This window comes from Patella vulgata, chromosome 2 (genome assembly GCF_932274485.2).
Source record: "Patella vulgata chromosome 2, xgPatVulg1.2, whole genome shotgun sequence".
NCBI classification, from domain to species: Eukaryota; Metazoa; Mollusca; class Gastropoda; family Patellidae; genus Patella; species Patella vulgata.
The window spans coordinates 50937318-50989283 of record NC_065880.2 but is presented as its reverse complement, the minus strand read 5'-3'; the positions used below and the strand labels follow the sequence as shown (position 1 = coordinate 50989283).

The 51966-nt window shown below is 35.9% G+C and overlaps 2 long non-coding RNA genes across 2 annotated transcripts; one reads left to right on the top strand and one right to left on the bottom strand.

The window, feature by feature from the left end:
• The first annotated feature begins 6782 nt into the window (after positions 1 to 6782).
• LOC126810889 (uncharacterized) lies at positions 6783 to 46016 on the top strand. The gene is made up of 3 exons (XR_007675321.2): positions 6783 to 6878; positions 6980 to 7033; positions 45879 to 46016. It is a non-coding gene; the product is annotated as an uncharacterized LOC126810889 (long non-coding RNA).
• On the bottom strand, positions 44182 to 47571 carry LOC126810883 (uncharacterized). Its single transcript, XR_007675314.2, has 4 exons — positions 47292 to 47571; positions 45952 to 46163; positions 44709 to 45130; positions 44182 to 44365 (listed from the first exon to the last, which is right to left on the bottom strand). It is a non-coding gene; the product is annotated as an uncharacterized LOC126810883 (long non-coding RNA).
• Positions 47572 to 51966: the final 4395 nt, after the last annotated feature.

Sequence of the window (51966 nt, the reverse complement as noted above, 5' to 3'; positions counted from 1 at the left end):
CATTTTGCAACAAACAACAATGTTAAAATAATGCTCGTCTTTTTTGTCCGGATATGTCAACCGTTCACTATTTGAGGCGCATTATTGTATTTAAATATAGTTAGATTTGCGGGACACAATGAATCGCATAGAAGGTTTTTCAGATTTTGAAACCAAGTTTTTGAATCACTGAAATTCTTCGTTCTACGTAAAAACAACTATAAAACCTTCCGTTTAAAGATGCTTCCCCAACTCTCGCCAGTGACACCTATGATGGCAATCTTAGAGACAGAAAAAGTTATTTGCAGAAAAACAGAAAGAGTGTGGCATGAAACCAAGTTAGAGGTTCATAACCAGATATACAGAGCAGATATATAGATATGCAAAGGTCATATCTATGATCAGATCTGCCAAAAATAGTTACTATAATAATAATAAATTATCAAATTGTCCAGTCGCTTACATCGGATACAACTCGACAGCTTCCATCATCAACTGTTGAGCTTGGGCTTGCCGAGGGATTTTCCTTCTTTTTTCCAAACTGAAGTATCTGACATTAGGAAAGGAATAGATAGTCTGGTTGACTCCGATACGGAGGATGAAAACCATTTCCGTCGTTAGAGTGCAATCTAAATTTATTTGTTACTGTTTCTGAAGAACAGGTAAAGAAGATTATACTAAAGAGTAAATTTGATACACATAATACTTTCATCACAGCAACTATCTTGCTTCCAACCTGGCTTCTGAAAGAGGAGAAAGTATTGGAGGTTCTGCTTCCAATCATTACTGGCATTGTTAATAATTCTATAACGACTAGTACTGTTCCTGTATGCTTAAAGTTAACTCTGATTTCACCTATCTTCAAGACAGAACTCAACAGGTGCAAATAAACAGGCCTGTGTCTCAACCCTGTGCTGTTTCAATAGGTGTTCCACAAGGATCTGTATCGGGACCTTTACTTTTCTCTTATACATTCTTCCAATTGGTCAAATCACAAGACATGGGGTACAAAACCATGGCTTTGCTAACGACACCCAGATATATGACTACTTTCATCACAACAACTATCTTGCTTCCAAGGATTCTATCAGTAGACTAGAGTCTTGTCAATGACATTCAAGGATGGATGACCAGAAATAGACTAAAGCTTAACGACGACGAATCCAAATTTCTTGTCATGTCATCAAAATCACAATCCAGTAAATTGTTTAAAGCGGATTCAATTCAGATCGGTGATTGCTAAAAATCTTGGCTATGTGACCGATGAATTTATATCCCCAGTTTCCGAAATCAAAAGTATCATACGGAAAATGCATCTTCAAATGAGAGTTATTTCGAGAATACGCTCTAATCTTAATACTGATGCTTTCCAGGGTGTTGTTGGAGCATTAGTAACATCGCATATGGACTATCCAAATTCACTTCTATTAGGAGCACCAGAAACAGCCTTAAACAGACTAGAAATAGCGCAAAACAATGCTGCACGTCTCATGCCTAAAACACGAAAATTTGATCATATATCAGCTAAGTTACAGAAACTCCATTGGCTTCCAGTTCGAGCGAGGGTTCAATTTAAAGCTCTTGTGAATGTGTTTAAAACAATTAACTGACCCCAGTTATTTAAAAGAACTCTTTGAATTCTATACTCCCCGGCGACCCAACCTTCGTTCTTCAGGTGATCGTAGCATTTTGAGGATTCTTAAATATAATAAACGTTCTGGTGAATATGCTTTCTCAGTCAGAGCAACTAAAATGTGCAATGATGTTCCAAAAACTCTTCGAGAGTGAGAATCCTCTTCCATCCAGAGCTTTAAGACTAACTTAAAAACATATTTATTTCAAAAACGTTTCTGAACTGTTTTGTTGTGAATGCGCTTAGAAGCACTTACGTGTAATAAAACGCTATATAAATCGAACAATAATAACAATATCTGTTTCGATAAAATTACATTTGTTAAAAATGTCCAAAGTAAACACAGGTGTATAAAATATTACAAAGACTACTGCCTAACAATTTAAAATATGATAAAAGCATTTCTGCTGCCTGACATGTTCACCTTTATAAGAAGTAAAACAAGAAATGTGGCTCGAATGAATATGTTTTCAGACATTCCGTAGTATTCGACATGAAATATATTTCGTAAAGCTCTTTATCTTCTGTCAACACAAATTAAACATGGGGATACGTGGCATTTGAATTTCTCAAACTTATTAATGGATATATGTAAAAATAAAATATGACACACTACATGTATTCCTTTCATTGCATTTCTCAACGAGCATTGGCCGCTAACAGCATATGGCAATAATTTTGACTATCGGCTAGTGAATGTTTATCAGAGGACCTGTTTTTTTTAATCATGATTTTGATTATTATCAACTGTAACTTCAAGTGTCAAAGTGACCCTATGAGAGAACACCTTAATTGAGCCCAAACAGAACGAAATTTGATTTCCTTTTCGGGGCTGACATGGCATATCTGAGACAAACCGCGAGGATGGAGTCGAGGTGTTACACCTTGTCGCGCACAGGCCATTGGATTGAACACCAAATGACTCAATGACAAACCTTATGATCTAAAACTCATGCGTTAAACCACTCGGTAGGTCAACCTCCATACCTCAGCTTGTAGCTATGATATGAGGACACCTTACGAAATTTGGAGAGCTTTTCTCAGTGATTGTATATAGAAGGAAAATGGAGTATACAAAACACATTCAGGAACGAAAAGTCAATAACAAGAACAATTTCAACATTAAGACACTCTAAACCATTTTTTTTAAAAGGAAGAGGTATAAGTATAAGAAACAATTTATAAAACATCCTTAAAACCCCATAAAACAAACAACTAGCTGACAGTTTGAAATAGTCCACCATCATTTGTAGCGTCGATAGAAAATAAAGCGTCTGTATTTAGACGTTAATAAGATCTAAAATGTATTTTTCGTTATCTATAAGCGCCTAGAAATGTCGACATATTTACTACATTAAAACTTAACATGTCCGTTATTTGGTATTTTCAGATAGTAATAACAGACGCGCGGTCAAACGAGAAAAAGATAATCAGTACAGTTTAAACAAGATCAAATGTCTAAACCAGAAGACATAGTTCATAATCTTTCAGAATTTGTATTTTTTACAAGAGAAACAATTCCGGGGCATTGGTTCAAATTTAATTTCACAAAATCTAATTAATTAACACGTTGTATTATGATTTGATATTTTGCTCCTGGCGTGCCCAATATATGTAGAGCTACAACGCAGTAATACGAATCTAATTCTATTTTCTCTCGCTACAATCGAGATTTGTTACTAAGCAATGTAATGCCTGCTTAAATTATTTTTTGATAAAAACCTTAATATGTTGAACATTTATTTACAACCATGTTCCTTGTGTTGGCGTCGAGCAGATAGAAGATTATGGAGATTATGGAATTGAGTTACTTCCTGTGTATACTCACAACTTGTCCCTTGAAAGTACTTTTAACTAAATCGAGAGGACAATAGCAGATAACCGTGGAATAAAAAAGTATCGGCAAATTGTCCCTTGAAAATAGCTTAACACACAACAAATATCTTTGTGAATATTTGTACGATGTTTATCAGAATGCAGTACAACAACCGGAAGCTAATAACAGATGGATCTCTAGAGATCGTCCCCGACTTTAATATCACCATGGTATCACAACACAACACAACTCAACACACTATCATCAGTAGACATGATATTATATTGTTTTCTCTGTTTGTTTATTTGTCCAAATTATAAGTTACATTCATACAGATTTGACATATTTTAGAGATTTAGATATAGGTAGCAACCACATTATTACGTACCTTTTGATGAACTAGTATAATGCAAATTTTGCATTAAAACTAGTCATATGAAATGGATATATTTTTTTAGTTACGGTAGAGTTATAATTTATTAATAGACCAGTAGTTGATTTCCGTCTTCTTGTAATAGATTTTATGTATATGTGTGTGTTGTGTTGTGTGTGGGTGTGTGTGTGTGTGTGTGTGTGTGTGTGTGTGTCCGGGAGGGGGGGGGGCACAATTCAGCTCTGTTCCTGTTCCTTAATAAATGGGCGCTACCCGATGCTGTCGATATTGAGATTGCTTATCTGTGGAGAAAAAAATTTCTTCTCACTTTTGTCCACATTGATGCAATAGAACAACTTTAAATGAAAAGTGTCCTTTTCATTCTGTACTCGCGAGATGATACCACGTCTGATGGATTTTAAGTCATTTCAGATAAATACAAACTTAAGTTACAAGATGGGCATTAAATGAGAAAAAAAATATTATAATATTATCTTCAACCTACAGAACTAGAAACAGGAGTACGGTTTTGTAAAAACCACAGGAAATAATATCAAAAACAGAATTACATCTCTTATCTTATTACTGTTTAATGACGTTGTAATATGGAACCAGGTTTAGTCAACATGGCGTGTAAATGGATATATCGCATGTCTAGTGAGAATTTTCTTTCTCTGTTTCTTGAAAACTATAATTAATTTCGGGTCAGAATAAATTCAAAAGCTTTGGTGAAAAACTTTTTGCTGATTAAAATGTGATTGATACGGTAGATCACATTATTCGAATTACTTTCTTCATCAACTGATATCTTCAGACTAACTAATCAACAAGGTACTTAATGGCGAGGTCAATGTGATCATCGCTCAGTAACGGATCATACGAGTACTTGATCGCCATAACGCTTATAAACATATTTACATCTTAAAAACAGTAATGATTAATCGAAATTTCAATATTGGCATTGCACTAATATTCAAAAGTACAAAATAAGTTTGTAAGTTTATAAAATGACCAATGTTACAGAAAATGACCCACTTGTGACTACTGTGAGCGGTAGCTTGGGCGTGGTTTGCAGAGCTAGGCTAAAACTACTGGGTAGAAGATCGCCAGAATAGTCACCAATTACCAATTAGTGTATAAATAGTAAATAAAGAACTTTCTGTAATGGCAAACATATTAATTATTTGCAGATTTATAATAAAGATTTCTTTGTGATTATCAACCATAGAATAATTATTTCGGGCAGCACGTTTCCCTTGTCTGCAAAAATAGATCTCAAAAACAAAAACACGATTTTTTGACGTGAAAAAAGCGGAAAAATAGAATTTGTATATCTATAGATAATGTCGATTACACCAAATATGAAACTAAAATTATTCGCGTACTGCTTGATCCTTTGAAAACAAAAAATTAGTGGTTTAGCTCCTTTTATTAAATATAACCATTTTTACCCTAAATTAATGAGGTCGTATCCTTTCAAACTTTTAATAGTAAGTCGAAAATATCACTTTGAATATAGGTATAACATTTTTTTTATAAATAAATTAGGGTAGATTATGGAAGCGTATTAGGGTCAATAGCGCTATGGATATCGAGATATTAATAAGGTAATATGTCAATATATTGTGATCGTTTTGAAGAATTTACACCTGAATGGACTGTTTTTTGTCGCGTTAACTGAATCAATGCACTGAGTTGTATTTCGTTTTAAATTATGCACACGTTTGCTTTCAGATATCGCTATTAAGAAGTTTTGTCGATATATTCCAATTGTGTCGACATAGCGCATAGCGGTATTTTACGAACATGTCTAAATAATAATATACTACGGCGAAATGGAATATGTCGAGAACGCTCCAGAATAGCAATATCTTAACGCATACGTGGCCATTTTGAAGAACCCCCCCCCCCCAAAAAAAAAAAAACACAAAAAAAAACGACATACAACATAGCGCGTTGATCAATTAACTCGGCATAAATCATCTTTTCAGGTCTAAAATAATCTCAATGATCACAATATGTTGACATATTACCGTCGGTGTCTGTCTTGCTACTGACCCTTATATGCTTCCATAGTAGAGAGTGGGCGGAATATATATTTCGGAAAATAGAAAAAAGATATTACAATGTTTCTCACATGTATGACCCGATCCACTTTTTATTTGCTGAAGAAATGGAACAGTCATACAAACTATTTCAGCGTGACATCAGGCATGCCTCTATTACTATTTAGAATTTTCTAGAAACGAAAAAAAGATAAGCAATAAAATTTCAACATAGATTAAGATACCACATTTTGCAACAAACAATAATGTTAAAATAATGCTTGTCTTTTTTGTCCTGATATGTCAACCGTTCACTATTTGAGGCGCATTATTGTATTTAAATATAGTTAGATTTGCGGGACACAATGAATCGCATAGAAGGTTTTTCAGATTTTGAAACCAAGTTTTTGAATCACTGAAATTCTTCGTTCTACGTAAAAACAACTATAAAACCTTCCGTTTAAAGATGGTTCCCCAACTCTCGCCATCGTAAATAAGTAACATTCGATTGGAAAAAAATATCCAAACTATCGGCGGAAATCAACTAATAATACCTTCCGTTTAAAGATGTTCCTCGACTCTCGCCATAATAAATACATAACCATCGATTGGGAAAAAAATATCCAAACTATCGGGGGGGATATAATAACAGTTGTGTTTGTCGTTTTATAATAGTAACTAATGTAATTTATGCAAGTATATATAAGTATATTTTTTCCGGTTTAGGAAATATCATACTTTCAGAAAAAAAAAAGTTTAGATGGTCGAACATTCCTTTAAAACGTACATTACATTGCTAACTGCCTATTCATACCAAAGTAGGCCAGAATTTGTTGGCAATCATTTTCTTAAATTTTCTGGTAGATATATAAAAAAAGGAAATCAGTTAGGGAATAGTTTCTTGAAAATAATACATAAACTTAAACGGGAGAGAAGGAATTTGATTAACGGTATAATGATTTGGGAACTTTAAAAGATATAAGTATTGCGCATTTACACAGACATCACCCAATTTTCTATGAGAAATCTCCGGTTGGTATGTCAGTATGTCACTTAATAATTTGCAATTTTAGTCTACTAAAGATACATTCTTTTGTTATTGTATTTGTTATGGGTGTTTTAATCACTTTCAGATTACATTGGCAACAGCGTTGCAGCCGTACTTGTCAAATCTACTGGTTGACTGGGTATGTTAATCACATTCGTTCTTTTAACTTTATTTTTCCCGGCCATGAGAAACACCATATTTTCAGTTTTGAATTAACGGAGGATAACCACTAAACAGCGAAGGAACATATTTTGCGTCGTACGTTTTGTTTGCAACTTTACGTTCCGTGATCGTCAGCATGGTGGTTCTTCAAAGTACTGAAACTTTTATAATTTGCAAAATAAGATCGTTAACTTTGGAATCTTCATGATTTTCCACTATGGGTCTGGCAAGGAAATGTTGTCTGGTTATACGGACGGGACAAAATCCCAGGACCCAGAGTACAGTCAGGTAATAAACGTTAAAGATCCCTGGAAAGATAGCGTTTGAGTAGGCGGAAACGCCACTGTCGGGGTACCCAGCACCCCCCCCCCCCAACTCACATTGCACGTATAACCATAGATTAGATAGATACCGTAGAAGAATCTCATACAAAACGACCTAAGTGTTCACGAGACGTTAAAGCCCATCCCATTCCGTTTGGTTTCATTTTATTGTCCTACTAAAGGGAATCAATGGCTAATTGTCGAGGCGTATTTATACAAAAGGGCTGAATTTTATATGTTATAAACAAAAAGAAATAACTATTATATATTCTATACTATAAAATATATAGGATCGACGTGTTTCCCATATCTTAATATAAAGCTATTGTTTTTTTCCCTTATTTCGGTGGGCTAATATAGATATAAATAATTGATGTTTGTGTAAAGATTTATAGGTAATGGGCAATAAATCGCTGAATGATGATAAGATGATAAGACACTATAGGGGATATTATAACAGTTCAAACGTCTGGACACATTCCCTTTATTGCATTTTATCAGAAATCTTTCATAAATATCTGTTCTAGAGGGAAATCATATATAAGCTATCTAGATGACCTGGCGCCTGGTACGTTCGGGCATTTTTATGCGCGAACTCTTAGGTTTTTTTTTTACTGGCACGCGCACAGGTACTATTTCTTTTTCTTTTAACATGTACCCAAATCGGGGATTTCGTGCGGAGGTAGTTCGGAGGTAAACAGTCTGTGAAGTACAACTTTTGCCACTGTACCTGTGTATCGCTAATTATAAACCGAATGTGTGAAGACAGTTCATACATATCACTCAAAAATTTTTCAGTACAAACTCAGTTGATTTACGCTCGATTTGCTACTAAACAAACCCATCGGTTTATTTTCTCAACAGTGTGACCCGAAGTGACCGCGGATTTATTGACCTTGTATGAACTTATCCATAGCTATATCCTTACACCGAGAGAAATTATCTAGTCTCGGTGAAAAGAACCATGGTCATCTGGTAGAAAATTACTTTTGTATTTTTTGGAACGGAAAACAGTGTTTTTAGAAGCAAACTAACCTGCCGCACATGAGGAAGTCATTATACTAATAATAAAAGGCGAGATCTCTTTTTGCGGCGCAGGCTTATCACTGAGTAGTAAACCGTCCACAAACAATAATATAGGAAGCCTAGTGACGAGTGTAGGCTATAGACTATAGGTTTGAGTCGAGATTACTCGCTTTCAGTTTACTCTGTTTTTGCGATAACCAATTATGTGAGAAATACCATACTGACATTTGGTTTTTAAAAGTTGTACGCGAACTAAATGCGTTTGTTAGATACTGACAGAGCAGCCCCGAGTCGAACAATCGCCGCCCGAGCTGTCTTCGTCAGCTAGTTTCACAATATCGTGCAATAGGTGTATTAATGTGATTTTTAGGTTTAACCCCGCAAACAATGCCAAAATAGTGTTTTCACTGCTTACAGAAAACTGAAATTTAAAAAAAAAATTTTTTATGAGGATGACCCTCCCACACACTCCCTATCGAGCTACCGCTCGGTCTGCGCAGCCTCATGCCTGGCACATACTGTCAACATTGTATATTTTTACGTTTCCGCCCTTCCCCCCCACAATATATATTTCACGGCTACGTTGCGACGGTACCAGCATACCCAGTTGTTGACACCCATTACATCACTCCTGTCTAACAAATCATAAAGCTGTGGTGTTACGGTGGCGGCATAGTATTTCACCGTAACACCACAGCCACTCTAACCATTCATAATACATCTAACTATCCCTTTACAGCACTTCACTCCCTACACATTTTCCCTCGTCCTACTTTCCCAAACGTCAAAACACATCTCATACATCCAGTTCGCTGATTAACCCTTGTACCACGTCTACTGGATATACAGTCATCTGATTTTAAGAGTATGTTGGCATAATTATATACCACTATAACACTTTATTTCACATTTAAACGTCTTCTAGAATGATACATATATCAGCACAGATTGTATTGTTTTTTTAAAGCTGCGATGCACCCATCCTCGGTTACCCAGTGTACTCATTCCGTTCTACTCCACTATACCCTGGGTTTATCCATAGGGTTTCCACGATTTCAAATTATCTGCCCTGGCCTAGAATGTAGCTACAGTCTACGAACCAATCAGAAAACAGTTTACAAACCAATCGTTTCGCCTTCGTTTTTATAAGGGTAGATAAACATATTCATGTCCATTTACTGAATGATTTATGTAAATAATGTATATATTTATAATTTATTTATATTTAATTGTATTATCAAAATGTGTAGTATGTGTTGTTGATTTCAAATATGTATAACATCTATGTGTTTGACTTTTGTTATTATTATTACTATTCGTTCTTTGTCTGAAATATGTCATTCTGTTATGTTTATTATTATTGAACTTATACATGGCAATTTGATTCTCAATAACTTGTCTGCGATATCACGTGGACATAAAATTCCTGGAACGAACGAACGATTCTAAATAAAACTAATGACCCTACATTATTATACGAACGTCTGGTCTTCATTAACAGAGTAATAAATTGGTTGTTAATAATTACGCATTTAGAATAGGCCAACTCCTAACATTGTCCGATGAGAGCTACTTACCTTTTCCAACTTCCTTTTCAAATAACAATTTATGGGATTGGTCGATAAAAAAAGCTCAATCATCAAGGGCGGATAACTTGAAAACGTGTCTCCCCAATAGATTAACCCAGGGTATAGTGGAGTAGAACGGAATGAGTACACTGGGTAACCGAGGATGTGATGCACCAGAAGGTCAATAAACATTTCCTTTTATTTGAATTTAACAAAGATAGGGACAGAAAAATATTCTTTAGACAGTAATTAAACATGTATTATGCAAGCGCTAAATATGCCCTGTGTAGGTCTTTCTTTAGGCCTGAAATATTATCTAAATTGTTAATTAGACATTAATTAACTTAGCCATGATCAACTCCTGATGCTTTCAATATTTAGTGGAATTGAATACATTTTGTGATGGATAATTTAACGTAAAATTGGATAATCGAGACTGTGTTCATTATCGCACCAACGTTAGTAATGGCGATCGAGGCTAGCCTAAAATTGAATCGCTAATATCTCGGTTCAGAGTGAAGTAATTTGACTGAATTTTCAGCATATTATGTTTTCATTATTATCTACTTTTTAACTATTATAGCCAGAACTGTCAGCTCTTTGTCTAATCTTACCCAATGCCCCTTTAAGACGATTAAAGCAACAATCTTAGTTATTATTCATGTTTTAATAAAAGTTGTAGATGTAATATTTGACTCAAATGTATTCTTTAGATAGATCATTAGATCAACAGATGTGATATTTGACTGAAATATATTCTTTAGACAGAGAAAGAGAGGGATAATGGGGGGGACTAACATATAGAAAGTTACAGAATTTTAAATGACCATAGCTTACAGGTTTTTATATTGTGCATGGACTGAAGTCTATATTTGCCTTTTAAGCCAGATTATTGTTCCTCAAAACGATTAAGTGCGAAGGCTGTCAACATAACATGAGCTTTAATGTGCACAAAAAATCAAAATAAAAAAAAAATCATTCTCAATATTCTAAGATTTTAAAATTTATAAACCAGATCATTATATATTTGAACGATGTATCATAATTAGTCAAATATGGCGTATTGTCGATAGATTCAAGTTTGAATGGATTACTGTAATTTTTTGGAAATAAATCTCATTTTGTTAAGTGGTAAATTGCGTGGAGGTTTGGGGTTATCAACAACGATAACGTTGTTTTCAATTTGTCTAGGCGATGTTCAATTAGATTGGCCATATCAATAATTAAACACTGACAGTTAATAATATAATTTTACTGATATTAAAAGATTACATTAGCTGACATACACTGGGTTATAATAACCTACCGTGTTTTTTTTTATAAAGATATGATCCACATTTCCGTTACATAATTTGATCATGAAGTGGGTGTGTATAGTTTGTTGATAGTTATATCAGACTTATATCGTTAGGCTTCCATTAACCTGAAATATATTTAATGGTAGAATAATCAGCCCTTCTCATCATGCAGTCTGGTCGTGGATTTGCAACTTGTTATTCATTGAATTACTAGAATGTTATAGAATAGAATTGATTTGGCATTTTGAGACTATGGGGATATTGTTGTTTTACACTGCGAGTAGGTAAATTTTTACCAGACGGTGGAATTCCCACCTACTCTTCTTCGTATTCCAACTGCAAGAGGATCTTTATCGAGCAATACCGGACACCGTTTTTTCATCCAATTCAAACAACTAGACATAAATTTCTTATCACCCCTGCACACCCAACTCCTGACAAGCGTCACAACTGGGTTTTAAAACTCTCGATAGTTTATGGGCTGATATTAAGTTGGGATAGCCCTTGTTCGGTCTTTACGGCGCACGGAACAACCTTCTTTACTGGGTCTCGTCCATTGTACACATTACTTAGATACAGATAACAGAATAAGGTCGTAATAGGTGTACTTGATCTGATCAGATTATCATAACCCGTAGTACTTAGTATTATGTAAACCGTGAACGATATCGGTGTTATCAATTTAGGATATTTATGAAAGAAGCAAATGAATTTGGTATGTTTGCAAAGACGTCTGTGTCTACCCCTATGATATTCACCATATGTCTTAATGGGTTTATTTTATTCAATCAATAAAAGGATAAAACAAAAACAAAAAGAATCTCCGAAATTTAGCTTATTTTCTTTAGCTATATACCAATCAATGCTCAACTTTCGGTTTGTTTATCCAGACAAATCTACGATGCGGACACCTTGTATAGTGATCCAGTTGGTCAATTGTCAAGTGCTTACCCACCATTGAAACACAACACACGTAACATGGTTTTACAATAATCCGATTGTGAGAAAAGTTAAAAAGAATCACATGTCTATAATATTATAACTTCACTTTATCGCATAAAACCTCACACCCATGCATATTATAGGATTAGATTTTAAGAGAAATGGCCACTGGAATTTCATTTCAAACATCGGTGTTTGTTTGGTATTTTTCCTCGGGTTCAAATTATTCTATTTGAGCATTTTATGAAAAAAAAAGAAAGAAAAACTATTAAAGCTATAGGTGTGATGACGGCCAGCAACATTTGTATGAAATACAGTATTAAGAGTTCAATGTTTTTCGTCTGTCTGATTTAAATGGTAGCGTAAATACAAGTTACTGACATTTTGAATACTCACCACAAGTTTTGTGTATGGCAAAAGCGAGGCTTTAACATTGCGTTTGTCAACGACTTTCACAATTCGCGAGGAGCCCGTATTTTCTTTCACTTTTATACATTTGATCTGGAAATTGTCAATAATATTTGATGTTTCAATCTCATACATTTTCCAATATTGTTTTTTAAATATTTGTATACACTGACCTCATAAAACAAGTATAGAGAGGGTACACTTGTGGAAATTCGGATACTATTATAATTCCAGTATCCTACTACGCCACAGAGACTACAGACTAGTCGCCGTCCTCTTAATTATTAATATATATATGTATTTCAGTAGGGTAGCTGGACGAGCGACATTCCAAGAGTGGACGCGAATGGATGTGGTCTCTTCACTGTTAAAGAGAATTCGGTGATTTGGTGACATGTAATAATAGTCCGAACACATGTAACTTATAACGTCACCTTTGGTCCGCGTAAAGAAGGCATGGGTTGTAAACTGTCCTTGTCATATTCGCAGGTGAAACCTCTGAAGTGGGAAGCGGGCTTGAAAAAGCACAAAGACTCTTCTCGGCCCACCCTAGGATTCGAACCCGGGACATCTAGGTTATGATTCGCCTTCAACACCATGAGGATTTCGAGCGATAGCTCGTCAAGGTGACTGTTCGTGAGATCACCGAGAAAATATGATTTTGTAATTAACATAGTAGAGAGTAATGTGACGTTGTTATGCAGTTGAACATGTGCATGTGTTTATTCTGAAAATATAGCACCTAAAACGTAAAGTAAGTGTATTGTGAGGAAGAAATGCGAAACTATTAATCATCTGTTAATAGAGCCACAAAAGAAACCATGATTATCTTTTCGTACACAAGACAGATTTAATAGAGCTTTGCTCTAGCGATGCACCCTAAACTCGGTTGTACTTTTTAAAAAAAAAAACCAAAACAAAACAAATGCAATGCTCTGACGTCATGAAAATTCGTCAAATCAATTTGACACGCCCTTACATAATGAACGAACGGCATTTCTATTGGAATGAACTCACTAATTAAAGCAACTGACGTTTGACTGAGGTGAAATTACCATATTATATATATGTCGGGTAAATTTTAATGTGTATCTTGGCAAATCTCAGAGCAGTATTCACACACCGAAACTAAAATAGTATGATCGATGTTCAAATCTTGATGTCATTGTAATTAACGTTTGAGGAAAAAAAAACCATGAACTACCCAAACTTTGAATATTAGATCAACGTTACTTATGGTGTTGGATAAATATAACCTACTCCATTGGATGTTGCTCAAAAACTGGACCAACTTGTCCCAAGTTTCTGCAACCGCGCCCGGCTGATAATAGGATGATTATAAATTAAACGATCAAAATGATCTTGTGATTTACTTTCCCTTTGCTGAGCCAAAAGAGATAAAGCAGTTAAGGACAAATGTCTAGTTAAAGATACTTTCAGAGGAAAATGACAGTGATGTATGATGCCCAAACAAAAAAGTTCTTAAAGCAAACACAATGTCATGATAAATGGGATTCTAAGAATAATATCGCCGCCTTGGCATATTTGACCGGTATTTAGAAAGGAATAGGGGTTCGTTTAAACCTCTGGGATACGGAATAACTCTCAGACTGAAGATTGTATCTGAATAAACTGTTTAGTTTTAGCGTCCCTATAGCGCAATAGCTATAAGACTTTACGTACACTTTACGTACACTAACTGGAAATGCGCACACAAACTTTATACCATTATATTAGAAAAGAAATGAAATGCGATTTTCTGTACCAACAATATAAGAGAATGTACCAAATCTCCACGACTTCCAAATATCGAAACGACTTCATTATGAAAATAAACAAATTGCTTGAAAGTTTTTAGGTTGTATTGAACTGGAAGATGCATTCTATTATAAGTCTAACGGTAAATTTTCAAAGGTAATCCGCGTGGACGTTTATTTTATCGTTGTGTTATCGTTAACAGTACAAATAAGCTATCAACATTTGGAGTGCAGCTTTTCGGTAATCAAATAGTTGATTTAGTGAGTTCGTGCATAGGAACAATTCCTGGAACATTAAATATGACGTAGAATCAAAGTTTTCATTTGATTCTTTGTTTTCGTGCTAACTAATTGATTGAATCCATATGGTTGACATTCAGAAGGACGAAGAGTGGAAAGACGAGGCCTGTTTTGAGAATTCTGAATCATCTACCCAGTGGTACTACTAAATTACATTCCACATAATTACATACATAAATATTGACATCCTTAGAGCAGATAATCGTCCGCTTCTCAGTTTTCTGTTTGAAGCAAAATATAACCGCCTGTACAGCAAATTACAATATATCTTCTACTAATATTTAGATACACGTCTCCCTGGATTTTGAAAGTGCCAATCACTGGATGTAATACAAAGCAGCAACATATCATTCTATGCAAAGCAGTCAAAATATCGGATAATGGATTCTCTTTTGGAGAGAAAGCAGACGTCAAAGTGACATAAACGATTGCATGAATTACAGAAACAAAAAGCATATTTATTCAAGCAGATTAAGAAATTTTTGGATTTGATATTGGACTGGCAAGAGCAATAAACATGCACCGAGGCATACATTCAAGTAATAAAGTATCATATTCACTATGCGGAGAGTTCTCAGGCCGAGTGTTCTATTAATGGAGTATACGGCTGAACTTTGTTAAGGACTATACATGGTATACGTTGATAATTAAATAAATATACACGAACACACAACACTCGTTTACAAACACTGGCGGCGGGGCGGGGGGTGGGTGGCTGAATGGTTTGCGCGTGCGCGCTGAATCATAAGGTCTGTCATTGAGGCAATTGGCGTGGCTTCGATTCCCCGGATGTACGTGACAATGAGTAGATTTGCCTGTCCAAACTCGTGGGTTTTCTCCGGGTCCTCCGGTTTCCTTCCACTGCTAAAGACCCCTACGCACAAGCGAATTATTGAAATAAAATTGAACCATATGAATTCCCAATGTAGAAATACGGAAGTTTCAGCTCAAGATATTGTACCGACCATGACAGCACATTAATGTGAAATCCCATTAAAAAATTTCTTTGTTCAATTCTATGAATGACTTGATACTCGCGACGACTACTTTCCCATGATTATCCAGATGCATTTAAAGCGTACAATTTGGAGAGTCATTGCTTCCACGCATAAAAACCAACGATATAAGTATCCCATAAGCTTAAGGACAAGGTAGATACCCACATTATTCTAAACATTTGATAGGATTTTTTAAACACAACCCACATATAATTTTAACATTCAGAGCTTTTCTCTCTCTCTCTCTCTCTCTCTCTCTCTCTCTCTCGGTTTACAAACACACTGCACAAACAATCCTCATTTATGTACATTAAAGAACACTGGAACTGATGTATTTACTTATGTGAGAAATAGAACGTTAAGCCGAATTTCAATTGTTTTACATTTGATTGAATAGTTAACAGTCATGTATACTATTCAAAAAAAGTAGGGGATATTTGATTTTTAAGTGTTATTAAAGTCACATAATGAAACTGACGAAGAAACAAATGACAAAATGAAATGAAGTTCACATTCATCGATTTATTCCAAATGATCGTTAGACTAAGTAAGGCACAGACTGACCATTATAAGGGTAAAATGATACCCGGGGTCAAACAGCAAAGTTACCACAGCATCACAACCAAGTCAGTAACGGGTAAATCCTCCTCTGTTTGCCAAACAAGCATTGATCCGACGTGGCATACTCCTAATGAGACATCTAAGGTCATTTTGGTCCAGATTGTCCCATTCCTGTTGCAACGCAGCAGCAAGTTCTTGGACATTGGCAGGACGTTGTTGACGTTGACGTAACCTCTGTCCAAGCATGTCCGAGACATGCTCAATGGGGGAGAGGTCGGGACTCAGTGCTGGCCAAGGTAATGTGGTGATGTTCTGTTGTTGGAGGTAACCTGTAACGATCCTGGCCCTGTGACATCTTGCGTTGTCATCCTGGAAGATGAAACGGCGGCCATGACGTCGTGCGAACGGCACAACATGGACTGCCAAGATGTTGTCCCGGTAGTACTGGCCTGTAACACGCCCTGCAACAACATGTAAAGCCGTTCTTCCAGCAACAGTGATGCCTCCCCACACCATAACAGAACCACCCCCAAATCGATCATGTCTGATGACGTTAACGTCTTGGAAGCGCTCGTTTCGACGACGCCACACCCTCCTACGTCTGTCCAAAAAATCAACAGTGAACCTTGACTCATCTGAAAACATCACATTGCTCCAGCGTCGATTATCCCAGTGTTGACGATCCCTACACCAACGACGTCTTGCCTGAATGTGATGATCTCTCAAACAAGGGATCACGCGAGGACGTCGGGCGCGAAGGTGACCCTTATGCAGTCGATTCCGAATCGTCTGGCCACTCACTTTCACACCAGTGTCTGTTTGAAGACGAGCGCTGATCTGATTTGCTGTGATGACACGATTTCTCAAGGCCAAGGTACGGATAAATCGATCCTGGGCTTGAGTTGTCGCCCTTGGTCGACCTGAGCGTGGTCTGTCCTGTACAGATTGTGTATCACGGTATCTGGACCATAGCCTGCTTATGACAGACTGAGAAACATTCATCGTCCGCGCCACAACCGCCTGTGTTGTGCCGATCTGTAGCATGCCAAGGGCACGTAACCTTTCATTTTGGGTAAGCCGACGCATATCAAAATTTGTTTTCTGGTCACTAAAACAATTAAACTGATGTTTCCACCCTGGAATTCAATGCCACAATGACTGTAACATTCAAAGTCAGAGTCGTGCAAATCTTGGGTTGGACCCCCATGATGATCCCAAGCATCACCTGCATTCCATGCGGTAGCTATTGGTGTGTTTGGGCGTCACATGTAACTGGAAATGTTTCTTCTGTTAGGTTCTATAGTGACTTTTTTCGTAGTCATTTGCATATTTTAGTATTATGCCCCCAAAATCAAATATCCCCTACTTTTTTTGAATAGTATATATTTAGTTAAAGGTTTACAATTCACGTTAGGTAATTATCTCACAGTTGTCCTTTTCTCTTTCAGTGAATAATGTAAATATTTTTCTACACAGGCTATTTCTTAAAATATTGGCGCAGTCAATTTTCATTAAAATTTGGAGAATACCACAGCGACGAACTGGTCTGATTACAGGCTTGTACGGTATGCGACGAGGATGGGGTCTACATCGTAGGCTTTTCCCAGGACATTTCTAAAGACACTTACAAACATGTTTGCTTGACGGCTACGTTTTCTTCCCGCCAAATGAATAAAATCTATTGATTAAATTATTCAGGGAGTCATATGGTCTCAAGTTTATTAACACAACTGATTTGCATTATCTGCTACTTTCGGCCCCTTCCCAATCCAAATAGTAATTTTGATGATGCTACCCGTGTAGGTTCTTTAGTCCCTGATACTATAAAACTTTGATTTACTGAAAGTGTGACATTAAATGAATGTTGATTTACAGGAATGTGTGTAAGTGTTTTAATAAATCTTTGTCCTATGTTACAAGGAACTATCTGTATTTCAATGGTTTCATTATCTGATAACGACTGCTCATCTTGTTTTCAATTTCCTCCGTCTAGCTTGACGAAATCACATAAATGTAAGGCCAGAGACTGTGTAAATACTGATCTTGGATTAATCATCAGAAATAATGGCGATATTTGGATTACTTATAGCCTTTACACGATCTAATACCCCGATGAAATGTCACTATTGACTGTGCAACACATGAAATGAATATTGTGATGGTATAGAAGCCACCCAATAACAATGTAGCACGTTCTGTTAATGTCAACGAGAACTTCTTCCATAACTCGAATAATAGATATGTCTTGCAAATTTAATAGATTTTGTTTTACTAACAACCCACTACATGCATTAATTTGGTTAGGAATTTTCAAAACCTATTCTACAAATTCTTAGAATTTCGTGTAGACATCACTGTCCCAGTTTTTCGCTCATTTTCATGGAAGCATATCCCATTTTTAAGCTCATAACTCGGCTGCCTAAAACGCAATTATTTGTTCTTATTTGCGGATGTTGCCCAGCGATATTTGACAAAATGCATTTCTTTTTAATGTTATATTTTCATATTATATTGTGACGCAAATGGAGGTAATTGGCATCATGATGGGCGTTCAATGAATTTGGTAGAACCATTAATACATTCACACGTCCAATAATTTCTCCTATAATTCAAGAAAGAAAAATTGTGAAATTCTGAAAGGGCTCTGCAAAGATTGTCTACATCTAAATGTCTGATTGCCGTACATAAGTCAGAAATGTTACGCAAATGTCTCATATATAATAATAGACTATTCTGTTGGAAATACATGACACGATGTCTTATTTGAAAGTTATAGTGCATTTTGTAAGGAGCAGACGGGGTGATATCTTAAATATTTTTTTTCTTAGAGACTGAGAAACTATTAAATATTATACAGAAAGAATATTGTATACTTGTATGTTGCATATTATACTAAATATAGTAAGTATGTATGTATGTATGTATGTATGTATGCAAATCCCGTCAAATTGTTTTAAAAGCCTATTTTTTATTGATGAAGATATTGTCGGTATCCCTGTCAGTCGGTGCGTTCTTGTTATCAAACTTGCAAGAAGAAACCTTGCCGGACACTCATTTTAGAGCGTATTATTATTGCTCCTTTTGAAGGAGTTATTGCGTCTCTGCCTTCCTAAACACAACAACATAATGCTTGTTCATTTCATTTTACATCACGCCTCCTTAACAGTGTATTTACTATTTTTCTTTTACTCTCATAATAACACAATTCCGGCGTTGTAATAATATATATCCTTAAAGAAATATCACGCTAATTGCATGTGTTTGATATGTTAGAAACACAGACAACGGGAATTAAGGAGGTCAAGAAACATTCGAGAAAGTCGCAATATCTTATGTTTCATGAAAAATGAAATGGTTGTATTTGTGAGATTTGAATAACTCATTAGTTACCCCAGTCACCACCAACCCCATTAAAAGCAAAATATCCACTATGTAGTGCTATGCGTCGCTGGTCAGATGTGGAAAGCACACGGGAAAACGCCCCACAGCCGACGTGTGACGCAAACTCTCTTCTGTCACATATTTTGATAGCCTTGTGATCGCCTGGTATTGTCTCTGGTTATATTTGTAATTCTCTTCTTATGGCTTGAACCCCTGTCCACGTTGTGTATTTTCTTCTATACTCAGTTTATGGCTACAGGAATAACAATACCACAGTTGGTTCGGCATTTAATATCAAGCACTGGATACATAGGTTACAAACTTAGGTTATAATATTACGTTACTTAAAATTAACATATCTTTCTCTCCACTCCCTAATTCGCAGATCGAGTTTACTGACGGAACACACTACATCATATCTCTCTCCTACAAATCAATGGGGACTAATCAATCCAGATGGTGTCTCTTAAACCCGAACCGTATCTCTCTCTCAATGCTGTCTGCCCAAGAGCGCTCATCCTATTTGTTATATACGCTCAGACTCACAGCTATTAGTTATTCTATTGGCTAATTATGATGTAATTAATCATGTGATTGGTCACTCATGTCAAATATGGAGTGGTAACTTTCCTATCATTTCCTATCACCCAGAATCGGTTATGTTCATCAATTACAACTTTTTTTATGGGTCAACCTATAACTCATTCAATTCGAGTACGTGAGATATGAATGTCTTGTCTATGGATATGGTACCAATAAGGACATAATTATTAATATAATGCTATTATTAATTTAAAGGCAAAAATTCGACAATAGTCTTACATTCCTCCCGTTCTTAAGAATTTTTGCCCAGTATTAGATCCATTGAAACCTTTACAACGGCCATACCAACATCTATACGTTTATATAAGTATTCATATATGTGGCACAAATCTCGCTTTAAATAAGATACATACATATATTGATACTATATTGATAATAAAATTCTATATACCCGCATACTATTATTTTTCTGAACAATATTCAAATAAGAAGTTGCATCATAGTAATAGAATAGCCTATTATTATGAGAGACATTTATAATTTTTCATCGACAAGAAACCAATCACGTTGCTAAAAAATACAAAATGTAACTTAAGATTGGCTGATTAATCTGATTTCAACGTTATAATATTTAAGCATGTCCATTCAATACAAAACAAGCTTAATTCGGGAAACACATACTATTGTATAACGTATATTACTTAATAATTCAGTTACACGTAGGAATCCTTAGCCGTTGGGAGAAACCCAGAGAACCTGGAGAAATACCAAGATAATAGACAAGGGACTTTATTTCCTAAGATCTACAGCACACCCCTAACACCCCTTTCTTAGTAAGAGTACTTCCGATTTAGTATTGCCCTGGACATAATAACGTTTAACTTTATACTGGCATATTTCCATTATCAGCATAAAAGTTGGTCTAGCTTATGGCACAAAAAATTCTTTCCATGCATTGTTAACTCATGAAGCATGCATAGACTATCTAAGGTGACGTTAACAAAGTATAGATCAATTTGGGACATAAAGGTTTCTGTTTTATGGATTTACACTGACATAAACGTTTAAATTATTTTTTTTATTAGTGAATATTAGAGCGTTTTACTAGGAGCCAATATTCTCAGAAAACATTCAAGCAATTGCTGTTCTTATCTCCAGCCAGCATTGTATGAATGGCAGTGGTTTATTAAATATCGCTTTTTGGAATCAGAACATGTCATATCTAATAATTCTAAGATCGTTCTTTGATTAGTGCATTAATTTTCATCTAAATATACAACCTCCTCACAGTTTTTCGTTTGAAGTAAGAAGTAGAAAAAAGAAACGAAACATTGTGTTTTTGTTAAGTTTTTGTTGCTCTGGTGATCCCTTTGATATAAAGTCAATCGGTGCAAATGAGATTTTAAATGAAAACCAAAATCCCTTTCAGACAGAGCAAAGCTAGCTTATAAACACCTGTTAGGCTTGCGTTAAAGCTTAACTTCGACGTCTGACCCAAACCTGGTTAAATAATTGCTAGTTTAAATTCACCTGCATCCAAGGTAGCTAGACACAATTAAGCTGTATATGGCTTACAGGAGCTAAATCTTTGTTCTTTGGAACCTAACATCGACGAAAATGGATCGAAAACACATATTAGAGTGTATATGTACGTTTGTATTGTAATTTCTTATTAGTTGTGTTCGACGATACGTGCGCAGTTTTAATGGAATTGCAATCGTTTGCTCCTGGTTAGTCCAATCTACACATGGAGTACGATTTGGCCAATCTGTTTCACAGAGGTATTACGAAAATCTTCTAATAACTCTGTAAAAGATGAGTACTTTCAACATGTGACGTCATATCACGCGGAGTCAGTCATTGGCTCAGTGACGCGTTCTTTGTTTACATAAGACGATACCGGTCCCAGCAGAATGACGTTTTTTACTCATTTTCCATAACTATTTACACTAATTAGGAAATATTTTTACCTACACATACTTCAAACACCTTTATTTATTTTTCTAATGCTTAAAAAAATGTTTTAGAATTTAATTCACAGATGGATAAAAGTTAATATGGCAAGCTCATTAAGCAGCATCGATGTCATCCCTGTCAGTCATTGTAGAGGTCTAGCGAATATTCACTGCTGATCAGCGTGCGGTTTGACATTTCACGACTCCATTGACGCTTTGCCTCTTTATCAAATCTCCTTTATTATATATGAAGCTCGAGCCTCGAGACCATTGGGAAACCGACGGCCGACTTTCCGCATTTCATGATTTAATGGCAATTTCACGTAGGTGGGCGCATGCATAATTAACTATAAAACCGTACTTACAGAATCTTTCGGCATAGTAGCTAGTTTTACCGTCCAGATTTAAAATTGACTTTAATTTTACTATAGCTTATCTTTCGCTGTCTTGAAGAGCATATAAGTAATAAAAATCAATAAAATGAATAACATAAGGAAAATAGTGAATGCGTTTAAAATAAAATACTGTATATTATTATATATCTAGTCAAGTTCAGTTGCAATGGAGCCACTTTGCCTCAGTATGTAAGGCACTGGCTCGTTAACCAGTATGCCCAGGGTTCGACCCTCTGTTGACCAGAGACAGTTTTTCAGAGTGGCTCCCCCCTTGACGATGGTGCAGGATGGGGTGCCTGCCAAGGAACATCGTCTAATCTTTCGGATGGGACGAAAAACTGAGGTCACGTGTAGTACATGTTGGTGTGCACGTAAAATAATCTTTGTCAGTTGAAATTCAATTGCTGCCCGGGCAAAATTTATATCATAGCACACTGTATGGCGTATGCCCGTCTTTATTAGCCCGATAGATTACTAAAAATTGGGCGTTAAACCCCATTTCATTCATTTCAGGCATTCTAAATATTCAATAATCGTGATGATTAACATCAATTTGTTATCCGAACATGTCATGCATTTATGATAAATCTTGTCAAAGTTTAGCCAACCTTCTCTACAATGGCGTGCTTCACGTATAGACTGCGCATTTCATATGAAATTGAAAACGCTTTAAAAGAAATAGAATAAATAATTTACGAATAAAACGGCTGCTAGGATACATAATGATTCATTAAAGCTACACTATATTAAAGATAAAGTAAGAAAAGGTGGATTATTTTTGTCAGTTACATAATTTTATATCATATCACGAGATGCTTATAATTTTACCAGCTGCTAGTCAATCGTCCCAGCAGTTCGACAAAACATCAACTTCTGGTAATGGTCTCTTATAACAGAATAAGCACAGTTATATGGCAATGTCATTCAAGTTTGAACATTTTCTTTATATCATTGAATCATAAACAGTACATATCTTCAGACGCCGAATTTCAAACCCAAATACTAATCCTTGCTTTTCGGAAGTACATAAAACCCCACTTTTCTGCACCATGAAGACGGGTATACGCCATGCAGTGTGTTATGGGGGGAATTCTACACTTATTTCGAATACAAACTATTAAGGCTTCTTTCACGTGCACGCCAACGTGTACACGGGACATCAGTTTACCAGGCCCTCAGTTCTGCACTACCGATAGGTGGAAATCAATCTAGAAATTCCGGGTAACTTTCTCGGCCAACACAGGGATCGAACCCCGGTTAATGAGCCAACACCTTACTCACTGAGCCACCGTAGCTACCCAGAAGTACAGAACCTTAAAGATCACAGCCCTTGATGGATGTATCTTTATGCCCATGTCTTTATACATGTATATTTACATCAAACCCTATTCTGACAATTTACAATACACGTTCTGATCTACATGTATTCCACTTTTATTTTACGATATGATTAGATTCTTTTAAGTCTATTTTCCAAAGAATCACTTACATGTAAAAGCTCTGGGTATTGCGTACTAAATTTAGTGGCAAGATTTGGAATTTCCCAAACAGATTCCCAGTCACAGTTCATAGATTCCTTTAGTTGACCTATATAACGATAATTTACCGTTTCTCTGGCTTGTTTAGCGTCAAAAATAATAATTTTATTCATGTTAATTAGCCATTTATAGAATTCATTCGATTTTTACAATCATTGTAGTATTTTTAGAATTTATTTCTAAAAGTCCCCCCAAAAACAGCTACATTTATCTATAATTCATTTAAAAACTGTTCTTATTCCCGAAAAAGTTTCGTTACTTTTTTTAAAAATTTATTTGGCGATTCGTCGTTATTTTCTTTAGACATCTACTCTGTGTTTGTTTCTCTAGATTTTAGATGGCGATAATGTCTCTAACACGAAACGAGAGATACAGTTTCAACTGTTTATGATGTGTTATGACATATATTTTCCACTAAATTTCAATCTGTCTAATGTTCTGCCATAGACAATGTGTAACGACACTGTTTCGTGGATATATTTATATGTGACTGTATTATTTACTAAAACCACACAAAGTCTGAAGAAAAAGGGTTTAATCAATCATATTTAAATAGGCACTTGAAAGGCTTAAAGTAGCTAAGTCTCTAACTCAATATCATCCAAAGTCTTTGACATTGAAAATACAAATTATTCGTCAATTTAAATCAACAATGGTGTTGTGATCTTACTGGGAAAAGATGGGCTTCTGATAATCAATATTTAAGACAAAATAAACATTTCACCATTAGTACACGAATCGTGTACCATAATGCGTTTCAGCGTCATTTGTAACAAGGGACTCGAAGAACGAGGCTAGGCATATTCCACAAGTCATGTCAAACGGTAACGTCATATTCTTATCTGGAGAGCTTGCGCAATAAATACTATCGGTGTAGACTGGAATAACAAGACTCTAGAGATTGCCATTCGATCGAGACTTCTGGCGTATTTCGCCGAATATAACTGATTAGAAATTACAGTAAAAACAGAAGCGATTGAATGTAATCAGTTTATATACATGCATATTACATTATTATATGTGTTGCGACCCATTTGTGTCAATTTCTAGATCCCAAATATTAGCGACTTAGCTCCATTGGCAAAGGGATCGGAATACATATAGTATTATTTATTATTTAAATCTAATTTATACATTTTCCACGAAATACAATTTCTTTCTAATTATTCGTCTTGCTTATTGCTAATTCATCAAACTGACTTGAAATATCAACTAAGCAATACTCGAATTAAAAGGTTATTTTGACACATTAAGTTGAATGTTCTTGCAGGCTAATTAGATATGCGTGCTTCTTATGCAGTATCGTTTTACATATCCTGCCAAATTAGAAACTGCATTTTTTCCACGGAGAACATTCTTTATTACGCACTTGTTTTCTTTATTTTTATTTCAGTTTCGTTCTAAAACGTGTTTTTCGATTTTCGATTTAAAGAAGAAATCACATATATTTTTTATTATTAATAATAAATTTTGTTAATTCTGTATGGAAGAATCTTGGAACGTTTTATTCTGTTCACATGCGACTATCTTAACACGTTCAAAGAAATACCAACATCAAGTGTGGGTTGGAGTTGGGAGACGAGCTTTTCGACTAGCAGTCACCTTGTGCCTGGATAATTCTGACGCGTGGGCAGTGACATATTGCCGCAAGACTATATTTTGTTGGGGTATTCCAACACATGGATTAATCACGTTTACTAGGTCACACAATGAAAAATTTGAGGCGAGCACTCCTATAAACTGTTTTGAAGATAATTTCTATACACGGAATACAGACCATTTCGTCGTAATTAGGGTTTTGATTGGCCTACATTTTTTCAGAGGTCCATGAAAACAGTGACAACCCTGCTTACATTTTCGAATCTGACACTATAGTATAATACAGGTAATATTGATAATGCCCGAATAGGCATATATTGTCAAATTAAGGATTTAGAAAATAAAATGCCATGATGGTCTGAAAGTGACAGGGTTACTATAATAAGACTTAGATTTAGATATTTAAATAATTCAACACACAGGAAAACCAAACAATAAATTGTAACAAATAATTTCTCCTCGACGAATAAGCAAAGAAAAAAACAAACACCCGCCCCCCCCCCCCCCAAAAAAAAAACAAAAAAAACCCCCAAAACAACCGGCTTTTAACTTTAATTTGATGTGAGAGAATTCTGACACCTGCTCGCTAGAAATACTGTCTGCGTTGTCCCAAATTCTAAGAATGGTTCCTTTGTATGCTCAGTCGTACTTTAGATATAACACGTGGGTCTTTAGTTAGTTATGACTGAGAGATTAGGGTGACATGTATTTGTTTGAGAGGACACAGGTGTCCATGAAAACAAATCAAACACAAAATATACAAATCCTCTAGTCAATATGAAATAATTGATTTTTACAAAAAGTCAGTCGAAAATCTTTAAGACGCATATTTGGTCTTGCGAAAATTTTCCCGTTTTTTGGACATTCGGTCACCAAATGTTTTCTGGATCAATAATTTCAAACTTCACACAAAATTTCTTTGTTGATCTGTAGCGACGGCTGACGCCTTGAGCATTAAATATAAAATGTTTATTGGCGTTACACGGGGTTCGTATGTTTAAAGAATTCCATTCTAAGCAGATTAAAGAGTCATTATCACACTCAAAAAAAATATAATAATTGTTGAAAATCTATGCACCTGCATTTAACATTACATATGACACAGTGCTGCCATATACACCATTTTAAAGCCCGCATTCAGGTTTTTGTGCATAGAATCGATGCTAAAATTCTGATAAGTTTGAAAAATGATTACTCAAAAACGGACTGATCGCATCCAAGGTTTCGATAGCATTTCCAGTCTGTCGCGTATGCAGTTTAATGAACACTCTTTTGATCTTAATGCCTAGTTAGGTATAACCCCTTAATATTGATTATTCACAATCAGTAGAAATGTCAATTTCACGTTGTATATGAACCATTCATTATTATGACTAACGTGCGTGTCCCATTGACTAGGCAGTCACCCAGAAGTTAGGGACCTTAACATCAATACTTAAAGATACATTATGGGGGCTTAGGCAAAGAGCTGGCAGTTCTCACTATAATAGTTAAAAACTAGATAATGTAAAGGGAATTTGCGGAAAATTTCAGTCAAATTGATCTACTCTGAACCGAGATTTTAGCGATTGAATTTTCGGTCTAGCCTTGATCATCATTACTAAAGTCGGTACGATAAAAAAAAAAACAAACATAGTCTCGATTATCCATTTCATGATTAGATCATGAATGGAAGTCGAACGAACAGCAAATCGGAACCTAATCCAATAAACATCGCAGGCTAGCGATGACATCGAGAGTTGATTATGATCTGGATAAGTTAATTGATAATTTAGATAACATTTCAGGCCTAAAGAAAGACCTGCAATAGGCAGATTTAGCTCTTGCATAATATATGTTTAACTGGTCAAATTAAGGCATATAATTGTCAGCGCACTCAATGCTAACTGTGACCTAAGTAAAGCCATGTCCCTTCCATGGCTTAATTGTCATCAGAGCTTTATATACGTTCAGGGCACAGAGTTAACTTCTTCTGGGTACATTCTTTTACCAAGAGATTTCCTTAGTTTCAATCCGGACACGATGACGGACAAAACGTCGTCAGCCTAAAGAAGCAATGTACTTTGGGAATGCATCTTAAAAGTACAGCTATAGAAATGGATTGACGGACACGTAATATTTTCTCTGTTATTATTGCGCCATGGGAAGTTAGTGTTATGTGGTATTTTGTCATTATCTTGTCTTAATTTTCTACAAACATACAATGCAATCACATTTAAAGGCCCCCTTGTAGTTTAATTTCACACAAAATCCACCGAATCCTGTAACCTCAAGAAGCAACTGACCCAAGGGATCCTTTCTATATCAAATTTTAACGTTAATAACAAAGTGTCTAATTAAATGTAACAGTGATGTCAAATAAACAAATGTAAACACTGACTGGAATCTCTCCAAATTTAACACAAACTAGTTTTTTTAGTCTTGGAGGATTAGACATTCTCGTTACCCTTGTTATTTTAATTCGATTATTTACAAAACTTTTTTTTTTATTATTGTATAATATCAAGATCAACGTCGCCTTCCTGATACTGTATATAACCGAACATCGAAAATCAATGTCTCTGCTGGTATACTCTTTTTCTGAAAAACATCAACTCAGTAGCGTAGCATTGATAGAAAGTTATTTTCCTGTCGAGACAGTAAACTGATACAAGACGCAATTTTAGTTTTTCCAAGGAAAATTTTTGTTATTTTCGGAACTTAATTTTGTTTTTCTCCCCGGCCCCTACAATGTTGGGGGAAAATGGGAAATTTTCAAGAAACGTATGTTAGCCAAATTTTGGAATGAATTTCAAGTATAAATGATATTTAACGAGAAAAAAATGTTTAATAGTAGAATGATACTTCCAGAGAAAATAATACAATTGTCGAGGCAAGAACTACCTTATTTTCTCCTAAATATTATTAGCATTTTTATCTCCTTCTGTATGTACTGTTTATATATAAACATTTATGGCGAACTGCGTATTCAAAATGTCATACGTAGTAAGGATTTGCAACGCTTTTGAGTTTTATTTTTATTCATATTCTTACATCTGGTATTAGTAAAGTCTGTATGCAACATGACAAGCTACATATTTTCATTTGACTGATCATGAGATATGGAAAATAATCGAAATTTAAACAAATGGTACAGTGTTTTTACTTTTAATGAACAAAAGACCGTATTCAAGTTGAATACTGTCTGAGGTTTTTCTCAGCAGCCTTTGATCAAGTTTTGAGTTATAGTTGGAGATTGAATTTACAATAGCTTTTCAAGAACAACCTGGGTGTTTTCTATGTGAGACAGATTGACTTGCCATACAAATATTTTAATGTTTAACGTGACATTACTCTTTCATGACGTAACCCTGTAGATAATCGACATGCATGCAGACAGTATTCTGTTATAAGGTCTGGGCGGCCAAATTCGGTTTTCTTCTTAACCGGAGGAGTTGGGTGGTCCATGACGTACACTGCATGTTTAGTAAGGCCCATTATTTTTTATACCGGATTAGTACGCAATCAATATGCTATGTTTTTTTGGTGTCTAGCCAATGAACAATCTGCGTGTTTAAATTATTATTGCTTAAGATTGTGTGAATAAGGCCCATTGGGTCAATTCAAGTCCAGGGTTATAAAGCTTGTGTTAAATGAGACACGTCTCTAACTCACTATCATAGTATTCGACATCGCAAACACGACATATTGGTCAATTTAAATCAACATTGATGTTGTTATCTTACCGTGAAAAGATGGGTTTCTGATATCAAATTTAACATTGGCACACCAATCGCGTGCCAGAATGATTTCGGGCTCCATTTGTAATGAAGCGACTCGATGAACGAGGCTAACATACTATACTATGCTATGCAATGTTATGCTATACTATACGGGGCTGGAACTGTAATGAAATACTAAATATAACATCAAATACGGTATATTATATGTAATACTATAGGGGTTATTTTAGTTCTAGGAAAGGTGCTCTGTTTAATATATTGAAATGGTTAAACAAATGGGTGACACCGAGAAATAGGCTAAGTAAGTATTTTACAAGATTCAAGTTTCTTAGACTACCTCACAGAACTTTTCTGCCACCATCAATTGCTGAACGGTACAATAGTCCAGCCCATACGAAACACTTACCCAAAAATGGCAATTGCCCCGCCCTAATAGCTAACGTATCTACACGTTCTATAAAAGAAAGAGCGAGGTTAAATGTCCCTTCAGACACCATTCGGCGTTCCTAGGGGAACATCATACTCATAGCCTCCTCGGCTTAGAGGCGAGGGTGAAGACATCGCACGGAGTTCCTAGGGGACATCATATCCACAGCCTCCTAGGCTTAGAGGCTAGGGTGAAGACATCATTTAGTATTCTCAGAAGGACGTTCCCACGGCCTCCTCGGCTTAGAGGCTGGAAAACAGATATCATTTGGAGATCCTAGGAGAGACATCAGATGGACTTCCTAGTGAGATGTACCGTTAGCCACCTTGGCTTACAGGCGTTTTTTTTTTTAGAATGTACTCTCAGCCTCTGGTACGAGGCTGTAATAGAGACAATGTAGTATTTCAGCGTTAGGTCTGAGTTCTAGGCTTGTTAAACTCAGACTGTAGATACTATAATAACTCCTAATATAGTATCATAGGTGTTGTAGTTTAGATTGGAATAACCAGACGCCAAAGACTGCCATTCAGTTTAGACTCATCGCATATTTCGCCGAACAGAAATGATTAGAACTCATAGTAAAAACAGAAACGATTGAATGTAAATCAGTTTATTTAGATTCTTTAAAGTTGTGTTATAGTGGTGCATACCTGGTATAAATTTGAATTCCTTAACCCAAGCTACTCTATTTAAAGCGATAATTTCATATTTTCTAAGAAAGTCAAAACATAATTATTTCTATGTCTTTTGCTCAATAGGTTATCAACTCACTATTATATGACCATGGGCATTATTTCCCACCCTCAAAAATCATTGACACAGGAAATGATAACACAATCACCTCCCTTGTTTTCCTATTTCTCAGCTGGCAATAGTGACTTATAGGATTATTCTTTAACAAGGTAGGACGGTTTATGGATACCATCTATTTTAAGGCTTTATTTTAATAAATTTTAAAAATATAACTTAAAAATATGAAATTGCAGCTTTAACACCACTGTTTACACCAGTGTATTATTTTTTAAAATTTCAAGTGATGGACGAACGAAGAAAAAATCGAGATAAGAAAAACTAAAATAACTTATGATAGATTGTGTAATTTAGGAGTAAAAACTGGGGGATAATTAACAATTACAGTGGGTAAACAAATCTAATACAAACACATGGTGTGTTCCCACTTAGCCGGCAGACTGTTAATCCTTTGATTGATCTTAAAACTATAGTCTGTTTAAAAGTAGTCACTCAAGAACTGTTCACTAGTGTTCAGCGTTAATGAGCTCTTAATCCCTCTTAATAAAATTTATTAACCAACTAATTAATGACATTTTGAACATTTTGGTGGTACCAAAAGGCCTCGAGTTAAGAAATATCGACAACTTGATACAAGAATTGAACATTTGAAAACACAGTTATTAAATGGCTCTTTAAGTGTAAATCGGTATCGAACAAATATTTCCTATTTAGTGGGGCTGTAAAATGATTGTTATGTTGTAAGGCATTTATTTATAAATTATATAATGCTATTTAATAAAGTTAAAGGTGTAAATAGTAATGCATTTTTATATGTGTAAATCATTTAATGTTATTTAATAAATATTAAATTTGTTAAAATCACTATATTTTTATATGTGTAAGCTATTTAATGTTATTTAATAAAAGTTAAATTTGTTAAAATCAATACAGTTTTAGTCTTAAAAAAGATATGGACTATAGTTTATAACACCATTGTTCTAGGATTAACTCTGGATTAGCGGCAAAATTTGACATCAAAGCCTGCCGGCTAAGTGGGAACACCCCAAACACATATACCCTTATTAGCATATTGGCGCAGAAAACATTAAAATTCGAAACAGTGCAAAGCTATAGACCATCTTGGTTGTCAGGTACGCTGACAAGCCATAATTTGATCGTGCTGTCGGCTAAGCTGATAGTATTTTCTATCAGGTACAGTGACAATTTCTAAGACGAGCTCGACAAAACACCGCCCATTAAAGAAGCACAACCAAGCTTAACTAATAATGGAACAGACGCACCGCACAATAAAGACAAATCGCAGAGGACTAAGTCTACCCCCAATACATCACAAGAAACAGATGGCTGGCTCTGCCAAATGTGTGACACTACCTTCACGAAAAATACTGGCAAAGTGTTAGAATGTGAATATTGCAGAAACCACTTTTGTATCCAATACCTAAACATAAATGTGTCACTATATAACCATTTATCAAACAGAAAAGATATAATATGGCTTTTTCCACAATATATGAAACTGTCGAAAAAAATCTGAAGTCCGAGAGGACTCGAACTGTAGGAGAAGACTGACCAGATGGTAACAGTAAAGCAAATTGTGAATGAAGAGGTTACTAAAGAAAAAAATTACCAATACCAGCACAACTGAAACCACAGATAACTTAGTTTCAGAAATGAACGAAAAGGAAATGAAATGGGGTTATGTCCTACTGTTCTGGGCTAATGAAGACAGGCATACGCCATACAGTGTGCTACGAGGGAAATTTTGGCCGGACAGCGGCGGCACTACGGTCTACTCTTATATCGAATTCCAACTGTCAAGGGGTCTTTTACGTGCACGCCAAAGTGTACACGGGACCTCGGTTTTTCGTCCCACGCGAACGACTAGACGACTGTCCTTGACAGGCCCTCCGTCTTGCATCACTGACAAGGGAGAACCACGCCTCGAACTTCATTACTAAAGACATCAAGAGTTGATTATGGTCTGGATACGTTAATTAATGTCTAATCAATAGTTTAAATAACATTTCAGGCCTCTTATAAATATCTAGGTATCATGTTCAGTCCCAAATTATGCTGGTCTTTGGCTATAAATACTCTTGTACAGCAAGCCAGAAAAGCTACAAATATGCTTCTATGTTTCATACGTAGACAAAAAATTAACACCACTGATGCATTGTTTCGTTTCGATAGAATGATAGTTCCAATTGTATGATATGGTTCGGAAATATGGGGATATACACGCCGTGATGCGTCAGAAATACTACAAACTCGATTTTGTAAATCAATACTAAATGTAAACTCAAGTACTTGTAATGCAGCCGTATATTGGTGAGCTAATTAGAACCCCATTGTTAGTAAATTATTTGTTTAAATGTATTAAATACTGGTTTAAGCTGTTATATATGCCAAATGATAGATTTCCGAAAGCTTGTTATAATATGCTTGTAAAATTGGATTATAATGGCAGAGTCACGTGGGCTACAAACATCAAATTAATATTATATAAATATGGATACGGGTTCGTCTGGGATCTACAATACGTTGGAAATGTTCAGATGTTTCTACAAAGCTTCAAGCAAACATTAGTAGATTGCTGCTCACAACAGTGGTCACAAGATGTATCTTCCAATTCTAAACTTGAACAGTACAGCCATTTTAAGTCCATACTCGAACCTGAGATATATTTGTTCGCGATTTATAATAAATATCGAATAGCATTAACCAGATTTAGATGTGGAAACCACAACTTAGCAATAGAAACTGGAAGATGGCATAATATAGATAGATCTGACAGAATATGTAAATATTGTCTGGATAATCTAGGCTGCTCGACTATCGAAGATGAAATTCATTTCATTGTATCTTGTCAAATGTATAGAGACCTTAGATCGACTCATCCTATTGTAATAATATTTACTTGTATATACAAGCTATGTCGGATATAAACATTGTAAATAATGTAGCAGAATATATATTAAGGCTAACAGCATAAGAACTAGTTATCTGTTGTAATACAGTATAATTATGTTTTATATAGTTGATATATTTTATTATACTGCACTATTATGTACTAGGGGCCAGAGGCCTTAAATACTGAATACAGATTTGATTGATTGATTGATTGATAACATTTCAGGCCTAAAGAAAGACCTGCAATAGGCATATTTAGCTCTTGCATAATGTATGTTTAAGCTAAAGGAAGTAGGTAAAGTAATTGATGTTACTCTGGATGAGGACGACATAATAAAAGTGACCAGAATACGCAATAAATCAGAGGATAACAGCAAGTCCCGCCCACTGTTGGTTTCGTTCAAAAATAAGTAAAAAGAACAATGTTCAGGACTGAGAGCAGAAATAGAAAGAGAAGAAAATGAGCCAGAATCTGTGATAAAATGCAGTCCAAGTCAGATGTAAAAGAATAGATGCTTTTCAGGGCATTAGGTCTGTAGAATGGGCGTTCTTATTGAAATTTAATGCACATAAAAGTTTAAATCATGCCCTTCTAATAACCTTCTTTTAGTTTAATAATGGCAGAATCTTACGAAAATCAGTTTAAAGCAGATGTTTACAAGAAATATGAAGTTTGCAAGAGAGTTTTAATTCCAAAGGAGGCGTATTTCCCAAGGATCTTAAAGCAGCAGCAGCAGGACCTGGTGGAGCAAAGAACATACATGGATACTACCTACTATCAAAGTAAGTACCAAGTTCGTTCGTTGGACTTTTAGGTTAAACATGCATTATGCAAGAGCTAAATCTGCCTATCGCAGGTCTTTCTTTAGGCCTGAAATCTTACCTAAATTATTAATTAGACATTAATTAACTTATCCAGACCATAATCAACTCTCGATGTCAAGACTAGCCTTCGATATCGACTGGATTAGAATCCTATATGCTGCAAACGCTCATTGATAATTAAATCAAAACAATGGATAATCGAGACTATGCTTTTTAACGTACTAACTTTAGTAATGATGAACGAGGCTAGGCGGAAATTTACAAAGCTGATATCTCGGTTCATAGTGGACCAATTTGACTGAAATTTTCAACAAATTACCTTTACATTATCTAGTTTTTAACTATTATAGCGAGAACTGTCAGCTCTTTATCTAATCTCCCATAATCTATGTTTAATTATATATGTTTTTGTTCTTTGTCAGCTTTTTTTTAAATACAGGGCGGGTCTAGGTTGTATTTTTCATACATTACATGTGTGCATCGCCTAATGATTTTTTAATATAGTTTTTAAATATTTATCGTATTTTTTAGGCTTGAGATATTGCAGTGTGGTGATCTTGAGAAACTCATCAAAAAGCGCCACTAGCGAGGCTCTTGAAATTTTCAAGTCCTACTGCCAGAAATGTCAGAAGAAGCATAAGCGACCAAGGTTGTGGTGTACGTCCCATTCTCACAAATGATTTCGCCTCCCGCGCACAAATTGACCTTATTGATATACAGTCCATGGCCCAAGACCACTTGACCAAGTTTGTTATTTTACGAGCATTAATCCCAAAGCGTGCTGCAGAGGTTGCCCATCATCTACTGGAGAGTTTTCTTTTTGTTGGTGTTCCATCTATCCTCCAGAGTGTCGATTGAAGTGAATTTACTGCCGAGGTTATCTTTGAACTGTAGCTAGTGTGGCCCCGATTTGTCATGGTTTATGGTAAATCTCGACACTCTCAAAATCAAGGGTCTGTGGAAAGGGCGAATGGTGACATCAAGAATATGCTTGTTGCTTGGATGGGAGATAATAACATAAATGATTGATCTGTGGGCATACAATGTGTACAATTCCAATGAACTTTCTCGGCCAACACAGGGATCGAACCCGCGACCTCCAGGCTAGCGAGCTAGCGTCTTACTGACTTAACCCCTGTGGCTCCATATAGGTCACAAGTAGCACTGGTCGTAGAATATAATTGACCAGAGTTGTGTTGAGAGTCGTGCTCTAAGTATGGTATTTTTCTATTCTGGAGAAAGTTACATCTTGGCATTGTTAAACATTTATTGCGAATAATAGTACCACAAAAAACGGCAGCTGAAGAATTTGGGCATTGAAAAATATTATATATATGGTTTGAAAATATCAGGATATTTATAAATTTTTAAATATGTACAACTTTGTTATCAGAGCATGTGTTGTACTATACAAAGCGAGAGATATTTCGGAAGATGGTCATTTTGGCCAATAGACATTCGTTAATTTGTTGAGATATTTTACGAACCCCAACAACTTCATTATAGTAAGTCGATCGATCGAGATACTAAGTCGATCGATCGAGATAATTAAGTCGATCGATCGAGATAATTAAGTCGATCGATCGAGATGTTAAGTCCATCGATCGAGATAATTTAGGAAAAATAAAATCATTGGATGTCCTCTCCCAGCCACCGTAGGTTTATGTGCAGTACTCCCGACAATCCTAAATGAATTGACTGACTGACTATAATCATGTCAAAAGAAAAGTGATTGAGGTAGACTTTTAATTTTTTCGTAAATCTAAGTAACTGGTATGTTGATTTTCTGCTGTTTTCATGTGTTAAAATCAATAGAAAATTCATCTTATCTGATTATTATTCAGAAAGCCTTCGGTCAACATATCTTTGTTTATAACGAAAATGCATCATTTTAAGTCTAAAAAATAAATTTGAAAGACTTAAGAATATTTCAGTATTTGTCATTTGCCATCTGCTAACACCAGTGTGGTAACATATCACAGGAACTGAAAACTGTGTTAACCCCTAGTGTTATTGTTATCTTTTACAAGATATGAGCTTTTATCAAGTTATTTTTACCAATCAAGCTTTAATGTAAATAGAAATAATATTTCATAAAGCTCCACGTCTGATTAGTTTTTCATGTAGATTTGTTTTCGTAAAATTAGAAATTGGTATTGAAAATAAAGACAAAATGAAGAGCCCATGAAAAGTTAGTGTTTGGGTAACACACAGATAAGACACTAATGTTAATATGGTATAAAATACACATTTTAGACACAGCCATATCACCACAGACCTTGACTCAAGGGCCCGAGGTTGAGTTAGACCAGTGCTACACCAAACTAACTGGTGTTAAACAAGGTTAAACACTACACTATCTTAACGGGGGGGGGGGGGGGTTGGATGGCTGAATGGTTAGCGTGCGCGCGCTGTATCATAAAGTCTGTCATTGTGTTGACTGGCGTGGTTTCGAATCCCCGGTTGTACGTGGCAAGGAATAGAGTCGCCCGTCCAACCTCGTGGGTTTTCTCACGGTCCTACGGTTTCCTCCATCTCTAAAGACCCCTACGCGCAAGCGAATTATGTAAATAAAATTAAACCATATGTTAGTCCCGAAATGACCTAGTTTGTGTCGAGTGGACATTAAACCCCATTTCTCTCTCTCTCTCTCTCTCTCTCTCTCTCTACACTATCTTAACATTGGACTTGGATTGACCAAATACTGTCAGTCCTGAACAGTTCCGCTTAGCACTGAGTGGACGTTAACCCCCTCACACACACTCACTCACTCTCACCCCCCCCCCCCCCACACACACACATAAACACACCGTCACACCCACAAAACAACTTTAACTTAATCTAAAATAACATAATTAGTCACTATATATTAAAACCACCTTTGTGCTTTGTGTGAAAAATAACTCCTTAAAAAAAAGTCTTACATGTCGTGAAGCATATGGTATTTCCTATACATTATATACATTAAATAAAAGTAATGTTTTAATTATTTGGTGGAATTTTTGACAGGCTGACACATTTTAAGGGGCGTTTATAACTTACTTTTAAATACATGTAATACAGAATCTTAATGCCTCAAACTACGTACATGGCGCGGACATAAACAGATACAAAGTGTATGTTTTTCGTATTATCTGTCTAAAGAAATCGTGAAATCGGAGATAAAGATGGAACGGGCAGAAACAGTTTCGCTTCAAATCAGTCGACCGGAACCCAAACGCTATTTCCAAAAGGAGAAACACAGACCATTCTAGAAAGTGTCCCATATAATATAACTACTAATATAACATGTGTAGCAATTAAATTCCTATAGCTAACGTATTTACCCCTGCGAACCCCGTTCATTCAAATCATATGCATATATCCAACAGATGTTATTTCATGGGAAATTTTACGTTTACACGTTCTCCTATATAATCTGTGAAATGAAATGCTGATTTATAGCCTACTATTCTGCACCGACTAGATGAATGGGGACGGGCATACGACATACAGTGCGCAATGAGGTAGATTTGGAGTTGACAGTGGCTCTACGACCTACCCTTATATTGTCAAATGGCTCTTTTACGTACACACCGATGTGTACACGGGACCTCAGTTTTCTGTCCCACCCAAACGACTATACGCTGCCCCTTGTCACCCCCCCCCCCCTCTCCCATTGTGCACCACTGACAAGAGGGAACCACGTCGGAAAATTCCCGTGGACCTTGTCTGTTATATCATCTGAAATGTATTTATCTTATGAAGCTCAAGAATTACCCTCAACATAAATTGAATTAATTATAATAATTTGACGTTGTTAATTTCCCCCGGTCTATGAACAATAATTTTCGATTTGATATGTTCTGATTTTTGTTCGAAAGTAATACACATTCCCCTCCCCACTGACGGTTCTGGCTAAAAAATAAATAATGAAAATGGAATATATTGAATATTCCAGTCAAATAAGTCTCGAATGTAATTTTAAATTGAATTATTAACTGCCATTCTAGAGAGTTGATTACGGGCTTGTCATGTACATAAATGTCTAATTAATGATGTATATAACATTTGAAGCCAAAAGAAAGATCTGCAATAGACATATTTAGCTCTTACATAATGCATCTTTAACAAGGCTGACGAAAACACCGATTGTATCAGCCGTCAATCACCCTACCAAGCTAAGTGAGGGGATCCTAAAAGAAAATGTATTCGTCTGCCTAGTAGTATATTTTTTTCGTGTTTTTAATTATCCCCTGTTTGCGGGAACGAAAATATTTTTAAATGTACACAGCTTTTTTTAGAATTGGAAACACATCGAAAATTAGCTTTTATTGATTAATTTTAAAGTATTTTGTTATCTTGTTAGTTTTTCATCAAAAGTTTTGAATGACCTTTTAGTGTCTGATCGATTCACTTTTAGTAAAAGATTAAACTATTTGATTGAAATAGATCGTTGTGCTAGTGTTAAGACTCCATATTTAATCTTGACAGATATGAGTTATGCCTACGGTTTTGCAATTAATGTTTTACTCTAAATGGAAGTTTCAACTTAAAATTTATTCTTATTAACTTTTAATCAAGCATATAATGTATTTTTTAGTCTTTAAATGTTGACTAGGTAGCTACTGTTTTTTTTAACGTGTTATCTCAATAACAATTAGGCCCTGTATATTTCTTAAAATGGGGAGTATAAGTGGGTTTTGGTTAACTGCCGTTCAAAATTTATCAGCATTTATAAGAATAGCCCATGTTTTTCACAAACTAATTACTTAATTAAGATTTCTAATGATTGACCAAAATCGTGTGTTAGACCGTGTTGGATATAAGAGAGAGAGAGAAAGAAAAAAATGGAGTTTAACGTCCACTCGACACAAACTAGGTCATTTCGGGACTAACATATGGTTTAATTTTATTTCAATAATTCGCTTGGGAGGAAATCGGGGGACCCGGAGAAAACCCACGAGGTTGGACAGGCGACCTTTGATTTTCCATCAAATTTTGTGTTAGATCGTGTTTGATACAAAGTTATCCGTATCATCTGTTTATTTGATTTTCCATCAAATTTGAAATCCAAACCCCTATGTAGCAGCATACACATAACCCTAACTCCAAAATGGCAAAATAGTGTGACACAAATAACTTCGAATGCAAATCACGGGGTCGGGATTCTGATACCGATTTGGAATTGGATTGTGACAATCAAACAAAACCGTAAAAACTGAACAACAGAACCAACCTATCGTATAGGCCGATCCTGAAAAATGAGGAGGGTCCTTTTGGGCCCAATTTACACCAGTGCTCTGATCGCTCGACTATCCAGTAAATCAACACACGAATCTAATGGAGCGGACAATTTAATAATATTAATTTAAATGTTATTACACATGGTATGGATAATCAACAACTCATCTATACCTTTTCACACCAACCACAATAATGCCAATTATATGGAAGCGTATAGGGGTTAATATCACAAACTGTCTGGCAGTGGTCATTTATGATTCCTGTAGTGGTACTGAACAACTCCAAAGCTGTTTTAGGTGGTACAGGTTTCCACTAATCTAGCCTAGCTATGGTGTGGAAATTAGATAACTCTTGTCAGGGATACTCCACCACTACAAATGTCTGATAATTACTTAGCTCTGTCAGGGGTAACCCACCACTAGATATGTCTGTCAGAGTGTTTTTTAACACCTGAAGATGTACGGTACACTGCTGTACAATTTTCATGTGGTACACTTTTGAGCTAATCTAGCCTAGTTGTGGAGCATGGCATTTTGGGCGTGGAATACCACACCCACCACAAGAAACCCGGCAGACTTACATTCTGATGATACCAGATATACATGCATTGATACCATATAGGAGAAAATTGGTACACTTTTCAGCTAGGTTGACCCCCTGGGCTCCTGGTCTATAGGCTTGTCATATGAATAATTAATGTGCCGAAAGAAAGACATAATGCATAATGCATATCTAAAAAGAGTTTTGTTACGTTTATCTTAATATATGCCTATGCTGAAAAATGATCGTATAATCATTGCCGCCACATTTGTCATTTGGTCGATTAGTCGTTCACACTATCCTGTTAACATTTATAATATATGGTGTTAACATCGGTGACTCAAACTAGCCAATTGAATTTTAGACATGTCAAAGTCCATGATCGTCATTTGCATTTTTCAGACAATATCGAACTTTTCAACACTATATCCCCGCAAAAATGTATTCAAATTGATTAATTAACATTTTGTTAATAGAAAAATTCGAAATCTCAACAGCATATAATCTCCTGACTTGGATTCAATCGGCTTAAAAAGAGGCCCATCCAAATATTTTCTGCGTGATCACAGGTGGCGCTAGCCTGTTTTAACCATATCCCGTTTATAGCAATAGTTTTAATGGTAGTTAGTATTTGATCTGGAAATTATAAGCACAGGACATTTAATTCTATGGAATACAAATGAGAATGATTGAAATGGGTATAACGTCCTACTAAAACCTTACTACTGTTCATTTCCGAGCGACGTTTCAACCATGAACAAGGTGTTTCAGAACAAGCTGCCAAATTATTAGCAGAAAACTCTTGCCAACGTCGTTCAGTAATAATATTGTCATATTATCTTTGTAAAAACTAAATGGAATTGAACCATTTTGGACTGATATTCCCATTATAGGTTCAACTTTCACAATATTCTAGTTTGTAAGAAAAGGATTAAACATCCCCCAAATGTCGAGCAGAGACTTCAAACAGCACAAGTTCTAATTTTCACAACCTTTTTGTACTAAGCTTGCACAAAGTGTATATCGGTTGGCTTAAAACGGTGGGATACGATAACAGTAATAGCTTAGCATTGCTTTTATCATTATCACATGTTGTTTTAAATTTACGCTTCAATTCAAAATTTTACTACTAAAATATGATCGTATATTTCCACTGCACATGTCTGTACGCCAGCCGGTCCATTTATCTTCCGATCTTTATAAAATTCTAAATGTTGCTGCATTAGTGAGTCGAAGAATTTCAGGAACCTATGATAGATAATTACATGAGTTATTGCCACTGATATCTTTGTAGAATTGTGTGATTGCTCTGACGATAAAATTTATCATCATGTATTATTGGTATTGGTAACACGAAGAATCATACTGAATTTCGATATCATCCGTTAAGTACTTTAGAGAGTTATAAAGTTAAAACCAACAACACATAGATTTCTCGTCAAACATTATCACCAGCGGTAGTATGGACTGGAGATGTGATATGCGTACATGTGATATTGCTTGGCGATAAAGTAGATTTGCATGTGACGGGCATACCCCATGTAGTTTCCGCCTATTTTACATCGAATTTTAACTGGCAAGGGTTTTTTTTCGTGCACGTCAACGTGTACACGGGTTGTCGTTTTTTTCGCCCGATCGGACAACTTGATGACAGAACCCCCCATCTTGAACCATTGACAAGGAGAAACCTGAAAAATCGCGAGGATCACCGGGATCAAGCCATGGGTCTTGATTACAACACTACAACCGATCAGACGTTCCATTGGTTGATCGAGAGATGTAAGGCTATTGGTAGAATTTTTGCTCTTTAAATTAATAATAGCATTATATTTATATTGTATCTTTAACTAATTATTGGATTCACACAATCTATAGAAGTCAGATCTCTTGCACTCAAATAATGAGTGACGGATTTCGACATAAAAGTGTTATAATTTGGTAAACATTTAAATCTAGGTTAATTAACAAAATACCCCGCGTGAAACTTCTGGTGTAAGTTTCCACTATCCATATAAGGGTGGTTTTCGACGTCATTGGGCTAATTAACCAATCGCTATAATCAATTACGTCATATTTGACCAATTAGATACAAGACTATCGTATCTCTGAGCATTCGTCGGGCAGCCGCTGGATTCCAGAGGGAGTGGGTGTATCAATCTCTTTCAGCATACTCACCCCAGCGAGTCTGGTTGGAATGGGATTGGGAGACTGACTTTATTGTAATCTATTATGCATTGTACCATATGTATCCAGCTTGATATATAAAATGTAAAAACGAAATGTTGCATTGTTATTCCTGGTAAGAAAAACGTCTTAACTACTTAGATAAGAATAAGAAATGCACAACGCGAGAAGGAAGCAAAGAAGACAATTACAAATACTAGACGATCACACTGCTACTAAGATATGTAGTAAGAAAAGAATGCACGTGTCATACGCCGGATGTGGCGACCGGTTTTTCACGTGGGTCCGCTCTCCACATCTGACAAAAGACCCATGGTGCTAAAGAGATTCTAGTTTCGACTTTATTTAACTTGTGTTACTTGCCCAGAATATATTTCAAAATTGTCTAGTGAAAAACTCCCTCACGCCTGGGGTCTTCGCGCCAGACTTGGCCCTATGCTCTTTTTCTTAATTCAGCCCCTCTCCCATTGACGTGCCCCCCCCCCCCCCCCCCACACACACACAAAAGGTTAATTCGGCTCTGAATCAAATAGGACTTAATCTATTTTTCATAAAAAACATGTTAGGAGATTTTGACGGATGCAGTGATCAACTTCATTTTATCTTTTATGTATCAAAACAAAAATGTCATAGAAGTTTAGGATCAGATTGCTCAACGGCAAATCTTACCGTATGTGTACAAAACTGTATTTCATACCACCCTTCATAAGACACGAAATGCACAAGGTAGAGGTATTTGCTTATTCTATGAAGTTTTCCGATTGTTTGTCATTTACGTCTCTTTTCGCCCAAACAGCTAGAATTTCAATAAGACATTTTTAACCGAGAAAATATAAAGGGAGGTAAATCTTGTAAACATATCTGGAAGCACGCCACCAATTATTTTCCACTTTTCTCGTAGCCATGAATTTATCTCCATGGGGAAAGTTTGGGTGACATACCCTCATATATCATTAATTACGTGTTCGTAACACAAGTTGTTACGGGTGGTGTGCAGAACTTTTCTTCTTGTTCACGAACACCTGATACCATTGCTGCAGTACTCATCTAAGCGAGTCCTGGATGTTGTAGCAAGTTCACCTGGCTAATATTAATTTTGCATTCGGGTTATAATATTTTCTCCAATTTACTCTAACAATGTGTGCTATTCTTTCTATGCTTATGCATTCGATCGGACAGTTGACTTGATAGTTCGCCGGCTCTAATTTTTTAGCCGAAAGTGTTCTAAAAATCTACTACAGATAGAGCAACTGATGCTTGCAGGGACTGTCCATGGAATTCCAATTTTATAAATGAATAATATAGTATGCGAATGAACATGTAGCCATTGGTCTCACATTTCACCATAACTAGCCATTTAATAATTAGATTCAAGATCACTTTGTAATGTATTATAAAAACGAATTATTAAGAAAACGGGGGAGAAAGGGAAAGCGTACACAGCTTGTTCAACAATTAAAATCTAAATATGGAAACCTAACGTATTCTGTGCATTTTATGTCAAAGATGTTAATAGCCGGTAATAAACCTATGCTAAACTCCGTTCCCTTCATTTGGATTCTGCCATAATCTTCAATCAAGCCTGGGGCGGGGGGAGGGAGTAATCCTTTTCAGAGAATTGTTCGAAGCTTTTTTAATTGAAACTGGCCATAAACACGAGTTACGGTTTTAACATTTTGTCTACATTCTGCTTGCCTTTGGAAGGCCTTGGTATCAACAACGTAACAAGGCTAATCTTAGATAGTATGGTATATTTACAAATTATCCTGTGTGCAAACTACCGTGTATTTATGGAATACCCACATACCCCTCCTACCATTGCGATGGCAAAGATGCCTTAAATGCCGTTTAACACGTCCCACGATATTTCTGTCCTGTATAATTGTGGACGGGGAAAGGTATCAAAGTCACAGGAGTAACGATGTGAATTAGAGACAAACAAAATATTATACAGGCGACGAATAGAGTTTAATTAATAATAAAATAAAATACGGGACGATGACAATGAACAATAGAACGAAACACACATCTACATATAAAGATAACTGTACAATATCATTAAATGATGCAAGTTTAAATTGTTGTTATACTCTCAACTTCTAAAACACCCCTCTCTAACTCTTCATTCCCCTAAAATATAAAACATCATAAACTCTTTATTGCGTTATGAACCTTGTCTATATAAAGACACTTATTATTAACATCCCGTTTTAAATATAGATCAACGTGAACTTGAAGAACAGTCGTAAATCTACGATATTGATAATAAACAATAAATGTGTGAGTATACTTGGGAGTGAACTCAGAGTTCCGGTAACTCATCTTGCTCTAGACACCAAAATGATGTGGTATTGACATATCAACTAAATATAAATGCCCATTGTTTAATTAGTTCTACAACTACGAGGCAACACTTCGGTATGCTGGAACAGTAGTTTGAAGCAACGGATCAAAATAAGAAGTCACCACTTACCTTCAGTAATATAATTAACCAGAAAGTCCTATAGTAGAATATGCCCGTGAGGTGACACCACTAACTTTAGGAGATCTATTGGTAATTTGAGATGCTTGCGGAGCTCTTCGAGTGGGTGCAGTTCCCGCTCGAAACGGATTGGTTGTTGTTGAAGCTGATACCGAGGTTGTTCGTCTGGTGATTACCTGGCGTCTTGTAGTTGGTTTTACTGTCGTAGTGCTAGTAATAAGTCTAGTGGTGGGCTTGGTAGTGAGTCTAGTAGTGGGCCTAGTAGCCATTATCCTCGTGGTATCTGCTCCGGTGGTAGTATCTATAAGTTCTGTAGTAGTATCCTCAACGTCACTACCCGTTGTTGTTGGTAGGTCTGTTACAAATCTTGTTAAAATGGATTCGCCTAGGTTACCTGGTTCTTGTCGACGTCGCTAAAAGAGAAATTCACACAATTCGACACAGACCCAAATAACATTTCATTTAAACTGATGAGAATGTTGATCTTTTGTTGTTTCTGATCTCTTCAAATCTCTTCCACATAGCGCACTGGGATACCCCGATTGTGTATTATAATAATATGGAACGACAGTCACAAAATGCGACGTTTTAGCATAGTTTTAAACAAACAAACATCGATTTTTCTCTGTCACTGCTTTGAAATTTCTAATCGAATTTTTTGGAATTTTGTAGAGAGCGGGGTGAAATAAAGTACCCCCACCCCCTTTTTTTTTAAATGTCCATTAAAAATGATATAAAATTGTATGTAACGTGAGGGGTCTTAAAGACGGATTATTGAACAACATGTTTCTTCCTTAAATTTAAGGTTTGTTAACGATCAATTAAATACCGATTTAAGGAAATATCCTGAATGTTTGGGGTGATTTTCTATCTTTGTTTTTTTTTCTGATTACGGTTTATCTTTCGATTAAGGAAATACCCTTAGATTTAAGGAGAATTTGTACCGTGTTGTGGTTACTTAAGTTTAAGATTGGTTTCGATCTTAACTTATCACCTGGTTACAAATCTAAGGACGTTTTCTCCCCTTACCTTTTTAGAATCCCTTAACATTAAGACCTTAGATTTAAAGTGAAATTGTATACTTAGGCGGTTACTTAAGATTAAGGCAATTAATTGAATACTGGCCCAGGCCATTATCAACTTTTAAATTTGTTTTTGCAGGGAATGAATACAACTGGCGGTTTATTTACTGTAAGAACAACTTCTGATAAAGATGGGAATACGGTATTCCTACCCTTTGACAAATATTTCCTGGTGGACAGATACATCTGTAGGCTGTTCCTCCATTGGTTAATTCCTGACACTGTCTGTCTTCAGGACATGGATCATTTTGACATGGATCAGGACGAGTACAGAGAGTAGCACACGTCGTTTCACAATGTTGTTTATAGTCGCACAGCTGACAAAGTGGATTGTTGGTAGTTCGACAGGTATCTTCACATAAACCTAGAATGAAAAAAGCAACTTTTTAAACCCTTTTATTTGTGTTTATTAAACGTCTTAAAAAAACATTAAACATGAATTCCATTGACCATGAATTCCATTGAAGGTGATGTTGCTTCGCGATAATAACCACAATTAAATACATCTAGTTACACGGCAACGGATCCGCAAAAGTATACAACGAGTCCACTGAATACTGACGCAAATGGGGTGCTTTTAATCTTCTAATTAACCTTTCAGATGCGGCAACATACACATATTTCCAATCGCAAAAGCTGTATAACCGTGTTCAGTTTTCAAGAAGATAGACATGATGCGAATCCATAATTTCTTCCAGCAAACATCTATATTTTTACTACATATACAATGTAGCTTGAAAACTTTTTTGAAAGGGTTTCTAAGAGCCTTCGAAATCAAAAATAGACCTATCTTGTATGTACTGTTAGCAATTTAGTCATTCTGAAAAGCAGACAAAGAATACTTATTCTGGCTTGATACCAATCAATTTTGAAAGCACAAGGGGTTGACAGGATTACCAAACTAGTTAGTATTCCTCCTCATTCCTGGTATACTAATTACTGTATTATGCGCAGATCCTAAATTAACCGTAATATTTGTCTATTCTATTTATAGTAGTTCGGTAAATGCTTCGTTTTATTTTATATTCTTCGCAGTGTCATTTACATGTTCTTAAAATGACAAATGATCCAGTCGTAATCCCTGTGATATACCAAAGGGGTCGTCCGTGTTTAGTAACGCATCTTTGTCTTTTATATAGTTTTACCTTTGTTTAGATAAAGTAAAGGCAAAAGCCTTGTTGATGGTAGAAGACATTCACAGATTACAATAAAAAAACAAAAACATTTCGTATATTTTCCAATATCGTGGTTTATACATTTAGCCTAAATATTAAAACAAATATGCGTTTTGTTACATTTGTTTGGTGCTCCCCTGCTGTTAAGAATAGTTTTCAGTGTTTTTAATAAAAAAATAAACACTTAATAGAAAAACGAATCCAATCCAATCCGACATGCACTGGGTATTTTAGTTGAGAAATGCAACGCACCTGGATTCTGGGGCCATGATAATTTTCATATTTATGGATGAAAAATGATTATTTGTGGAATTTACCTGTAAACATACACCCATAACAGTACTGGCATAATGCTCTACCGCCCTTTTCTAAATCTGCTTGAATACTTTGAAATCCACCTGAAGGAACAAGCTGAGCTGACGCCAATGTTATTATCAACCATTGCACCAGAAAACAGTTTAACGCATACATGATGAAATTCGACCGCTACCGGATACCACAATATCAACACTAATTGCCTTACGATTGCAATGCAAACTTGAAATGCACACGCTAGCAGTTGACACGGGTTGTAACTCAGAAAGCTGCACCGATGTCTGTAAAATATATAGGCTTAGTATTGACATATAGATGACATTAACTGACATTCGCGACAAGATCGGCGCTCATTACAAAATACTTTATTTTGTTAATTGCTAGTTCTGTGAAAGACGTATCGTTTTTTCTTTTGTTTTATCTTCTTAAAGAGGTGGAAAAAGACAAACGTCCATTTACTACTATTTGTAATGTGAAGCTCAAGGCTGTTACGAGTGACACGTCGTCCGAATGCGTCTCTTTGGACGTGGGGATGAAGTAAGCTTATAGACGCTGCCAGTTAAAACACATTTTCCTCTCACCGTTTATTTAATTTACAAATCTTTACCTTTTTTAAAGCACTCTGTTGGTCTTATAGGTCAGTTTAACAGGTTTTTAGATGTCTGATATATAGCGTAATTTCTTTCCACCTATTATATTTTTTTGTTTTAATACGTTGAGGTTTAAAGATGGTCTTTGGAAATATTATCTTTTGTACTTATAATTCATAATATCCGCCTAGAAAGGTATATTTAACCAGCGGTTGTCAGGCAAAATACGCCCACATTTTGCAAGAGATGGATAGAGAACAAGCTATATAAAAAAAAGCTATTTTTCGTACAATTAGGGCCATAACCCAGGAAGTTATGGTCTGAAATGCACGAATATCGACAGGGTCTGGGATATTTGAGATATGAAGATATATTTTAAAGTTTCATCAAATCAAATAAAAATTGTGTCTTTTGGGTCCACAACCTTGTTATTGCATACTTTTACACTATTTGCGTACAAGGAACGGCCATTTTGTCAGGCAGTTTTATTGTTACGAAATTCGAACTCAACCGTGTAACGGTGATACATTTAAACGTTTTATTAAAAGCGGATAAAAATTGTGACTTCTAGTGGGTCTACAAGCTAAAAATGCTATTTTTCGAACAATCAGGGGCCATAATCCAGGAAGTTACGTTCGGATATGCGCGATTATCGAAAGGAACTAAGATCTTTGTGATATAAAAATAAATTTAAAGTTTCATCAAGATCTGGTCAAAATTGTGGTCTTCAGATGGCCCCACAACCTTGATATACCATATATTTACATTATTTGCGGACGATGGGCGACCATTTGTCCGGCAGTCTTGGTCTTTTCACAAAATTCGAACTCAACCATCATTAAGGTGTAACGGTGATATTATATTATATTCAAATGGTTTTTAATCGGATAAAAATTGTGACCTCTAGATGGATCACAAGCTAAAAAACGCGATTTTTCGTACAACAAAGGGTCATAATTCAGGATGTTACGATCCGATATGCGCGAATATCGAAGGGAACCTAGATCTTTGGATTATAAACGTGAATTTCAAGTGTCATCAAAATTGTGACCTCTAGTCTCTAGAGGGTCCACAACCTTGATATACCATATTTTGTACACTATTTGCGTACGAGGGCGTATAAAAATGGAAAAGATAAACGGAACCATGTGTGTGCCCAAGAGAACCCTTTGGATTTTTTTTTTAATGAGCACGGTCCAAGCAATGCCTTACTTGCAAGTGAAGTCTGTATATTCGTATTGGTACGTTGTTTCAAAATTTAAGTATGTTCTGGAGAGAATTTACATTTGTGCACAGTATTGTAAAGGCATCTGAATCTTGCTAATTGCATGAAATTGTCCCCTGGAAGCGGATAAGAATCAATAAATGTTTACTCTGTTAATGGTATTCGAATCTATGTTTTGTCTCTTTTCATGAGGAGTGTTGATTATTTGGTTATAAAAGAGAAGCAACTTGATTGGTCAAGACTTTGGAACATAACTCTGCTTCTAATTGAGGTTGAATGTTTTAACCTAGTGTAGATGTTCATTAGGTGAATGTCTTGACTGAGTTTAATTAAAACTAAAGCATCAACCAATCAGATTGCTAATCTCTGCTTACCTTAAGCAGACAATGTTCATCATCAAACTCGATCAAGGCATTCACCTAATGAACGCCTACATCAAGTTTGAACACTCTAGCTCAATTAAAAGGAGAGTTATTGTGTTCTAAAGTCTCGACAAATCAAATTGCTTATCGCTCTACTTACCCTCAGCAGAATATGTTAATCACCGAACTTAGTCAAGGTATTGATTTAATAAAGCTATACACCAAGTGTCCTCACTCTCACTTAATTAGAACTAAAGTTATCGTGTCCCAAAGCAACAACCAATCAAATTGCTTATCTATGCTTACCCTAAGCAGAAAATTATCATCTTCGAACTCCATCAAGGCATTCACCTAATAGACACCTACGCCAAGTGTGAACATTCTAACTCAATTAGAATGAGAGTAAGTGTGTTACAAAGTCTCGACCAATCAAATTGCTTATCGCTCTGCTTACCCCCAGCAGAAAATGCGCATTATCGAACTTAGTCAAGGTATTGATGTAATGAAACTATACACCAAATTTCATCACTGTCACTTAATTAGAACTAAAGTTATGGTGTCCCAAAGCATTTACCAATCAAATTGTTATCTCTGTTTACCCTAAGCAGAAAATGCTCACCCTAGCTCAATTAGAAGCAGAGTTATTGTGTTCCAAAGTCTCGGCAAATCAAATTGCTTATAGCTCTGCTTACCCTGAGCAGAAAATGCTCATTATCGAACTTAGTCAAGGTAAAGATGTCATGAAACTATACATCAAGTTTCATCACTCTCATTTAAATATAACTAAAGTTATTGTGTCCCAACAAGTTATCAACCAGCAGCTGCCAGGCAATTTTGCAACAGATGGATAGAGAACAAGCTAAAAACAAAAATGATTTTTTGTACAATCAGGGGCCATATTCCAGAAAGTTATGGTCTGAAATGTGCAAATGTCAAAAGGGGCCGAGATTTTTTGAATATAAAGATATGTTTTAAGTTTCATCAAAATTGGATAAAACTTGTGACCTCTAGGGGGCCCATAACCTTTGTATTACATCCTTATACACAATTTGCGTACAAAGAGCGGTCATTATTTCAGGCAGTTTCATTTCGATTTTCCCGAAATTCAAATTCAACCTTCATTATGGTGGAATGGTGATATATCTAAACGGTATTTAAAATTGGAAAAAAAATTGTGACCTCTAGACAATCCACAAGCTAAAAATGCGATTTTTCGACCAATCAGGGGCCATAATCCAGGAAGTTACATTCGGATATGTATGATTATCAAAAGGAACTAAGATCTTTATGATAAAAGCATATATTTAAAAGTTTCATCCAAATCGGATAAAAACTGTGGCCTCTAGAGGGCCCACAACCTTGATATACCATGCTTGCGAACGAGGAGCGGCCATTTTGTCCGGCAGTTTTGGTCCGATTTTCACGAAATTCGAACCCAACCGTCATAAAGGTGTAACGGTGATAGGCCTACTGTATATTCAAACAGGGTGGGTTTGTTTTTAATCAGAATACAATTGTGACCTCCACAAGCTAAAATTCAGGGATTTACGGTCGGATATGCGCGAATATCGAAAGGAACCAAGATCTTTGGGTTATAACCTTACATTTCAAATTTCATCAAAATCGGATCAAAATTGTGACCTCTAGAGGGTCCACAACCTTGATATACCAGATGTTTACACTATTAGCGTACGAGGGGCGGCCATTCTGTCCGGCAGTTTTGGTCCGATTTTCACGAAATTCGATCTCAACCATCATTAGAGTGTAACGTTTTTTTAAAATTGGATAAAAATTGTTATCTCCAGAGGGACCACAAGCTTAGAACGCGATTTTTCATACAATCAAGGGCCATAATTCAGGAAGTTACGATCCGATATACGCCAATATCCAAAGGAACCAAAATCTTTGTGATATAAGCATAAATTTAAGGTTGCATCCGTGAGTTTTGGTCCAATTTTCACGAAATTCAAACTCAAACATCATTACGGTGTAACGGTGATATATTCACAAATTTCAACATAATCGAAAAGAACCAAGATCTTTGGGATATAAACATGAATTCCAAGTTTCATCAAAATCGGATGAAAATTGTGACCTCTCGAGGGACCACAGCCTTGATATACCATATTTTACTCTATTTGCGTACAAGGGGCGACCATTTTGTCCGGCAGTTTTGGTCCGATTTTCACGACCATCATTTGGGTGTAACGGCGACATATTCACAAATTTCAACATAATCAAAAAGAACTAAGATCTTTGGGATATAAACATGCATTCCAAGTTTCATCAAAATCGGATGAAAATTGTGACCTCTAGAGGGACCACAGCCTTGATATACCATATTTTTACACATTTTTTCCGGCAGTTTTGGTCCGATTTTCACGAAATTCGTACTCAACCATCATTAGTGTGTAACGGTGATACACAGGCACTTGAAGGGATTAAAATAAAACTTCTTACTATGACTATATACTACTGAGTGGTGATATATTAAAACGTT